The following is a 72,089-nucleotide window of genomic DNA, read 5'->3' as shown; positions in this document are numbered from 1 at the left end:
TTGTAGTGATGTTATCATTTGGCTCCAAATTAAAACCAAAGCATTTTACTACCAAAATTGTCATCCAACATTTAATTTTCCAAATTTAAGAATCATGTTCACAAAATGATTCATTCTCAATTTACTATTAATATAAACTAATCTTTACACCAACATTACAAATCAATTAAAATAAAAACTAAGTAAATTAACTCTATTTATATGGAATTGACTCGAAATCTAGGAAAGGATAAAAAACTAAGTGTCCAAGAACCTAGGAACCAACAAGTTTTTAAATCCTAAACAACCAAAATAGAAATTATAAACAATCTACAAGTTAGTCATGAGAAGAATCAAGTACACAAATAAGAAAAATATATGATAATCACAAGAATAATATATAGAAAAATGAATTTATTCTGTTTCAAAATCTAATTGAGTGGATGTGCTCTCTATCACACTATCTTCCACAAGGTACAATCTAATCTTAATCTTAAAAAAATAAGAAATGGAGTTGAATTTGGTAAAAGAATGGAAGACTAGATGACTAGAAAACACATACATAAAGGTTTTCTAAAATGATAAAGGAAAACTTAAAAGAGAAAGATCAAATAAAATTAAACCCATGAATTATATCAAATAAATTTAAATGAAACTATAACATAAAAAGATATATTCTCTCTATCTTTTTAATTATCAGTTTTTTTATTCAAATTTTATTTCCTTTTATTGGTGGTTTGTAAAGTTCTATAGTATATTAGTGGTAATTTACTAGTTATACTTTTATTTTTAAAAGTTTAAAAAAATAAAAATAATTATTTTCATTAAAATAAAAATAATATTTTAGATACTCTATTTCATAGGATGTTATTTATTGGAAGGAAGAAAAATTAATATTTTATTATAGAAAGGAAAGATGAATATATTATAAATATATATATATATATATATATTATTATAATACTAAAAAAATGATGAAATAGAAACCAAGAGACAAAAATAATTAGTTTCTATATTGATTAAATTAGAGACTATTTTAAATAATAGAAAAATTATTGGTTTCTAAATTAGTTTCTATTATTGATAAATAGTTTCGAAATTGGTATCTAATTAGCTACCAAAGTTTTAACTACCAATTATTTATATTCTAAATTTGATAGTAAAAAACTTGATAGTCAATTAGATACCAATTTAAAAATTATTTATCAATAATAGAAACTAATTTAAAAACTAATAATTTTTGTAGTCTTTAAAATGATTTCTGATTTTTTTTATAAAAAATTTCATGTTAGGCATCACAAAAATGGTTTCTAATTTAATCACTATAACAATTAATTATTTTTTATCTCTAAAATTAGTTTCTATTTAATGATTTTTTTTTAGTGTAAAATAAAAAAATATATTATATGAAGATAAATTAGTTTCTATTTAATGATTTTTTTAGTGTAAAATAAGAAAATACATTATAGGGAGTAATTTGCTATATATACAAAGAATATCAAAATGATAAAAATATTATAAAATATTACTAAAAATTATAAAAATTATTGCTTTTATTATTTTGTTTAGTCAAATCTTAAAGCCACATGTTAGAAAATAACATGCTAAAATATATAGAGTACTTTTCATATTTTAGTACAAAAATTTAAAAGACATTAAAAAAAATTGAACGGGTGAAGTATTTATTCATAGTTGACTATATTTGATTCTGAAAATAGCATTTAATACTTATTGATTTAATGAACCCTATACAGCTTCAGAACTCTATTTCCAAGGACATCATGCATGAGTAATAATTTCTTTCTTAAGAAATGTGATCTTATTTTTATTATATTCCTGTGAACAATTATTTCTCTATTTGAAATATCTTTTATTTTTTTTAAAGTAATGACTTTTTTTATTAAATATGTGGGGTACATCAGAACTAATTACATTTTAAATAAGGTCGTTGGATCCAAATTAATTACATCAAAACTACAAAAAAAAATACAAAATAACAAAAGTTGATGACAAATAAAATTAAGTTTAGTAGTTCACAACTATTATTGGATTAATTTGGATAGGTAAACATTTGGTGCATTAATTTATTATTTCTAATTATTAGGACTGATGTTAATAAATAAAATAAATAATCCAGATTTACATTTATTAAATATTTATCAACCCATGTGAATTAATGTTAAAAATGAAAAGGAATTGAGAAGGAGGAAGAGAAAAAGTGAGTCTCTTCACAAAGCGTCTTTGATAAAAACTAATTTATAGGTTAGTTGAAAATAAAGTTAAGAATCTTAAGTTAATTGATAAATGTAAAGTAGTAGGAAAAATTAAAATTGAAAAATAAAAAAATAAAGTAAATTTTCCGAGATAGAAGTGAAAAATAAAAAAGCTATAAACTACTTGAAATTGTTATGAAAATAAATTAAAAAAAATCATAAAAATAAGCTTATTTATGAAACAAAATAATTTTGATTGCATGAAATTATAAGCTAATCAAAGTAATTTATAACTTCCAAGTATTAAGAAAAATTACAACATATTCATGAATATCCATTGCCCAACACTTTTATTGCTAAGAAAAATGCTAACAATATATTTCAAGCCACTCTTTCTTCAAAAAATAACTGTTTAGAAATATAAATAATAGAATAATATTAATAAATTAAGAAACAAAATCAAATAAGACTCCATGGCCCAATGGATAAGGCGCTGGTCTACGGAACCAGAGATTCTGGGTTCGATCCCCAGTGGAGTCGTTTTTTATGCATTAATTTCTGTCTAAACACACTAAAAATTACCAATTTAAAAAAACGCTTTTTTCACCTTTTTTTTAATATCTTCTCCTTAGTTTTGTGAAAATATTATAGATTATTATGCACCCTTAGAATTTAGTATAAAAAATGATGATTGAGCGAATGTGAAGAACTTTTTATCATTTTGTATACAAGTTAACAAAGGAACTATACAAGTGTTCTATAAAACAATTTCGATTTTTTTATTAAAAATTCAAGTTATCATTCGAAGTACGATATTCAGTTTTGTAACTAAAAGAATTCAATTTGAAGCAGTATTTTACAAAATATAATTAGTTTCCTTCATAAAATAAGACTAATGTTACAAAAATCACGATTTTCAGTTTCGCAATAAAAAATTATTTTGCAATCATGTTTTATAAAATCACTACTGATTTCTCTTATAGAAAAATTTCAACTATGATTTCTTTAATGTTTTGTTTGTTTTGTTTGGATTAGGGAGTGAAATTGAGGGAGTTGATTTGAGATGATTTAAAGGAAAAGTGTCCAAAAAATTAGAGTGTTTGGATTAAGATAAATAAAGTGGAAAGTGTAGAAAAAATTTAAGAAAGTTTGTGAGAAATGTGATGGGTGTAATTGAAATTATATTTTTTAATTGATAAAAATGAATGTTTACACATTTGTCCTTGTATTTAAAAATTGTTGAAAAATTAATTTGATTGATTATTTGTGAATTATAATTATTTTAAATTAAAATATTATTTTTGGTAATTGAAATATTATTTCCAGTACTGTGTTAAAGCTAACTTTGGAAAAAATATAAACGATGTAAAATTTTCTGACCATGTTTATGATTGTGATAAACTTTATTTAGAAAACAATTGTAATCATAAATTATTTATTTGTGAAATATAGGTGTAAGCAATTAAAAGATTATTTTTTATACTGTGTTGGAGCATATTATTTACGATGTTGTGTTAGATCTATAATTTGATAAAGAAAAAATATTTATGAAATAAATATTAATGCAGTATATTATAATTTATTAAAGCAAAATTTAGGATAAAGTTCGTGCCTAACAAATATTAAATGTACACTACAAATGTATATATAAAAGAAACATGAAATAAATAATAATAATAATATTCTAGAAAATCATATAAATGATACATTGAAATATGTATCGTTCAAAAGAGTCATGAAAGTCGTTAATTTGTTTTTCCATCTTGTCAATGCGGTCATAAATCCTATCGAAATGTGTGTCAATGTTGTCGAAACGTCTGTTCATGTTGAGGTTCACAGCCCGAATAGATTCCTACAACGCTTGGAATCCACTCAAATATTATGGTGGCATTGTAGACTGATTCTGCATAGGGACCTGAGGCACACTGCCATCATCATGTTCCTCAAGAATGGTTGGGTTGACATCATCTTTATCATCTTCGTCATCCTCCTAGTCATTCCTTCCATGCTGCCACACACCATGTACCTAATGGATATTTAACTTTTTCATTGATTTTTTTTTTTTTCAAAAAAGCGGCACCATCCAAGATTCATACATGATTCCAAGAATAAATTGATTTCACATGTTGTCATAAACCATGAGACCAGCATGGCATATGGCAGAGGCATGTTGTTGTCCATACATTTGACCATGTAGTGCATTATGTAATGTGGCTAGTTAATCGAGATATTATTTTTTATTGCCCATAGCATGAAAATATCTTTGTCTTGCAACTGAGAATAATTAGTGTCGAGGACATAAAATGTGAACAAATGTGTAGTGAAATAGTATGTCATTCACGGAGAGAACACCAACATTTATAAGATTATGAGCCTCCATCCTTGACCTCAACATGTCTGTTAATGTCGTGTCATGGTTGTAGTTTAGGTGCTCAAGAGGGATTGCATCATTCAATTTAACCAACAACAATCAATCAGGAGGTTGTATAATAATTATTTTACGGTTAACCTCCGAACAAAGGATAACCATCATCTGTAATCCTAAGATTTGCATAAAAAACTTTGATCATAACATCAAAGCATGAATATCTCAGCATTGAAAATTGTTTCAGTTCTTAACGTTCCAAATGATTTTGGAACTCAAACCCTGTTTCTTCAAAGAACCCAAAATGCACGACCTTAGGGGGGCACGATTGATCTGTGAACAAAGCTCGTCCGAAACTCCAGCATCTGGTCTCAGTTAGAAAAATGTTTAGAATGATTAAGGACGTCCTCAATACCGAGAGTAGGTGCATCAGGAACTTAATCATCAGCATAGGTTTTTCCTTTACCCTTTCGATGACTGCGTTGTCTCTTCATAGATGAAGATGTCGTATCTACAAAACTTAGATAATATTCATAATTGCAATTAGTGAAGATTTGCATAAAATTTTATGATAACAACCAAAACAAGCATATAACATAAAATAGATTTAAAAAATAACATGCAATTAAATACTTATATTGGTTGAAACAAACTTGAATTAAAGCATATTTAAATAAAAATGTTTACAGAAATCGTGTCATAAATAAGATTACAGATCCGAAAAGAAAAACACATATGCATAATAAAATACAACCAAATTTTTACATAGTTTAGGGATTTGTAGCATTATCTTCACAAGCTTTCTCATTCGTCGCTCGAGAGGCAGGCCAAAGAGTTGTTTCATCGCATTAGGATGACCATATAGGACGTCATAATAGTTATCCAACATATCTTCATCATGCATGTTCATCTCCACTAACATTTCCCAGATATCAAATTTACCACCTGATGGTTGGGATGGCTAAGGTGGCACTGATGGGGCGTCAGATTAGGCCCAGGGCTGTATGAATCAACATTAGGGTCAGCTGAGCGAGGAATTTCACATTGGGTCGCATTAACTTTTGGGATGTACTCCATATTGTGATCGTTAAGATCTACATTAAAATGATGAGACTAAGTTCGACTTGATGACTATAGTGTTGTTCTCCCACCATGGTCGGTAGCACGATCAAGCCCCTATAAGTCTTCCATCAAGTTGTAGTGCCTGATGGGATAAACGTGCCACTTTGCGGCTGAGGGCTTTGTCTATTCATTAATGAAAATAAATACATTCATATTCTTAATTACTGGTTAATGTATACGATAAGTGAACATCATGTTGAATATGTTACCTTTATCAACACATCTCACCCTTCATCCTCAACCTTGAAAGTTTTCGAGGTTTGATTCCAAGTGAAACCACTCAGTCCACTAAGCAGATCCTGGATCTCACACTGTCCTTAAGGCTTTTCTGCTTGTTCTTTACATTATTATTTGTAATCCCTACCAATCCATTCTAATGTAGAGATTTAACGATGTTTATGTAACCCTGCGTCGTCCAACTACCGTCAATGTGGTTACCCATAGATGCCTCATCGATCATGGCATTCAACAATCGAAAATCTATGTCAATAGTCCATTTTTTGTTTTCACGAATACCTACAGATGATTCTGGAGTAATACCCTTCCCGCGATCCATGATAAAACCTAATATAGTGTTGTTCTCCCACCGTGGTCGGTAGCACGATCAAGCCCCTATAAGTCTTCCATCAAGTTGTAGTGTCTGATGGGATAAACGTGTCACTTTGCGGCTGAGGGCTTTGCCTATTCATTAATGAAAATAAATACATTCATATTCTTAATTACTGGTTAATGTATATGATAAGTGAAGATCAGGTTGAATATGTTACCTTTATCAACACATCCCACACTTCATCCTCAGCCTTGAAAATTTTTTAGGTTTGAAGTGAAACCACATAGTCCACTAAATAGATCATGGATCTCACACTGTGCATCACACTGAACCACACCACACACCTCCAACAATCTCTACGAACAAACTCCTCACAACATTCACACTTTGCTCCCTCCTCAACTCAAAGCACACAACTCACCTCCCCTCACTCCCCTTCTAGTATTTATCACTCTAACTCATCATCCACCACAATTCCAGATGCCTTGGTCAAAGCACTCAAGAATCTCAGTCATGGTCAAATCTCTATTGTGCATAGGAATCTTCACTATTATGACATGTGAATTATGATAGTTGGCAAAAGGGTAACATAGTAAATGGCTTAACTTTCTCTACAAATCTTCTTAAAGCACCAAAGAACCAATTCTCACTTTCCCTGTCTTTACACGTCATCTAATCTATGCAAACCCCCTAATCCAAACAAAAAATAGTATTTTCTTTTTAATCCGGGTGAATAATCACTCAAATCCAAATAATGTTTACACTAAGTTTCCATTCAAAACACGATTTATCCATTAGGCTATTTCTTTTTAAATTTATCTATTTTTATAATTAAAAAAAAAACTACACCAAATCCCTAAACTTTCGTAGATGCATTTTGCAAATCCTAGTGATATTATTTTTTTGTAAAAATATTACAAATTAGTGTTGATCTTTTCTTTCCACCCAATCCATTACAAAATGAAGTGGACATATTATTTCACTTAAAGACTTAGTTCTTTTATTTTTACTTTACCTTAATCTATCCCAAAATGAGATAGATATTTAGTACTTACCGTTTAAAAAACCCATTACTTCTTTTAACTTCATCTTACATTTAAAAAATATACATGGCTATAACTTCTAAAAAAAATTATTATATTTCCACTCAAACTTCAATTTAAAACATCCAAACTTCAAACTTTCGAAAACATAGAAGATGTGATCATTTCAATTGTCCCACACAAAAATTAGTCAAGTCTATTAAAAAGTACCCATCAATAATAAAGTTCACTCTTAGCATATATTCTTGTAAATAGCCTAGGCACCTCTTCATCTTTCAAATCAGCTCCAACAATCCGCAACACAATGGAAACACAAAATCAAGCAAGGCTACAAAGTAGGATTGCATCATTTGGTTATAAACAAATATGTGGATGTTAAGTGGTATTTGACAGGTCTTGCTGCTTAGAATCTTAAGCTACAGCTACAAGTGCTGAGGACAAAATAAGGAGAGAAACACAATCGCTCATAATTTACATGGAAAAAATATTATAAGAACCAAGCTAAACTAACTGCCCCTGTAAACCTTTCCCACAATCATGAACTTTGCTAGGAACTTGGACACATGCAGACACATATTGGATATTTTCCATACTCACGATACTGTAAAAGATTATGGGACCATTTCAGAAACTAAGTTTGGATAAGACACTACTCATTAAACCCCACAAAAGGGATTACAAAAATAGTTGTCTGCATTAATTTTAATTCTGATGTGAAAGACGGCTTCACGGAAATTACATGATCCTCAAGAAATGGCAGGATCCCTTAAATGAGTGTCGTATACTATGAGCCATGTGTGTGTAACAGCTAATACCTTTTAAATGCAATGGCTCATAATGTTCTTCACCTTGTCATTCGAGCATGCTGCTTTACATACTTAGTGCCATCTGGTATTCTCATGCTAGTGCACTCTCTTTAATAGTTGCTGAATCTCTGACTTTGTTAGTACCTGTTACAAGTACAAGATGACAATTGGGACAAGATTCAAACGCATTTTCTGTTACTCAAACTTAAACATCTTCGCTGATCATCAGTATTCAGGGTATACAAATTCATATAGAATGTTTGTTTTAAAACTTTGTAGGACTAAGTCTTGAAAGTTTACCCCTCTTCTTGATCTTGTTGCGGAAGCTTCTTTTCCTGCTAAATGCAGTTTCCTGTGGTAAATTGGCAATTATTACTAACAAGTATTGATGTGTGAAAATATTGAAGTCCTTAGTTAACTCCATCCTCATATAATACCAGCATCAACTGTAAACCTCAAGACTCAATTTTACAATCACAAAAGTATTTTTCTTGAAACTATCTCAATTGGTACGTTTTACATTCCATGTGTAAGGCCAATGAATATTAAATAATGTTTAAAAATTTACCACAGGTTGACCACGTTTCTCTGCCGAACGAACTGCATCAACAAGTTCCCTGTTGGATTCGGTGTACATGCTAGTAACAAGTCCAATCTGACCAGCTCTAGCTGTACGACCAACTCTATGCAAAAAATCTACAGCAGAAGTAGCAAAATCTGCCTGAAATGCATGAACCACATTGCAAATGAACATCTATATATAATAATAAAACATAATAAAAACAGCAATACAGTAAAAAAGCAATGTCATAATAGCAGAATCAGAGTTCATGAGATGGAAATAAAGGCGACAGATACGTGCACGGTAATGTAATGTAAGAATTTAAAAGGACATTAAGTGGTATAAAAATACCACTCACCAGACTGCATTCGTTCCTAACCAAAAGTCAAAACTCAGAAATTTCCCAACAAGTTATCTTATTTGATGTGGCCAACACTTTTTTGCTTCCTAAAGGAGTTTGACTTTTAAAGCATAGAATAGATCCATTAACTCTGTTACTGCCTTTAGAATGTCATCTTTATACCTTCTCACTCTGTCATCATGCTCCAATCGATTTTATCACAATATGTTTCTTTCTTCTCAAAGTAATTAATCAATATCGGACAATGACAATCAACTAAACCATTAAATTACTAGTAGAATTACAATTTCCAGTATATTCTAGTCTCACAAATCAGAAGATACTGGAGGTTAACTTGAATAGGCTGTTTATGCCCATGCATAATTTAGTTGAGACAGATTACATGAATTACTCGAGGAATTAAGGATCCTCTGCAGATGAATTCAAATACAGATGATACTGGTTACGTTGTCTAATTATATGAAACAAGGAAAACCTTATCAACTAACATTCAAATCATTATCAAACCAAATCATATTCCAAAGGTATTGTGAATTAGCATAAAAATAAAGCTCTAAATATGAAATATTTCCTTAAACAGGAGATGCTTTCTAACAATTTTAATTCTCAAAAATAGAGACATTCATTAGTGTCATTTAATAAACCACCTTGATAAGAACCTTAGGTGAACCACACCACCAAGCTAGCCATAGCAGTTGGAGAGCCCAATGTCTTATAAACCCCAAACTAGAATCCCACATTTCCAATGTGGGACCTTCCACATCTTACAATTGGATCCTAACATCCCACCAGAACTCAGCCCCAGAGCCCTCATGGGCTGACTGTGTGCTAACCTTTTGACTATTTCCAGCAAACACTGCAATGCTGGCATCCCCATGTTGTACATTTTGCAGCTGAGACATGGTGCATAACTTTGATACCAACCATATCACACAAAGTGAAACCCCACGCTTGAATCCCATACTTCCAATGTGAGAATCAAGACCCATACCTAGCAACTTGCAAGTCATTCTTAACATGACAGATGATATATCTTCAAAACAAACTACCACCTGAGGAGATGGTGTAGTATTAATTGGATTAAAGACTTTGGAATTCTAATGTTTTAAATGCATTTTCTTTCAAATTTCCAACATGTATTGTAGTAACACCTTCATTTGATCAACATGTAATTAATATCTAATGAAATCTTCTTTTCTTTTGTTTGTTTTGAAACCTAGGATAAATAATTTTTGTTATCACAAAATAAAATAACCGAACCATGAAACTACTATACGTGAGTAAAAGGAAAACTATACCTGAATAACATGTAAAACATTTGGAATATCAACACCACGAGCAGCAGCATCAGTACATACAAGAACACCACCTTTATCGTGAAAATCAACTAAGGTCTGTGCTCGCTCTTCCAATGTGCAATTCTTATGATAGCGTGAACATTCAATTCCAGATCGGAGTAATATCTTTGCCACAGCTTCAACAGCCTCAACAGTGTTGGCAAACACCATTGTTCTGTGAATGCCACCAGCATTAACCAAATCTTCAGATCTGAAACTGTGATTCACAGCCTTTATGAGTTCATCCAATTGAGTATCAATGGTAACTTCTATCCATTTTTGCTCCAATCTGAAAATGAAAACAATAACATTAAATTTAAAAAAGAAAAACATGGCCAAAGGATTAGTTGGATCTCAAAATAACACGAGATCAAAAGATGCAGAGCATTTAGTTCAGATGTTTTTCAACAAAGAATGGCAAAAACACTTGAGTTTGAGAAGCCATGTATTATGCCCTACCGAGGAGGGTAAACGAATGATTTCATAATCTCTCAAATGCTAATCAGAAGCCTTTCAATTCTGTATAATAGATAAGAATCTAATCTAATCCAAACAGAGAATTTAGAAATTGACAAAAAGGTTAGCAGGGATAAGAACCTAAGTTGCACAGTTTGTTTTCACCCAAGTCTAACCAGAACTGGAAAATTTTCTCCAACCTTTTTAGTCCAAGGGCCTGGCTAGTACAACATTTTCCTGTAACCCTTTTACAACTAAATTTTTCCCAGTCACTTATGTGGAGTAACTTCAATCTTCCTGTCAGACACTAATACTCGATAGAAATATAAAACCACTTATTGGATTCAGTGTACCAACTTAAACATTTGAAGAATTAGTATTTGGTATGGTATCAGTTGCATCCACGACTGAGTTATTAATTTTTTATTCATAACAAAAATAGACTTTTACCCAAGAGTAAAGTGGTAATGTGCCTCATTCATGATTCAAGCGCAAAAGGCTCTTGCTATGAAACAATACAAACATTTGTTTTGCATGTTCACACAAGCTAAAATGTCTGAAATAACTCTTCACTGACTACTGATATTCAATTGAAGTAAGCCTGTACAATGTGTGAAGGTACACCAATGATCATACTTCTAAGGCATTCATCCCAATATTCCAATGGACAGTAAACTAGATTTATTAAAATAGTCCTACCATTTCTGATTATAGTTGTGTTTAACTATACTTTTCTCCGCATACATTCCTTTTATCTCATTTCCAGTTCACAATCAATGGAATCATAAGACATTTAACCATTTTCCTATTCTAATTCTTGAAAAATGCATGCCATTGCTTCACCAGGACCATCTGAGTAACAATGCGAAAAAAAATGAGATGTCATTATTGATAATAAGACAAAAAAAAATGAACCTGGGATTGTGACAATGAAGATAGTTTCCACAAACCCACTCAGCATGAGGAAACATATATTTCAATACCCCTCCAGCTGTCTTCTTTCCATTCACTGGAAGTGTAGCAGCAACAAAAACATACTGTTTACTACGCTCATAAGTTTTTCTCACTCTCCTCCAGTCTCTTTGTTTAACAGATGTGCATTCATTATTAATATCAACAATATCTTCCTCTTTATCAGTGTCATCCTCTTCTAAGGTGGCTTCAGTTTGAAGTTCCTCTTCACCTTCAAACGCATCTTCTGATGACAAGGAAGATTCCTTTTGCATTGATAACTCAGCTACTGATTTTTTTGACCGAGACAAGACTTTTTCGTCAAAGCGGAGCAAGTTTATCAGGCGGATTACTTTATTCTGGAAGCTCCCACATAGAAGCATATCAGCTTCGTCAAACACCTGACAGTTAGCAATATAAGTAATAACCATACACATAACAAGAGTCATAGTATAAATCATATATCTTTTACACTAACACAGCTACACAAGATCTGAAACATACCACACACTTAACACCACGCATAAATTCCATGCGGCGGGTTCTATCAATGTCAACATAATTCAGAAGGGCAGCAGGTGTCGTCACAATGACATCAGGTTTCCGAATTGGCCATCCCTGGTCAAAATGATTATTAGTATTGAAAATTCAAGAAGAGAATACTATAAATTTCATATAACCATAAACATTATACAATCACTACCTGTCTTCCACAAAGAGCAGCCACACTGACTATCGCTTCACCATCATCCCTACGTAGACAGTTAGCCATCTTCACTACCTGCTCACAAAGTTGCACATTCGGACAAAGGATGAGCAGAACTTTCTGTTTCGATGTCACTTCTTGATCAGACACAGCATGTAGAGAATGTTCCTGGGCATCCCTTAGCTTATCAATTAGAGGAACTAGGTAACTGTATGTCTTACCACTCCCAGTCTCCGCGGCAATAACAACATCCTTCCCTGACAGCACAGACGGTACTGAAGAAGCCTGAACACAATTCAATGATGTAAACATCATAAGCCCCAGCATCCCAATAAATAATAAAAAGGACAAACATAGAATTGTGTTTTTAGTGTTCTTCTCCAATCAGAACCTAAGCCAACATTTTTACTGTGAACCCGGTTGGATGACAGTGAAAAAAAAGACACCCAAATTATTGCATTTTAAATTTGTCCACATAAAAGAATGAAAACAGAAACAAGTTATCAGCTACGCTTCCAACCCCTTGGTCTAGCTTCCCAATTCATTCTGCTTTGGATTTGTTTCCCTAATCTTTTCAAATGCTAAGTACAAACAAAACAAGTAAACAAGATCATTTTTTTTTAACAAATAGGGTCATTGAATTGCCTACAAAACCACGAAGGGAGCATTGACAAAAGGGGCAACTAGGAAACAAGCGAAAACAATAAAAAGGAAGGGGAAAAGAAGAGAAGGGACCTGAACGAGAGAGGGTCTATTGAGGCCAATATCAGCGAGCGCTCTAGAAATGGTGTCAGAGAGACCGAGTGAAGCCCAGGAAACGTTTTGTTCTGCGAAGAAAGTGTCTCTGCCATTGGAACCTTGTGGTGATGAAGATGATGCAACAGCACTTACAAAGGTTCTAGCCTGTGTTTGGCGTGGAGTGGTTAGAGAGAAGGGACGAGGTTTGAGAAGAGAAGGGAAGGTTGGTTTGAGGAAGTGGGAGAAGAAGTGGTAGCGAATTGGTGGATTTTGGAGATGAAGCATCAAAGCAGAAGGAGTGACAACCATTGCAACTTTCTTCTTCACCAAAACCTTAGTTCTAACTATATAAACAATAAACAATCACCTAACATGATAACAGAATTTAGGGTTTTAGGTACATCCTATGAGTTTTTCTTTTCTTTTTCCTTTATTTTCATTTTCAATGTATAAAAATAGGAAAATGATTTTTTTACACCAATGTTTCACTCTACACTCCAATGTATAAAAATAGGAAAATGATTTTTTTACATTAATGTTTCACTCTACACTCCAATAAATATTAATATTTTAAATTTTTAGTTTTAAAAATTATTTTAACATTTTACATTTTACTTAAAATTTTATTATAAATTTTTTTTATTTTTTTTAATTTCTTTTATTATAAATATTAATATTTTGTTGTGGGTATAAGGTGGAGGATAATGTCAAAAATATCATAACCCATGAAAATAATTTGTGCTTTTAAATACAGGTAAGTCAATACTTATAACATTATATAATATATACATATTTTGATAAGATATTTTCCAATTAAACAATTTTACTCTTTAATAAATAAATAACTTATTTATTTAATAAAATAAAAAATTGAACAATTTATTTTTATTTTTAAATAACAATTATACAATCTTTAATATTATTTTATAAAATTATATATATTTTAAATTATATTGTTTTTTATTTTCTAATTAATTACTCATATTTATATCATTATATAAAAATAATATACCAATTGATAAGATTTTTTAATTAGACAACTTTATAAGTTAATAAATAAATTATTTATTTGTTTAATAAAATAAATAATTAAACAACGTCTTTATTTTAAAATAATTAAATCATTATTATATAATAATAATAATAATTATTATTATTAAATTATATATTTTTTGAATTATTTTTTATTTTTTAATTAATAATTTATTTATAAAAATAATAAAAGCATATGTATATTTTAAATAAAAATGTAAATATATATGTACATGTTCTATATCTATGTAATTTCACTAGTTAAAATAATATTAATTATTTTAAAATAAATAAATATAAAATATGAGCTGAATGAGACTATCAAATCTGACAGTAAAATTCTGCTCAGACTTACTAAAAATGGGTTTCCAAAAGCTTAATGATGAATGGATCAACAAACCTGGTGAAGCTTCCATTTCTGAACCTCCAAAATCAAGCAATGCAGTAGAAGAATCTCAAACAAATGAAATGAACTCATTAATTGCTTATGAAGCTCTAGTGGAAAGAGGAGAACCTTTGACAAGTTTTGAAAGACTCATGCTTCCAGATTTCAACATCTTATCATCAACTTGAAGGTATCCAATAGCAACTAGTTGAACTCTATTATAGGGAGAAGTAATATGTGTTATTTCAATTTGGTATTTCAGCTAGTAATCGGTCTAATTTCTTTCCTGCACTGTTTTTAAATCTCCTATCTTTTATTTCTGGACTATATTTGGTGTTGGTTTTGAACTTTAAACATTTTCTATCCCTTTAAGCATAGTTATCAGTTGTATCATTGCCAATCTTTCATGATTAATAATTGTTTGATGGAACCCTTTTTCACTATTTCTGTTTTATGAACACAAAGGGGAGTAAAGGTAGAAGGTATATTCTATCTCTGATAAGTTTTCGTAAGATAGAGTTAAGACAAGTTTCAAGGCATGTTGGGTTATTTGTCCCCATGAAATAGGGGGAGATTGTTGGATATTTCAAGCTACTCAACTAAATATGTTGGATGAAGTCATAAGCCTTAAAGAGAAGACTTGTTGCCTCATAAAGAGTCTAGGTAGCTTAGTCTAGTATTTGGGTGTCTTGATTTATCTTTTACCTCACGTATATGATGAAGGGTTCAAGCATAAAACATTTTTTCAATTAGTTAAATTGTTTTCATTAACTAAAAGGTTTTTCAATCAATTGAAAATGTTTTCAACTGGTTAAAATTCGTCTTCTAAAAATATGTAGTTTTTCAATTGGTTAATTTTCTTCTTATCTGAAAAGTACAATTTTTCAATTGATTATTTGTAGACACAATAAATTGAATTTCTTTGATGAATTTATCTCTAAAAATTGTTTTGAATTAGTTTTTCCAAAACTTTCAGTTTCAACTAATTCATTTTATTAAAAAATATGTTTGAAACTAACTAAGTGTTTTTAGAAAAATCAACATGTTTTCTTTATTAACCTGTTATTTTCTTGGTGCTTTTACTTTCTTCACTTCTTGAGGTCAAGAATTCTTCAAAGTATGTTGTTATTTGAAGGTCCCTTTTAAGTTTTCTAAATCTGCAAAAAAGTGTTTTCATTCCATACTCTTTACTGTTTTATAGTTTTTGTGTTTTTGCTTCTAAGGTAGTGTTTCTTGGAAGATGTGCTTTGTTGTAATAGAGTTTTATAGGGTGTGTTTTAGTTCTTGTGGAGTTGAAGAGTTGTTCTTGAGTGATCTTATGTAAAAAGATTCTTGTTATTTAGTGAAATACATCTTAGTGTGAGATGGGACTAGATGTAACTCAGTTTTAAGTGAATCAGTATAAATCTTTGTGTGTTTTAAAGCCTTCCTGCTTACTGCTTTCATTTTCTGCATAACTGTGAAAATTGGTATGAAAATTTAATTTGTTGTTTCAAGAATCAATCAATTATATTTTCTAGAGTTTTTGTTTTCCAGTTTCTGAAATGATTTGTCTCTATATTGTAACCTTTGCTTGTGTAATTGGTTTCCTGAACATGTTCTCAAGGATTGAAACAATTCTTGCCTTATTAAATCGGAATTTTAATAGGTTATCTTGTATTCTAATATGTTAAAACTTATGTTTGATACTTGAGAATTAAATATACTATTGGCTAGGTTAATCTACAGTTTTGGTTACCTAACTAAAGTTAGAAATATAATATGTTGTTTTCAAAATTAATCTGTTAATTTTTCTTCTTGAGTGAATATCTTAAATCATAATCAAATATTTCTTAAGAGAATATTTCAATCAGTTGTTTTTTATAATAACCATTTATTTTTATGAATTTTCTCTCTACTAAGAAATATTCAATCTGTTATTTCATAAAACAATCAATTGTTTTTCTGTCAAGATTGTATAAATTGTCTTTTTTAAAAATTTACTTAAGTACAATTCACCCTCCGTCTTGAACTTAGACTCTTAGTAATTCAACATACGATATTGTGTCTCTTTGCAAGTGCAGGGCATCATATATGGTTTGTCTCGGGCGAGAAGATTCGTTTGAGGATTTTTTTTTTTTCTTTTTCTATTCTTGTTTAATGGTGAAAGGTTTTCCCTTGACGACTTTATCATGGAGATGTTTTGCATTCTTCCAATGTATCATTTTTGGGTCCAATGGAATTCATAGGTATAGGAAGAAGCCTTGTCAAATAGAGGCATCTGAATAGTTGCGCAGTGATGCAGGCCTTCCGCCTGCTTTTCCTGTCCTTAAATTTCAAGTCGACACCTCGATCATGTTTATATTCTATAGTACCAGGCCAGGAGACTAGGAGGTGTGGCTATATTTACTCGGTCAATCAAGGTCGTGTCTTCTTACCGCTTTTACCTCGACATACAAGAACCTTTAGGGGTGCTTTTTTTTTAATTTAGTTATTGGGAGGAAGGGTCGCTCACATTTTTTCTGATGGCATTGGACTAAAAACCCAACCCAATTTAACATGTGGGTGAGGTTGTTGATCGTGGAGGACTTGGAGGTGTTATTGGTGATAGATGAACTTCTCCAAAAGATTCCTACCCGACCTCTCGTGAGGGTATACTTGTCCTCTGTTCATTTGTAGATGTCGATGGTATGTTTCTTTTTGTCTCAACGATCTTATTTTAATTTTTATTTTTTTACTTGTACTTTGTGCAAGAATTATGGCTATTGAATAAGAATTACTTTCGAGACCTTTGTCTAAAGTGGCAAGGGCGAGGACAAGGGAAAGGGTGTTGTAGTTGAGCTTGCAACATTGGTCAAGGTGTTGCCAACGACCGAGGCACTTCCTCCTATCAACCAAAGAAGAAGTTGAAGGATAAAGAGCGTGCCAAGTATGGTTGACACCATTCTCACTGAAGAGGATTCGTTGTAAGTCAAAAGGGTCTAGCTTTGGTGGTTGGGATTTTCTTGGTCGGGAGTTTCATCTGTCAACTAAGGTCTCGGTCAACTTGAATTCGGTCGAACAAAAGTTGTATCTTTCGGCTCCCCCTGGTGAGCTTCAAGGAGCTATGTGCTCAAACCCTCATCCTTGACAAACACATGGGCACAAATTTTAAGAACTGGAGGGGTGCAACCGAGGTTGAGAGCCTAAAGGCGTATATTGTTGAGTCAGCGACATTCCTAGAGGTGGCGTTGGAAGTGTATATCTCCATCTCTTGCAAAAACAAAGAGTTGGAGATTGAGTTTGCTTTGTCAAAGTTGGAAGCTGAGAGTTGGCGTTAACAATGTCGTGCTGCCAATGTGTGAGAGCAAGAGCTCACTGCCAAGTCAAATGTCGAGGTGAATGACCTGAAGTGGAGTCTTACCGACATGGTCGTCACCCACCATTATGAACAGGAGAGGTCCAATGATAAGGAGTAAATTGTTGTAAAAGTCACAGTAAGATAGACATGCATTTTGTATAGAATGTATGGAAAATCAATCTAAAAAGCGTGTCAAACCCCTATAAAACAAGTTGGACTCAAAAGAATAAGAAAATAAGAAGTTGAAGAAAAAGGATAGAAAACAACAAACAAGGGAAAGATAAGAAAAGATCAATCTGCTCAATGGCTTAATGGGTTAAGGCTAGAGAACAAGCCTCCAATAAACCTTCCAAAATGTTGAGTGGAGATATCATGTGTTGAGCGGATTGAGGTCAGAAGAACCAAAGAGATTTAGAGTAGGAAAGGTTGAGCGAATTCATATGGGCTGAGTGCAAAGATTCCTTCGCCATGAAGAAAGTTCATATTCACTCAAGAAAGACTTGAAGTCAACCTAATCCAAAACAAGGAAGAGAGAGAGATTCCATTGGAGCCAATCTCAAGCCCAAAAGACTTCATGACTAAGAAAGGATGTGTTGGCCTCAACTTGAAACAAATCCTACGAAAATCCCTGAACATATGAATCCTAAGAAGCCCGAAAATGGCTTGGAGCCCAAGAAAATCACTTCAGCATGAAGAAAGTGGAGTTGAACGTAAGCCAAATCTACTGAAGATCCTTACTAAAATCTATAAATAGAGACATTGGGATCTCATACCAAATCATCGAGGGACTAAGGTCAAAGCATAAATAGATCAGAGTAAAGAATTTTGAATAATAAGTTCAAAGCTTTTAAGCTCAAAAAAGATTGAGCTTTAAAATTATATTAGGTCAGACCAAACCTTAAAGCTGAAGCCAAGACAAAGATCTTAATAGGACTTAACAAGACTTAAGGCAAACATCCTACCGGAACTCTATGGAATTAACATGCAAAGGTAATGATCGTCAATAAGATCATACGAGAAGACATTGAAGAAAAATTAAATATCTAAATTAATATAAATTAGTAAAATATGTATATTATAAAATTTTAATTTAATTTAAAATATTTTTTTTAGAAAATTACAAGACATCAGAGTAAATCAAAATAGATTTTAAAAATAAAAAAGTAATAAATGGATTGGAGAATAACTCTATGGTGAAATTGTGAAAAAATGGCAAAGTAAGGTAAGAACGGTTTATATATAGCCGATTTCCCACCTGTCAACAATAAAGGTATATTTGAGTAAATAAAAGTAGGTTGTTTAAATAAATACAAATAAAAACAGCATATTAAAAAAATCATAGAAAGAGAAAAAAAAAAGTATAAGGGGAAGAGAATTTGTGTCTTGTAATAAACATCTTTATAACTAAGTATCAAATTGTTATTTATTAATAATTTCTATCTCAATATACAATATATTTTAAAGAAATCAATGGATTATTCAATCAATAATTAAAAGGTGAAAATCTATCTAAATATGTTTTTTCATAATTCAGGTTTTCTTAAACATGTTTTTTCTTTAAATTCTTTAAAAAAAACACATTTTTAAAAATTTATTTACAAAATGTAGTTTCATAACTCCATTATGTAACACCCCAAAAATAATATCAAATCAGATATAAACTTTATTAATTCACTTAATATAGGTATAAATTCACATATTTAAAAAAAAAAATTATTATTCTTATATTTCTCTCTAAATCTCGCTCATGCACATGTAAAAATATCTACTCATGTATATAGTACAAGCATCTTAATCCATACACAAACAAACACATACAAATATAAGGGTAAACTATTAAAATAAAGTTTCGACTGCAAGTAAAAGAACTAATTTGATTAGTAATTCATAATTAATTTAATTTCCTTTTTACTCAAACACTCATACAAAATCCAAATATCAATCACAATAATTCAATTTCATTTCAACCACACTACTTTGATTTCATTTCAATCATACTCACTTGGCCTAGATTCATTTTTCTCACATACCTTGATTTTCTTTCAACCCTTGGTACTTTTGATTTCATGTCAATCATAGTGATTACATATGAATTTATCGTCTTTTGAAAGAATCGTGAATCATATTATGGCCACATAAATCCATTTTTCTCACAGTACCTTGATTTCCTTTCAATCCCTGATACCTTGTTGATTATATTTCAATCAGTGATGACATATGTATTTATTCTCTTCTGGAAGACTAATTAAGTATCCCCTACTAAGGACTAACATCTAATCCACTCCAATCGGATCAAGATAAGTCCAAACTTCCATATCATGTGACTACAATCCGTCATGGTGTATATGAACTTCCTCTTCAGTTTTTCACCAACTGATACCTTAGTTTATGCGACTTAGGCCAAAGGATCTCTACTCGTTGGCTTTTCATACTTAATGTACAAAACCACAACATCTCATACATTACCCAGAATGTATGACATCAAGTTTATGCAAGCTTTCATCAATCGTATACAACATATATCATTCACATACAATACATGCATCATTCAAGATTTCTCATATCAATTACATATGTATCTCAAATTTAGTTTAACTAAATTTATAACCTAGCATGCATACAATTGTTATATTAACTTATTATTTAAATTAACTATATATGGTTCTATTAACAAAACATATATAATTTTCCTTACTTGAAATTCTTTATTTTAGTGGAAACTTTAATTCCAGCAGGAAAACCACTCCAAAATTTAGGACCCTAAAACATGTTATCTGGACATTACCAAAATTCAATATGTCATAAAACAAGTTGAGAGAAACACTTTTCTCAACGAAAAATAAACCTTTTTTCTAAATATTAGAAATATTAATAATTTTTTAATGGTTAATTTTTTTTTGTATGATTATAGTTTATAGTTTATTGTGAAATATATTGAGGAGACATATTCATCTTATATATACTATGCTCGATCTCTTTAATTAAAAGTTTGAATTTCATGGATGAAAAATATATAGTTAGAGAGAAGACTTCAAGTAAAGTGATCGATTATCTAGGTTATATTTGATAGTCATAAACAAAACTTAAAAATGACATTAAATATAAAATATTTATTAAACAAAAAATAATTTTAAGAACACAAAATAATTAATTAATATATGAACTAAATTAGATATTATATGCGAGACTACAAAATTAAATTGATCTCTAAAATTACTTATAATAATTTGTTTAAGTCTCTAATATAATATTTAATCCTATAGTAACTACTTTTATCTCTAAAATTTATTTTTATTTACTGATTTTTTTAGTATTTACTATATCATTAATAATATAAGTTATTTTTATTTTATTTTTTAAATTATATATTAAACGTGATGACGTCATTAGATATAATTACTACTTAACTATTTTATGATTTTTTAAAAATAAACTTTAATTTTACGACATTATTGATTAAAACTAAATATTTTAACTAGTTTTAGTAATCTTCATAATTAGATATATGTTTCTTACCTAGAGAACCTAGAGTAATATTATTATTATTATTGGATGGATTAAATATTCATCTATGAAAAATACGTTATTAGATGAATTGAATATTCTTTTATGAAATGGATCAAAATGAATTAGATTTTTTAAATATTTTTTTAACTCATCTAAATTATAAAAAAAAACTTAAGATAATAAAATTAGGAGTTATGTTTCGGATTTGGTCTTAAATTCGACTCTTCTTGTTGTTCATTCTGATTTTGTTGAAGAATTATGAATAGTTGTTTTTGATAATGTAAAATATAATTAAATAAATGTTATTGTTCTCATAGTTGATTTTCTTGTGTTTATAGAATTGTACTAGTTTTATATGTTTAATTGATCCATGTTTATTTATATTTTTTTAAATTAATTAAAAATAATTTATTCAATTAAAGAAAAATATAATTAATTATATTGAGACGTTGACACTGGAGAAAATAAAAATAACCATTTATATAATTGATTATTCTTAATTTATACAATTTTCATAAATAGATAATTGCCTATTTTGAAGTTTTTCAAATACCATTTCTACTCAATTATTAGTTGAAATATCCAATTAATTCGTTTCAAATCCTACCAAAAAGTTATATAATTAATTATCATAAATTATTGATTAATTTTGTATCAAGGAATATGTTTTCTTTTAAATTTAGAAGGATGATTACAAATTATTTATTATGTAAGTGAAAAAGATTTCAATTACAAATTATATATTATGTAAGTAAAAAAGATTTCGAGAATTATCGTTCCTTCTTCGTTAAAACATCATATTTAAGTTTAGAATGGACAAGTATTTTTATTTTAAACAAATTAAATTAAGTGATATATTGATTAATAATATATTATAATATATAAGTAGTTGTAAATTTTATCTTAAAAAAATTGATTTTTTAAGATTAAGTTAAATTTAAAAATATACTATCTATATAAAGTCTATTTAATAAGAATTTGTTAAAATTCTTAATAGACATATTTTTATAATTCATTTTTAAATTGATTAAGTGATAAAATCAATGTTAACATTATTCATTCTTTCTATTCTTTATTTCTCATTTACTATTTTTTTTTTAATTTTTTCTTGACATTTAAAAAAACTATAAAAACTCCAATATTTAATATAAGATGAAACATGGTGAAGACATGTGAATGATGATGATGTTGTGTTGTGACTTCTAAGCTTTCTCTTTTCCACCTTTTTTTTCCTACTAATACGATAAAATAAAACTATTTATCAGTCATCTCATGATCTGTTCTTCTCATAAGGTCGCAACTGTTTCTTCTACTCCCTTTTGCATATCTCAATCGTCATTTGATTCAACTCACATGCCAAGTTAGACTTATCTGGGAACTGGGTATTAATTTGCATGCCACCCATCTGTTTGTTTTAAATTCACACTGCAATATTGGTGGCTAGAGATTTACCCTTTAGGTGTTCCATGTTTTTTTCCCCTCACGGGCATCTTTACCAGTCAATTCTTGTTCAGGTGTTAAAAAAACACTAAACGAGGAGAATTTTTGAAGCAAAAATTGGAACCTTGGTTCAGAAGACTGTAATAGACTACCCCTTTTCGTTAAACCAGACTACAAATGTTTTTTTTCATGTTTTATTTTGTTCTGGGAAGAGGGTAGTTGTTGATTAGTATGGCAGTCACTGATTTCATTTTGTAATTTTGGATGTTTTTCAGATGAGGATGATGATGAGTGGGATGTGGAAGTCAAGAGGGATCTTTTTCTCTTTGCTTGTTCTTGCAACCTTTCAGCTAGCAATGTCAGATGAGCACCAACCTCTCTCAAAAGTTGCCATTCATAAAACAACACTTGCTCTTGATGAGCGTGCTTATATCAAAGCCACTCCTAATGTCCTGGGCTTGACCGTACGCTTTCACTGCACTTTGAGATTTTTCATTTAGTTTTTAGTTGCTTCATTTTCTGCTTTCAACTACTTACCTAAGATGAAAATAAGTTTTGGTAGCAGAAATTGATGGATCCTGCTTGCAATTGTTTAGGGACAAAATACAGAATGGGTTACACTGCAATACAGTAACCCGAAACCCACAGTAGAAGATTGGATTGGAGTGTTTTCTCCTGCAAACTTCAGGTAGGCTTCACATCATGATCTTGCTCGAGTATAATTATGAGTTACGAATCAAAGAGTCTTGTTCCATTCATTGATTGGGAATCAAATGTTTCACATATTCCAGTGCTTCTACCTGCCCTGCAGAAAACATATGGGTGAATCCCCCATTTCTATGTTCTGCGCCTATCAAGGTTTGTGTGACACAAATCCTTAGTCAAAGAAAGCTTCGAAGTTAACATGTTTTGATGTTAAACTCTCTTTCTTTTCTGGTTTCAGTATCAATATGCCAATTTCTCCAGTAGTAGTTACAAGAGCACAGGAAAAGCTTCCTTGAAGCTTCAGTTGATTAATCAGAGATCCGACTTCTCATTTGCCCTTTTCACTGGTGGCTTAACAAATGTATGTACATAAACTCCTCTACCCTTTAATCCTCCTGTTTATCAAATTAATAGATGTATTATGATTGTAGAGATTTTCCAATTCTTGGAAAGGGCTTTATGGGAATGTCATCATGAGAGCTTGCAGTGATAAGCAATATTTGTTAATGAAAACCATCATAAGTCAACTATTTGGAACTCTACTCATCTTATAATTCAAGGCATTCTAGGCTAATGTCACCATGCTCATACCATCTTATTGTTCATCTCCGATTTATCTGAGCACCTCATAGACAGCTCCATCTTTCATGACATCTGAGCTGGTTCCATTCTATATCTTTTCACTGTAAAATAGCCATGACTCTTTCTCCGACTTTCGCCCCATGAAAAGAAATTCCTACCATTAGGCATACATTTTGTGAACTTCTGTTGCAACTTCTATTTAGAAAGTATTTGTGACTGTATACTCCCTGTCCCAACGCTATGGTGTTAGGTTAGTTTGAATGTTTTGTCCTGTTTGCATATGTAACTTTTTTTCTTTATTGTGTATATGATGTTTGTGACCAGAAATGTGGATTTTGAGCTGAACTTTATCTTTCTATTCTTTTATCAAATTATTTTTGACAGCCAAAGCTCGTTGCCGTGTCAAATAAAGTATCATTCATCAATCCAAATGCACCAGTATATCCTCGATTAGCACAAGGGAAAACATGGAATGAAGTAAGTTTAAGCTCCCTCTATTGCAATGTCAAAACTGCCTCTTTTTAACAGATTTGGATATTATTCCTATGAGTATTAGTGCAGTAGGAGCTTGCTCTGATTGCAACTAAAAGTCTTTCTTAGAATGATATTTGTTGGTAAATGTGTGTGTTAGAGCCCAACAAAGTTTATGGGCCGAAAAAGCCATTGGTCCATGAGGGGCATGACACACCTAAGGCATGGAGGGTGTATGTGCCTAAATGGAAGAAGGGAAATCCTAAAGTTGAGGTGTCACGAGTAGTGGAGAGGTCGTTAAACATGAGAGAATGTTTTTATTATTTAGAGTAAAGAGGAGGCGGGGGATGAGCATTCTGTTATTTTTCTGATATTTTGTTAGAGGAGCTATGCTCTGGGAAATTGGAGGTTTACTCCTCTTGAAGTTTCCTTTTGATTGCAAATGATACATAATTGTCCAGTTTCTTGATATTTTCCTCTTTTACATTTACCACTACAATATTGGTTTGTAACACTTTGTATGTGGATTAAGAATATCTAGGATTGTCAATAGATTATTTACTTTGTTCTTGTAACAGATGACTGTAACTTGGACAAGTGGATATGGAATCAGTGAAGCTGAACCTTTTGTTGAATGGGGACCTAAAGGAGGGAACCATGTGAAATCTCCTGCTGGGACACTGACTTTTGATCGTAACACCATGTGTGGTATGCAACTCTTCTGCTACCCTTTAGTATCAACCTATATTTGAGTCATAGTTACTTTTGCAATGGAGAATGTGTTTATTTTGTCAGTTAACAGTCTTTGCGTTTTAAAATGAGTATGGCTATTTGCAAATTTCATTCATAAAGAGGAAGTAGTGGAATTGAAAAATTCACTTTCGTATATTCATCTATAAATGTAGGTGCACCAGCAAGGACTGTTGGATGGCGTGACCCGGGATATATACACACTAGTTTTCTGAAGGAGTTGTGGCCCAACCGAGAGTATGTTATATCTTATTTGAGCATCATTATAATTGCTTGCTTGACAATTGATATTATTAATTTGCTATTCTAGTTTTTAAAACAAACCTAACTAATCAAATATATCCTTTAGCTGCTAAAAGTAATACTAATATAAACTTATACAGGAAAAATTACTGAAAGCAGTTTGATTACTTGATAAATAATATTTTTCAATCAGATACAACAAAAAAAAAGTCTTTATCCGCTATGTGGGGTCTACATGGATAAAACATGGCTACTGTGTTTTGTCAAAAACTTATTCTCAAGAAAGGCCATTTTAGATCAAGATCTCCTACGATTATTACTCTGAAGTCCTTTTTTTTTCCTACCTCTGATTATTTATCCCTCCACATCATTAGCTTAGTTGAGCCCCTGGTAGGGTAGTATTCTTCTCATATGACCAAAACCATCTTTAGCAAGATTTTATCATCTGTTTAACAATAGGATCTACATCAACTTTTGGTGTAATATTTTCGTTTCTGATAAAAACTTGGAAAAAGAAGAGAGAGAAATGAAATATTTTATTAATTACTATCATGATAATTACATTCTCAACTCCTATATTTGTAACAATTACATTCTCAACTCCTATATTTGTAACAATCACATTCTCTTAGAAAAGGAGATAAAAATCATTTGAAATGAATGAGTAGATTTTAGGGATATTGTTCCTAATAACTATAGAGATATTAGGATAATTTTATTCAAATACTCTTCTATTTACAACACTCTCCCTCAAGTTGGTAAATGAATATCAATCATTCACAACTTGCTTACAATGTCTTGGAATCTGTTTGAGGAAGTCCCTTTATGAAGATGTCTGCTAAGTGAAGCTCTGTAAGGACATGAGTTTTGCACTACCAAACCTTTATCAAGATTATCTTTGATGAAGTGACTATCAATTTTAATGTGTTTGGTCCTATCATGTTGTACTAGATTATGAGCAATGCTCATGGTTGACTTATTATCACAGTACAATTGCATAGGGATGTCAAGTTCTATGTTTTAGGGTAATTTAATATGATCTTTATCCAAAGTCCTTTACACTCACCTTGAGCAAGGGCTCGAAATTCAGTTTTTGCACTTGAACGAGCTACTTTATCTTGTTTTTTTACTTCTTCAAGTGACTAAATTTTCTCCCAGCAACATATAGGACCCAGAGTTAGATTTTCTGCCACTAACGGATCATAATCTACACCATTATATATCTTTAGAGTCAAAAGTGTCTTTTTTTCTAAATAGTAGTTCCTTTCCTGGGCTTGACTTCAAGTACTGAAGAATTTTTTCAACTGCTTGTATGTGTCTTTCTCTTGGATCATGCATAAAATGACTAACCACACTAACTGTGTAAGCAATGTTCTGTCTCGTGTGTGATAAATTAATGAGTTTTCTTCCAATATCTGATATTGAGTTTTTCATAGAAGAATTCTCTTCACTTCCAATTTTGTGATTTTGTTCAATAGGAACCCCTGAGAGTCTACATCCTAGCTCACTTGTTTATTTGAGGAGATCAAGAATATATTTTCTTTGGGAGATGAAAATCCATTTTTTTGAATAAGCAACCTTTATTCCAAGGAGATACTTAAGTTTTCCCAGGTCTTTCATTTCAAATTGAGCTGTCAATTTTTACTTTAAAGCCACTTTCTTTGTTTCATTATCTCCGGTAGGAATCATGTCATCCACATAGACCAACAATAGAGTAAGTTTACTTGTATTGAAGTGTTTTATGAATAAAGTATGATCTCCTTGGCTTTGCTTATATCCTAAGGAAACCATTGCTTATGTAAATCTCCCAAAGCGTGCTCTTGGAGATTGTTTATGTCCATATAAGGCCTTCTTTAGGAGGCAAACCTTATTCCTTGCATTATGAGCTTCAAATCTAGGTAGAATCTCCATGTACACTTATTTTTCTAAATCTTCATGAAAAAAAACATTTTTGACATGCAATTGATGTAAGTCCCATCCAAAATGAGCTGCTAGAGCTTTTGTTGTGGATTTTTAACACATGTTAATTCATGGGCAATACTCTTAAAGGACAAAATTTTGGAGAATTCATGTTTTACATATTCAGTACCATTATCAGACCTACATCTTTTAATGTTTTTCCCTAATTAATTTTTGACAAGATGGAAAAGATTAACAAAGATTTGAAATACGCCAAACTTACTTTTCATGACATATGTCCATGTAACACAAGTAAATCATCAATAAAAGTAACAAACAATTTTTCCCCAGAGTATAAAGGATTTGGCACCAAATATACTTCATTTTCCCCCCGTGACTTGTATAAATTATAAGTAACATAACTCTATATTGGTTCAAAACTTCAAATATTGTGGTATGAAGGAACATCTTGATTTTATTAGCAGCAGTTCACTGTGAACCCCAACTTGCAATGTATTTATTTTTCTATTTTCAGGTACATATACAAGCTGGGGCATAGACTATTTAATGGTACAGTAATATGGAGCGAAGAATACCAGTTCAAAGCATTTCCTTTTCCAGGTCAAAATTCCTTGCAACGTGTAGTCATATTCGGTGATATGGGAAAGGTAATTTTCTTTCTTTTTATTTTTTCTCGTGGCCCTTTTAGTTATAACCATGTTCTGAAATCTGGAGATACAATTTGTATAAATGAATTCATAATTACATATAAGTAAAAGAGATAAGATTGATCAGGTTGATTTAAATCTCCATTACTTCTTTGTCTTCTGTTTCATCCATGGGTAATTCCAATTATATTTACTCTCCTTTGTTTCTTTGTGATATTTTATATTTGAATTTAAGTTATATATTTTGTATTGTAAAAATAATATACCCTGAAAAGATATCAGTTATTCTTACTTTTGATTTAATTACTGGTTACTCCACTTTTTATTTTCTTATCTCACACGCAGGCAGAAGCTGATGGCTCCAATGAATTTAATAATTTCCAGCCTGGCTCACTCAACACTACTAAACAGATTATAAAAGACTTAAAAGATGTAGATATAGTCTTCCACATTGGTGATTTATGCTATGCTAGTGGATACATTTCACAGTGGGATCAGTTTACTGCACAAATTGAGCCAATTGCATCAACTGTACCATATATGACAGCGAGGTTTGACTTGTTATGCATGAGTTGCACTTTTTTATGTTTACTGCTACTCTTGATTATGTCATTTTTATGCTTTTACATTCTGTGCTTTTAGTGGCAATCATGAACGTGACTGGCCAGGGACTGGATCCTTTTATGGGACCTTGGATTCTGGTGGTGAATGTGGTGTACTGTCTCAAACCATGTTTTATGTACCAGCTGAGAACAGAGAAAAATTCTGGTAAAATATCTTTAAATTTCAACCTTTCAGCATCTGTGTTAAATATGTTCCCTTTTATAAAACTCTAATTGATGTAGGCATTTAGCATCTTTAACATCAAAGTTGCATAACCATGCTCCTTCTCTTGCACCAGATAAAACTAAGTTAACCTATTCATAAATGTAGTAAATTTTGTTACCTTCTTGAGTATGCCTACGAAAAAAATGTTATTATTTCCTCCGGAAAGATCTTCAAAAATTACTTTACTTTGCCAGGTACTCAGCTGACTATGGTATGTTCAAATTCTGCATAGCTAACACAGAACTCGATTGGAGAAAGGGATCAGAACAGTATAAATTCATTGAAAATTGCCTAGCATCGGTTGACCGACAAAAACAGCCATGGCTGATATTTCTTGCACATAGGGTACTTGGTTATTCTTCTGCAGGGTTCTATGTGGCAGAAGGCTCTTTTGAAGAACCAATGGGAAGGGAGGACCTTCAATATCTCTGGCAAAAGTATAAGGTTGACATAGCAATGTATGGACATGTTCATAACTATGAAAGAACTTGCCCTGTGTATCAGGTATTTTGCTTAACTTCAGAGATAGTTAGTTTTTACTTTGTTCCTTTACTTCCCTGTAGAAGCTCTACATGATTATATGCTATGGCTTGAAAATACCCTTTCTACATTTGGAAGTGTGCAACTCATCTTGTCCTTTTCTTGTTCTTCACTTTACAGACTGTCAGTTTGGTCATCAAGAACATACATTAGATTATGGCCATTTTGTTATTAAAATATTTCTTGTTAGCTTTGAATACTTTTGGTACGTGAACTTTATACCAATATAAATTGGAATCCCGCAATAATTAGATAAATTGTAGCATTTTATAGTCTAAAATAACTTTGCACATTTTTTAACTACATCAAGATTAATTTAATGCCGGGTATTATAGTTGTGTCGTATCTTATGATTATTAAATTTATCATATTCCTGTATTTATGTTGTATCGAATCTGTGCTTTCTAGCCGTTACTTTGTCATCAAGAATAAAAAAATTTAAATTACCTAGACACTTCTTTCTTGTTTGCTGTTATCATTAAACATGAAAAAATAACTGCCATTTTCCTTACACAGAATATCTGCACCAATAAAGAGAAGCACAATTACAAGGGCCCCTTGAATGGTACAATACATGTAGTGGTTGGGGGAGGAGGAGCATCCCTTGCTGAATTTGCCCCCATAAACACTAAGTGGAGTATATTTAAAGACTATGACTTTGGATTTGTCAAGCTTACAGCATTTGACCAATCAAACCTGTTGTTTGAGTACAAGAAAAGCAGTGATGGACAAGTTTATGACTCTTTCACAATATCCAGGGAGTACAGGGATATCTTGGCTTGCACTGTTGATAGTTGTCCACCTACAACTCTAGCATCATGATCTAAAGGTAAATAAAATGTTCCATTTGATCTGAATGAAGTGAGGCAACTGATTGGAATTTGTATAGGCCAACAGAAACCACTTATTTTTTAAGTCATGCTTACTTTAAGATGAACCACAATTTCACCATAAACTTCCCCTGTTACCTACCATGAATTGAAAATTATATACCACATTCTTGAGGTATGTTTTTGAATTGAACTTTTTTTTCTTTAATTCTTTCTTTAATCCCGGAACATGGAATTCAGATAATTTTCGAGTTATAAAATTCAGAAGTTAAAATTTGTGTTTCAGATTGTAAAATATTCCAAATTGCACAATCTAGAATACAAATTTAGATTCTAAATTGTAGAATTTAGAATAAATAATTTTAAAATTTTAAAAAATGAGGCCGTGGGAAAAAATTATGAGGATGCATATAAAAATTTCTAGATTTTAAGAGTCTACTCTGCACTTGGCCTGCATGGATTGCAGGTTATTAGGTACGGGACTAAGCGGTTGAATCGTGTGTAAGATCCGTTTCACATTGACATCTCCATTATCGATCGATCTGTTCCACATTGACATCCCTATTACCTCGTTTCACATTGACATCCCCCCATTATCGATCGATCCGTTCCACATTGACATCCCTATTATCTTAGGTCGTGTAGCCCTTGTATCAAAAGGCACTTGTTCACAAATTTTATCTTTCTTGGGTAGTTAAATTATAAATGAAAATTTTATATTCAACTGAACATAATCTTTGAAGTTGATTGTAGAGAATATATTTATGTTCGAGTACTTCAAAAACTAGTAACAGGTATGCATACTTTTAAAAACTCTTAAAATTAGTTCTTTTGATGAGACCTGATATGTAAAATTTGGGACCTTTTGGAAATATAAATATTTGGTTATCTCTTTAGAAGTTATAAAATTTATTTAAATTATTGATTTAACCTAAAATTAATTTGTAACGTATTAACCTTATAAATTTGAATAATTGAAAGGTTTATCAATACAAAGTAAATATTAAATTTGAACATTTATTGAAAAGAAACTCAACTAGAAAGTTCATAGATGTAAAATCTTGCAATACTGCTCATCTTTGATATGATATTGATTGATGAAAATTTATTATATTGATCCATATAAATTTTCAAAAATAAAAATAAATAATATAATTTAGACTTTAATATTATACTTTTTTAAAATGTAAAAAATCTGGGTACTCAATAGAACCAATTTTTTTTAATAAAAAGTTAATTGAAAATGTTCAATTTATAAGAAACTAAAATGTTAATTAAATATAAAATAAAGGGTTGGAGAACTAAATAATGTGGAGGATAAAGTACAAGAAATACAAATGATAGAAAAAAAAAAGACAAAATTACGTAAGAGAAAAAAAAACTGAAAAAAACAATAAATCTCAGTTTGCAAAGAGTATCATTTCGGATTTTCTATTTACCATTTTTCTATTTTCAAGTTTTAAACATTACATATTTCTCAATAAACTATAATTTTATCTCGCCTAATTTTAATTAATAAAGTCTTTAAATAGATAATTTGTCAATAATTTATTATTATACTACAATAAAATCATTAAATACCAACCAAACTTAGAGACTAAAAATAATTAGTCACTATATCAACTAAATTAGATATTATTTTAAAAACTAAAAAAACTATTGGTATTTAAAGTGATTTCTATTTTTAATAAAAAATTATAAATAATTTTAAATTAGTATTTAAATTAGCTACCAGGATTTTAATTACTATTATTTTATATTTTAAATTAGTCTTTAAAAGACTAATTTAGATTATAGAGTAATTAGTAGCTAAAATCTTAGCAACTAATGGTTAGATACTAAAGATGATCATGTTTCAATTCTACAACACGGCCAAACTAAATCAAACATGCATGAATCCAATTCAACTAAATCTTATCAACAAAATATGTGTCTACTTATGTATTCAATACTCCACTTATATGTTTACTTATGAGATGTTTCTCTTTTACCTCTTGAATCATACACCTAAGAGATTAATTAGAATATTAAGAATTGACCAAGAAATCAAAACTAGGGAAAAAAAATTAACCCTTAACATTTATTCAATAACAACCTCTTACAAAAAACAGATATAAAAAAGATCATAAGGTTAAAACAAATTGCCAAATAGAATTGAAAACAAAACTTTGATCGATCAAAACTTAAAAATCAATGGAGAATTACAAAGGAATCAACCCATAAGGTTTAATCTCCCATGAGAAAGATGAAACAAAAAAAAGTACAAAAAAGAAATAAAAATAAGTTTTGAGTGTGTGTCACATTCTAAAAAAACAATCATAGTTCTTCTTCTCACTTCTCTTTTATAATTCCCTTTTTTTTCACAAAATCGAATTCATAATACATCTTAAGATATTGTTTAAAGTATCACATGTTCATTTTTCTCTTTTATAATTTCCTTTTTTTTCACAAAATCGAATTCATAATACATCTTAAGATATTGTTTAAAGTATCACATGTTCATTTTTCTGTTTGGAATGATTAAGCATATATCTTTTTTTTCCTTTTTTTTATTTACACAAAATTGAATTCAAAATCTGTCTCAAGATATTGTTTTACAATTATTAAATATTTACTCTTTTTTTTCGAATTATTAAGGAAATATTTACTCTTCTAAATATTTTGTTTTAATTAAATATAATAGATAATTTTAATTTATAAAAATTAAGAAATATAAAATTAAACGTCCAATTTATTTATTTAGACAAATCCTAATTGATTATTTTAATATGTTATCATTTTGAATAAACAATTATTCCTCGTTATTTTTTCTTTAATTCTTTTTACAACTTATTTATTTTATTATATCTTTTTGTCTTTACAATAACTTTCAAATAATTAAATATTATATAAAAATTAAAAAAGAAAAAAGAAATACAACTATTTTATCATAATTAAAAATATTATGTTTTTTTTTTAATTATTGTAGATTAACCATAACCAATCACACTATACAAGAAGAAAGTGAGCAAAGTTTATATCTTAGAGCATTTGAACCTGAACTGAAGGAAAACCCTAAGCACTGATAGCAACTCAATCTCACACCATGCAGGTACACTCTCTTTTCCCAATTTCTTTCCAAGGCAGCAATTTCGTTTTTTTAGTTAGGGTTTTCAAAATTTGGATACCAAAATTAATTTGGGCGTTTTATGCAGGCGAGTGATAGGTTTAACATCAACTCTCAGCTCGAACATCTTCAAGCCAAATATGTTGGAACTGGTCATGCCGATTTGAACAGATTGTCAGTTTCGCTCTCACTCTTTTCCCCAAAATTCATTCTCAATTTTTGATTTTTTGTTTTCAATAATTTTTGTTTGTTTTTCTTGGTTTTATGGGTGTGCAGTGAGTGGGCAGTGAACATTCAACGTGATAGCTATGCATCATATATTGGCCACTACCCTTTACTGGCTTACGTTGGTATTGCTGAAAATGAATCTATTGGAAGGGAACGCTATAACTTTATGCAGGTTTTCTTTCTATCTATATCCACTACTTTGTTTCACTGTCATCTTAATAAAGGATAAATGCTAGCAATGCACTTTTTTTTCGGTGTTCTACTGTATTTGGAGAGTTCATCCACAAGAAGTGGGAACAGTTACTAGTTTTGCCCAATAACATACACACGAGTGCTTTTCTTTGTAGTGAAATATATGTAATAAATAAGGCTGGCAAAGCACGGATAAGATTGATTTCTTGAGGTGTCTGTAAGAACTTATCTGTAGTATATTGCACAAGTTCTTCAGGATACAATAAGAACTTTTCGGATAATACCGAGGATCTCAGAACTAGTAAGAACTCTTAAATTCCTAAGAGTAAAAGAACTTAGGACACGAGAAATATTAGAAAGAGAAAGAATGAAAAGGTGAACAAGAGTGAAGGAAATATTAGAAAAAGAGAAAGAATGAAGAGGTGAAAAAGAGTGAAGGAAATATTAGAAAAGGAGAAAGAATGAAGAGGTGAAAAAGAGTGAAGAAGCTGTGAGAGATGTGTGTTCTACGAGCACTGCAGAAACACTTATTTATAGATGGAGGAGGAACCCCAAAACCTGGTTGAGCTGAACCACATCTCCTGGCTGAGCGGTTGTGGAGAGAAAAGTGGAGTGCATCTAAAGGTAGCTCCTCCAAGATTCGGAGGGTTACGAGACTTTTGTGATATCGATTTACAACAATATATTTCCACCAAACAGGTTGTCTGTGTGCTTTTGAGACAAAGGTGAAAAGAAACGAAAATCACCTGTTACTTGTAATGCTTTTCTGTTGAACTTGTTGAAAGGAAAGTGTAGGGAGGGATGAGTAGTTTTGGTGTTTAAGAGTTATGGAGCATGCCCAGACAACCCAACACAACCAATGTTCAAAACATAGGACACTGGGTCTCTGCATATGCATAAATAGGTCATGCAAGTTCGTTAGCCATCATTAGATTACAGTATAATCACTTTATCTCTCATATAAAATCTAAATTAAGATGAATTATATTTTAGGAAAGACATGCTCATCTTCTCAAAAGCAACTTACCAAGGGGCCATTTTTGGTTTAAGAAAAAAATTGATAACATTTTATTAGCAACTTACCAAGGAACTTAATTCTGAAAGGAATTAGCAAGAAGTACAATTTAGAATTATCTGAAGAGTAGTTATAGCACGACCCTTCTCTGAATTTTTCTTTGTCTTCTTAACCTTCTTTTAGTATTGTTGCTTACAACTTGTCAGTCATCAGCTATTCATAACAAACTCTATCTTTTGTGCAGAAAATGCTCCTGCCTTGTGGTTTGCCTCCGGAAAAAGAAGAGGATTAATCACACTGTACTGTTTATTCTATAGCCTTTAACAGTTTATTGTGCTGTGTTATCTGATTCAGAAAACAGATGCTTGTGACCTTGAATACATATTGTAGCATCAACTTTCTTCAGCTTGTGGATGCTTAAGTAGTTGTTATGAAGCTTGGAAAATTTTCAAGATACTAGTTTAATCTTAAATCTTAATTTTGTCTGTGTTTCTTAAATGGTGGCCCTTTAAATTGAACGAAGATTATATTCACATCCAAGAAAATGTGTTTCTCCCTTGAATGAATTGTATAACATGCACAACTTTTAGGTTGCATTTGGAGTTTGAAGAAGATTGGCTAAGTGTATGACCGATTGTTCGCATGATTGGCTATTATGACCATGTTTAATTTTTATTTAATACCTTACTTTGAACAGAGTTTGAGGCAGGTTAAATCATATATTTTAGATTGTGAACACTTTTTTGGATGATTGAAACATTTATCTTTACATTTGTTTACATGAAAATTATGAAATTCAATTATTTTTTAATAAAAAAATAGTTATAAATATTATGAAAAGTGATTCTATCGAAAAAAGGAGTGAAGTTTAATTTTAGATTCTTTTACAACAGTTTGTGGAATTTTGTTTCCACGAAAATTTTATCATGTTTTTGGTTCAAAATCAATTGGTTTAATAATTTTCATGTGAATGAATTTATTATGATAAATTTCACATCTTGGATAAGTTAAAAAAGAATTTAAAATCTCATCTCCAAATCGAAAATAGTTACTATTTTAAAAGATTTAAATTAACTAAATTTAAAAGATAAATGACTAAATAAGTTTTAGTCCAAACTATAATTAATTCTATATTTTTTTTTATCTAAATAAACTTATTTCACAGGTACACAAAGAGCTGGATTTGTGATTGAGTCCCTTCCTTTAAACTATCATCTTAGGTAGTTTCTTCCTGCACCCCACAATTTTTAAATCTTAAACTAACCTTTACCTTTTATTTGAATTGGGATTTGAGAGTGAGTTATGGATTCATCAATTTGAAAGTGAATTATGTTGCTTTTTGGATGAGGGGGTGTTTAGAAAGCAATGTTACATAAATTGTTGATTTTCGGATTGTTGAATCAGGTAGCCTAATTTTTATTATGATTGGTGGATCTAGAATGGTTTTTTTCAATTATGGATTTCTAAATCTGAAATGCATATTTTGAATTATGGATTGGCGGAATGGTTTTTTATTAATGGATGTTCTACATTTTTAATTTTTTTTGGATTAACATTGTCATTCATGTACTATCGGAAGCACCAATCCAATCTGCGATGTTACTGGACGCGCCAATCCAAAATTTTACCGAAAGCGCCAATACAAAAATTTATCGGATTTCATAATCCAAAATGTAAAAAAATAAATGTACAATTTTCACATGGAAATGGTTTTGTCTTTGCACAACATTGTTCGGGTGTAGGAGGAAACTGCCATCATCTTAAAGCTCATTCAATTTTTTAATTTTAATAAGACTCCACTCCTCCTACATAACCCATCGCCGGTTCTACAGCTCTACCTGCACTTTTCAAAAATATAATTAAAAATAGTTTTAATATATTTTAAATACATTTTAAGGATTTCATAAGTTAAACCAAATTCAAATACAAAGTTCATTAAACATTAAATTACAAAATAAAATAAAAAATAATTTCAAAATAAAATATACTCATTCATCAATTATGCTTGATTTCATCTTGATGTGGTGGGTTCTTCCAAAAAATTCAGTATTTGAAGTTTTGTTCACTTTATCTATAGTGCGATACGGAAACAAACAAATTATTTTAATTTATTATAAAAAGTATATAAATGAATGAATTATAATAAATTAAAAACTTTAATTCAGACTTTAAAAGCAATTGTTTAGTTTGTACCTTCCACTTCAAATTCCAACAACCAAATTTCTGGTGTTGATCAAAGATTATATATTATTTGGAACAAAATAACTGCAATATTAATTAAGACGAAAATTCATACTAAAAAGCTTGTTCGAATTTTGTTGTGATTTGTTGAGACATTGGACGATCTGTTTAGATGGTTTGTTAAGTTCCTAAATAGTCTGTTGAGATTATGGGCGATCTATATCACATTAGACGATCTAATGACTAGAAGATTGTATATGAAATTTATGTTTTAATCATATGTGAAGTTTATGTTTTGATTACAACAAAAACAAATTGAATGGTTGATTTGTTTCTTGAATGTTCTAACAATATTTTGTACAACTACAGTACTTTCTAAACATATACAACATGTGTTCACAAGAGACGGTCTAATAGATTGTTCATGACAAATGGTTTGATGAACAAATTGAATGCCTAACATATTTTGTTTAAAACAATTAATTAGGAGAAACAAAATCTTTATAATACACATATTTGCTAAACACACCTTTAATCAAAGTAATATAATATATGAAAACAAAAATATTTTATATGCAAATTTTGTGGAACAAAAGATATTAATGTGTCTTTTAAGAAATAAAAATATATTGTTTAAAATTATCTTGATTAAAGAGATTTTATCAATGGCAATATATTGCAAATATTTCTAATTTTTTTAAACATAAACACATTGAATAATTGAATAATTGAAAATCTAAAGTAGAATGTTTTTAGTATAACGTATTATCTGGAACAAAAAGATTTTCTTATTATGTTTTAATTTGTTTTACTAACCCATATTACAAATACATTCAAATTAGTTTCTTAAAGAGATTTGAAACAAAACAAATTGAAAACAAATTCAAGTTTTCTGTTTTGAGCACCTGTCACAATAAGAAAAGATGAAGATATTGTAGAATCCAAAATTAATCGATTCAAGTATCTGGCCCTATCATACCTTAATCTGGCTCTGTTAGGAAAATGGATTTGGAGGTTGGGTTCGGATAAGGGCGATCTTTGGAAGGAGATCATCGCCTCTAAATATGGTGGTTGGAGAAGTTTGAGAGGAGAAGATAGAAGTAGTAGGTGTTCTCTTTAGTGGAAAGACTTGAAAGAGGTTTGAGCCTCGGAGGGATGGGGCGAAAGTTTTGAAGATGGGTTCAAGTGAAAAGTTGGTGACGGGAAGGACATTTCTTTTTGGGAGGATAGATGGCTTTATGGTGGTGCACTGAAGAGAGCACTTTTGAGACTGTTTTCTATTTGTACGGTCAAAAATGCTAGGGTGGCTGAGCTTGGGTCCTAGTCTGATGGTGTGTGGGTGTGGCATGTAGACTGGCGCAGGTCTTTCTTTGATTGGGAGATGCCTATGGTGGATCAGTTGAGCCAGGCTTTACTTGAGACGAGGATGAGTTTGGGAGAGGCGGATAGGTGGGTGTGGAAAGGAGAGGGTGATCAGAAGTTCTCTGTTAACTCTGCGTACTCTTTGGTGAGGAGGGTTAACGTGACAAACCCTTCTCCGATTTTTAGAAAGCTATGGAATTGTAAAGCGGTTCCTTCAGCTTTACTTACGGCTTGGAGGGTGTTGCAGAACAAGATTGCCACCAGGGTCAACTTGGAAAGACGAGGGGTGCTGGTGGAAAGTTCCTTGTGTTGTTTGTGTGGAAAGGAGGAAGAGTCATACCGTCACTTGTTTTTCGAATGCAACTTTGCTTGGCGGGTATAGGGCTTCTGCTATAAGTGGCTGGGTGTGTCGTTCGTTTCTCACAATGACCTTATGTTAAACTTTGCACAGTTCAAGATGAACACGTCCCCCGCTTTGATTAATGAAGTTTGGAATAAAATTTGGGTTGGGGTAGTGGGGGAAATCTGGATTCACAGAAATTTGGTTATCTTCAATAGGGGGTGGTCGACGCGTCAGAAGTTTGTACTTTGATGCAAGTAAAGGTCTGGTCTTGGATTTCTGCGAATCTCATGCTGCTTCAATCTCCTTTTTCAGTTGGTGTTTGGAACCCCTGATATGTATGAGTTTGATTTCTTAAGGTATGATAGGGCCTTTGAGTGGTCTGCGCTTGTGCTTGATTGGTTGGGGGGGTCCTGGTAGACGGTGGATTTGTATCCCTTGTAAATGAGTTGTTCCACCCCTTAAGTGGTTCGCTTTTATATATTTGTTATTGTTGATAAAAAAATAAAAATAAAAAATCGATTCAAGTATCAAAAGACATATTTAAAAAGCTATCTAAAGTGATTGCAAGTGGAGAATGAAAAGAGGGCAAATCAAAAAACCAAAACTAATAAATAATCTTGCTAAAAATACAAAAATTGTAGTGATCGTCTAATCTAGTCATTACAATATTTAGTCTAATGGGTTGAGTGCTAAATCATTGTAAAAGTATACTGAATACAAAATATTGACTTCAGCGTTAAAAAACCTTTTACAAATACCCATCACTAAAACCAAATACCAAAAGTTAAGACATTAAGTGTCAACACTAAAAAAAAATTCAAAAATACGAGTGAAAAGAGACTTTCCATGAAATAAATTAGATGTTACACAAACATTTATTAGAGTAAAATAAAAGATTGAGAAGTCTATTTCTCTTTTTCCTACAAATAAATCTTCTATACAAAATTCTCACTTACCCTATTTCTCAAACACACCATTGGTTCCTACGAAGAGTCTATTGGACATTTCCTTCTCCTTGAAATCGTCTGCAATACTTTTTCATGCTTTATTTTTTACTACAACTTCTTTATCTTTTATATATATTTAATCTATATCAAATTCTGGATATGTTGGTAACTTTTTAATTGTTTGTGACTAACCAAGATCACATTTTTACTATTTTCATTTGGAAATTTTCATAAATCGAAGAGATGCTTTGTCAAAATATTTATACAATTTTATGGGTTTATTTTCTACTTTAAAAAAAATTAAAAACGTAAATCCAAAAATCAGTGTACCCAAATTCTGAACAAAAAATAATTAAAGTTTAATTTAATGAAATTTATCAAAATTCGTTTTTTTAGAAACTAGACTCAAAGTTATTCAACATAGATTTTGGAGTTACTAAAATAGTTTTAAAATAAAGGAGATATGAACCTTGGAAGTTGGTACTCTTGGATTAAAATGTTCAGAAGTAGCGTAGCTTAAATTTTTTAACTATATCAATTTGTAATGAATTTTAAAAATCTAATTTCATATTTCGAAACTATATAGAATAATAATTTCAACTATGTATAATTTATAACATTTAGATTTAATTTTATATCTCAAATATTTATTTTTTCTTTCTGGGCCTATAAGCTGAAAAATTATAAACGATCTTTGTTTTGTTTATGTACTTTTCTCTTTATGTTTTACAGTTCCCATATCATGAAAATATTCAATTGAGAATTTAGAATCATTTAAAAAGTTTTCCAAAGGAATAAGTTATAAGTTTTCTAATTTTAAACCTCTATTTTAAAAATACTGAAGAAAGTAACACAAACTTATTGATTTTTTTTTATCAACTGGTAAAACTTTTTTCAAAACTAATTTAGCATTTACAAACTATATTTAATAACATTTTCAACTGCGTATGATGTACAATTTTTTAATTTTATTTGACATTTTAAATTAATGTTTCTTGTAGAGTATGTAATTTGAAAAAGTACAAATGAAGTTGATCTGTGTTAGGCTTAATTTTTTCATCCATATGATATAATACTAATTTTGTTTAGAAGTAGAGTTAAAACACTTTAGTTTAGGCTTTAAATCATTCAAAAGAGGATTTCAGAAAAAAAAAAATTAAATGCAGAAGCTATGACCTTTGGAAGTTCATACTTTTATATTGAAAACTTCAAATGAAGTAACTTAGATTTTCTTTGTTTCAAATTTGGTATGAAGTTTTTCAAAAGTAAATATTTATTTTAAAACTAGAATTCATAAGCTTTCAAAACATATAAAAAATTATCTTTTAGAGCTTGAAAACCGGAAAACTCTGATTATGCACAGTCTCAAGTTTTCTTATGTGAAATTTCTAATGTTCTTTGATTATGTTAATAACGGATAAGATAATTTGTATATGTATTTATTTAATAACTTTAGAAATAAATTAAAAAATCATAATTAGTTATGAAGTTATTAATTATATATTTAATATAAATACGGAATATCTGCTTCACATCTTATGAAATATTTTATTTTAAATGTAATAATACTTAATTATTATGATGATAATAACAATACAATGACAATGCGGGTTGACCTGTCTCACATATGTCTGTCCTGCACTTAGTTCATAAAATGTGGGTTGAGTTGACCTGTCATACGTAGAATATGCGAGTTGATTTTTCTAGCCCGTCAGACATTTGGGTTGAGCCGCGGGCTAGCGTGTCAATCCGCATAAGAAATACTTTTTTTAAAAATTAATAAAAAACAATTTTTAAATAGAATTTTTGAATAAATTTAATTTTTTATTTATTTAGATTTATTAGACAAATGGTTTCATAATTTTATTCTCATATAGTAAGATGTTATTAAAAATTTTGAAATGTGAAATATGAAATATGAGATTGCATTAAGAAAATATGGGATGATAAAATGACCAATAATGACTTAGGAATGAGTCTATTAATACACTAATCCTTGTCCTTTCTGATAATTTTCACTTTCACAAAACAATTTTCTTTTTTATTTAACAGATTAAATGTTTATCTAATTTTTATTTAGACTCTTTACACCTGTGGATATAATCTCTAGCCTACTTCCATAATAAATTTTTATTATTATCATATGAAAAAAATTATCACATTTTACTATTTAATAATTTTTTGAAACAAAATTTTTTACATTTTTAAGTTATACTGATCATGCAAGTCAACTCGCCCTATCTTACATTTAACCTGTGCGAACTATGAGTTATACAAGACGGATTTAAACGAATTTAAACAGATCAACGAGTTGAAATAGTCAATTCCATTTTTCTCAACGACGACCCACGGCCCACACACTTTTTCATCCCTAAATAACAATAATTAGTTAATCTTTTACTATTATGTATATCATTGAAAAGATTTATACATTATTTAAAAATATTAAAAAATTGACAATATATAAGCTTAGGAACAGGACTAAGCAGAGGGAAGTAAGTAGCGAAGAGATAACGAAGAAGGAGACGGTTTTGCAGAATGAGTTCTTCTGCTTCTCTTCTACCCTTCTCTGTTTCTTCTTCTTCTTCTTCAACCCGTTCTTCTTTGCTTCCTTCCTCCACTCCCTTCTGCTACTCGCAACGCCGCTCAATCTCAACCTCTGCCACATTTAAACAGCGCCGCTTCTCATTTCCTGCTGTCAAAGGAAGAAGAAAGTTCCCAGCTTTACCATTTTCATCCACCAAAAGGCTTATTGTGAGAGCTGCTGAGTACAAATTCCCTGACCCAATTCCCGAATTTGCAGATGCCGTGAGTTGTCTTCTTCCATTTTTGGCTTCTCTTCTCTCTTTTTGTTAACCCATAAATTAACTTCATTTTCCAACTTCTTTCTATTTTTGTTTGTGTTTTTCAGGAGACAGGAAAATTCAAAAGCCACCTTCTCCAAAAGCTTACAGATAAGGATATATATGGAGAATCCGTTGAGGAAGTTGTAGGAATTTGCACTGAGGTTCGTTGGTTTCCTGCTTCATCTCCCCTACTACCCCTTTTTTCTTTATTTAATTTGGTTGTACTCATGGTTTTCTTTATTCTTTGTTGAGTTGAGTTATGTAGTTTTTTTTTTTTTTTTCATGTGGGAAAGAACCTATAATAACTATTATGAAGTTGGGAGTGGGAATATGATTGCTGATTAGTTGGTTATAGTAGTATGATTTCTCAGCATAATGAAGAATCGTTAAAAGCATTTATTGTCACCTTGCATGCAATATTGTGCACCTTTATTGGAGAAGTGATGAATGATCCTGTACAGATGTTTACTGGTTTAATTTTTGGTTTCTCTGTTCTTGGTCACCGAGAAGTGATGAGAATTATTACCTTAGGTTGCCCTCAGCATGTGAAGTAAGGTCTTCTTAGTGGTGCATTTTCAAATAGCAATCATACCATGACAGATCTAGAGTGAGGCTTTCCTAAAACTCATTTTGCCCTCAATGACAGCTTCATTGAGATCTCCGAATTTAGAAAATTCTTCATTCGATGTACTTTCCTACACATCTAAACCCTCAACCCCTCCTGTTCTTTACTCTGCAGCACCCACTCTTACTTTTTATTGAATATTTATGATGTCTTGTATTTTGAAATATGAATGTCTTTTGAATTTGCTTGTTTCGATGACTTTTGGTGTCATTTCTTGTAGCTTTTGCTTAAAACCCGTGGCCTATTAGTGTTAATCATGAATGTATCATGAATTTTGAGTAATTTGGCTTTTGAACATTTACATGCCTGTGGTAAAAATTATTTAACTTGCATATAAAAATTCAGATAAGCAGTCTATTCTGCTATGTGTTTTTTTTGAGTCTGGCTTCTATGCTTTGGTATCTGAAATTGATAACTATGTTAAGAGAGAAACCTGTGATAGTTTTTTCTTACAAAAAAAATCTCTCAAAGCTGTATAGAACAAGATTGGTTGTGTTCTAGTTTGGTTTACTTGCAGCTTGCGCTGGGTTCATCTATTGTTATTATCAGATTATGAAATTTTATAATCCGAGTTAAACTCCTGTATTAGTTTATGAAACTAGGGAGTTGACAATGTAAGGACTTTTAAACAACCAGGAAAAGATAAGAGGGGAAGAAGTGGCTTTCTTTGTTTACTTTGTCAATATTTCCATATTTCAGAATTTGTCTTTCATATTGCTTGAATGTCGTTCAGCTAATAGTTTTGTGCAGCATTACAAATGCTAACTAGAGTCTGCTATCTTTTGTTTTCATACAGTGTTCTGTTCAATGTTTGATTTATTTAGGCAGTTTATTCTATATGGATTGTCTATGTGCACCATTCCTATTTTGAGCTGAGTTGACTAATGAAATATCTGTATCCACTCTAACCCTGCTTTAATGAAGTAGATTTTTAGCACTTTCTTACACTCCGAGTATGGAGGTCCTGGTACACTCTTGGTCCTTCCTTTTGTTGACATGGCTGATACCCTCAACGAACAAGGATTTCCTGGTGGCCCAATAGCTGCACGTGCTGCTATCACGTGGGCACAAAATAATGTTGACAAAGACTGGAGAGAATGGAATAAAGCTGATAAAAAATAGTAATAGGGATACCTCGTGTATGTTAATCGCTTGGTCCTGTTACAGCTGTGGTGCTTATGCTGTGAGAGACCTAAATAAGCAGTTTTGTTGTCTATTTCTGTAGTGCCTTTTTGGTTTATGATTGGAAGAGTTGGAGAGACTTGATTTTGAATTAGTTATTACCAATTACTTGTATTGGAACGTTTTAACGAAAAGAGTAAAGGTTAATTTTCTAGCAGAAAACAATCTGAGCCTCAGATGGACAACACAATGTTTAATCGTTCACTATTTTCCATGTTTTCATTTTCTTTTTTCTTTTCAAACAACGAGATTATTTCTTTGGCAAATGAGATCTACCTGTCATTCTCGATAGTTGTGACAGTTAAAGATTAATTCACAAATTTAATTTCTAACAAAATATTGATATGTAGCTGCACTTGATAAGGCTCATGTTGTCTATGAAGTTCGGACACTCCTCTTAAATGACGTGTCGGTGTTGGATACTCGTATCGAACACTGACACTCGTATGATACTTGTAAGAAACATATTCGTGAAGTGTCCAATTCAAAAAATATTTGTTGGATTTTTGACAATTATAACATGTTCTAACACAATTTTAAAAAAAATACATTAATTGTATAAATTTTTATTACGATTATAAAAATAAGAAACAAATATTTTTGAACCAGTCATAAAAACACTTTCTACTCTAAAAAAACAAAATCAGAAACATTATATATATAAATTTTTATTGGCAATTTATATAATTCATAATTATATATATTTTCGCGACCTACATTTTAAAAATTATATGTATCTTCGTGTCCGTCGCATAAGTGTCCGTGCTACTATTTGTGCTACATATATAGTTGCTCATAGTCTTATTTCACGTCAATAAGGATTTAACTCCCTGTTTGTCTGAAATATAGGAAGTAATGGCCGAAAATAAAGTACTTTTAAAAGCATTATCTCACTACTGCTCGATCATGCACAACAAAATCTAACGTTCATGGATACAAATATGACAATTCCCCTTTGAATGCACGAAGCATTCAATCAAGAGCACCGTTTGCCATGACAGGCAGGGAGTGGTGTCTATCTAAGCTGATTCACATCACTACATAACCCTAATATACTCCCAACACCAGCTTCATTGGTTAACAGAGTTGAAAGCATTAGTTTACAGAATACTATTACAATAATTGAAACATTCTACCGTGCATGTAAATCAGATGACGGTATATTAGTCAAACTTAACTCAGTCGAATTCGAGGTATTATAAATGCAACTGAGTTAAAACGCGGTAGAAAGAGCCTGAATAGATACAAAAAAAATGAAATAATATTTTCAACCAAGATCTGATAGTATTAGTGTTACTGAACAAGAATCGTGTTTTCTTAGTCTGTAAGATATTCTGATCTTCCGTATGCTCAAAAATGAATATAACGAACTCAACTTGATATGATTGCAGTGTCGATAAGTCCTAATGGGAATCGTCCATTGCGGCAAAATAATTATGGAAATTGAAAACGCTGAGGCTACAAGTAGTATAACTGCTAAGCCAGGACCAGTAGAGGACTAAGGTTGATTGCGCAATAATCGTTTCGCCAATAAATTAAAGAACAGAGATACTTCATCAAATTGCAGACGTGTTCAGCAACAAATCCAACCCAGCAGCAGCCATGTGTCAATTACAAAAACTCTTCCTGGACTTGGCCATCTGTATAAACAGCGAAAGCTTAGAATAGTTTAATACATGCCTCTAACAAGTGATGAATGAACATAAAAGTTGATAAATTTTAAAGATTCTCAAGGCCTCACCTGCAAGATTGATGGCCAAATTTGCTTGAGCGTCAGCATCAGAGTTGAAGTTCTTCACAAGGTAAAAGGAAAATTATTTTAAAGAAACGCTTAAAGAAAAGCTTCAGGAGTCTTATTCTGGTTCGTATATAATATTTAAATGCAAGGTTCGATTATCTAGTAGAATTAAAAAGGAAATAATGCTCAAAAAGTCGTAAAAAAATTGACGTTGGGAAGCATACTCTACCAGAAAAGGGATGGTGTATATATAGAATTCAGTATAACAGTTATGTAGCATAACAGATGCAATAAACGATTCTTCTTTCATTGAATTTTTGTAGTGTTGAATATTTAATGGGATGGCCCCTTGGATTGAATCGGTTCCTACAACTTATTTGTGTTTCACAAACGCAAAAATCTTTCAAGGGGGAGAGAAATCACGTCATTAAGAGGTTACTGGACGCATTACCTTATTGCATTTTAATTCATTTTTTCAATGCCTCATTTTACACATTTATCAGTTTTTTAGAGAACACTTATTTTCTCTTTTTTGATAATTAACAATTGTGTATCAGGTTTATTTTGAAAATATAATTACTTATTTTTTCCCCTTGCTAAGAGATCTTCGAAAAATAAACAATTATTTCTCCAAATCCAAGTTAAAACTTATACCAAACAGGCTGTAAAATCTATATACATCAATAGCTCAGTAAACTGTACCTACCCTTAGAACATGGTTGATCTGGAATGAAGAAAATTTATCCTTCAGTTCTTTTGCCACCTTATATAATGTAGACAAGTTCTCATTCTTGACCTTCCAGGAACCATCAATCTGTTTCAGGCAGTAGCATGAAAATTGAAGAGTAGTGAATTATAAATAACAGAAATCAGTGACCAAACGCTTGCAAAAGAAACAAGGTTATAAAAACTAAGGAGATCATATAGATGAAAGGCGATGCTTGTCCTGTACTTATACAGTTTGCTGTCATGCGATTTGTCCCAAATTCATAGTTGTTACAATCAACTATTTGCAAATCTAATCACACAATTAAATACAATTCAGCAAGCCAACGATTCATATCATATGAAGAACTGTAAATGGATTTAAGTCACGATGTATATATAAATTTGTGAAACACTATACCAATATGAATAACATGATCTATATATATTGCCACTATATGAAGGATTATAAGAAAATTGGCGAATTGCAAAAACGCAATCTTCTTCGTACAATATTTTAATAGTTTCCCATAATTACAGAATTGTCTGTAATTCTGCTACAATAACTAACTGCGGTTTCCTATAGCCCTTGTTCTTCTCTGAACAAATAAAATCCTCTAGGTGAGATGTTCTCGTTGTTCTTTTGGGCCTTGAAGATATTTCCTCAAGATGGAACTCATTTAGGATAATAGCACAGTCTTCCTATGTGACTTCTTCAGGGAGAAACCCAGTCCATTGAATGAGAACCTGCTGTTTCGGTTCGTGTCCAAAAACCAGAAATAAAAATAATAGAAATTGCATATTATTAGAAGAATTATGCATTACAGCAGAAGAAACTGCAATACCCCAGAGCAATGTTCCTTTCCACTATAAAATAAGAGAAAGAACTATAAAACCCCTCCATCCCCGATTTCCCCTATAAAGGACATGGCACGTGAATAACTAATTCCCTCAAATAATTTCGATTTTTAACCCCCTTGCCTCAGCCTTTTTTCGTTTTATTTGTCCTACAATAAATCTTCCAGACCCAATGCCCATGACTAAGTTGAAATGGGTCAACCACAACATGAGTCCGGACATCATCCACATCATTAATTTCCAATCAAGAATTGCCAGTGTTTCAAGGACTGGGTCCTTGTCAACAATTTCAGCAGGAATTGACAGAAGTGGACCAGTTTGGGGCTTTAGTAAACACACAAGGAAGACATTGTGAATTTTGGCAATTGGGGAAGGTTCAGGTGATACGTAACTGGGTCAGTAAACACTCAGTTTTATTTTGGATATAATTTTCATGTGCATATTTAAATCAAAGAGGCTTCAAAAGTGTAATTAGATAAAGAATCCAAAGACATAGAATTACATAGGTGAAGGGGTGTAAATGTCATTAAAAATTTAACAATGCCACTATGCTAGAATAAAATAACTTAATATAAAATAACCAACCTGCATGCAAACAAGTTTGGAATCACCTTGGATACGAATACCAGTAAATCCCTTTTTAAGAGCATATTTCATTCCCAATATCATTGCACGATATTCAGCAGCATTGTTAGTTGCTACACCCACACCTTCACGTAACCTACAAATCTTTAAAGTAAAAATAGTTAAAGAGATTATAGTTGTATACCAATGATGACTAGATACAGAAACGTCAAATGTATACCAAACTTCCATCAATAGCCCGCAGAACAGCCCCAGCACCAGATTTTCCAGGATTTCCTTTTGATGCACCATCAAACTCAAGAGTACAAGTCCGCTGCACAAGGATACATAACTGTGATTGCCCAAAAAGGGATAAACAACTGAGGGCTACATTTTACTAGAGTACTAGAATACTAGAATTAGAATGAGAGATCTGAAAACATCAAATGAGTAGATGAATCATAAAACATTTCACTCAATATTGTACAGAGATCAACAACAGAGGCATCACATGACCACCCTATAAATTGAGTCTGCAATTAAAATGATAACTCTTGGCCAAAATGCACAAACTACAAATTGCAAAACACTAGTGGTTCAAAACTCAGCATCTTGGCTCCTTCAGTTTACCAAACCATGCATATTGAGCCTGTACAAGGGCTTTTTCTGCACATGATGTGGTTACAGTCTTCATAGTTTTGAAGTTCTGAACCACATGAAGGTTTTTTGCAAGGGATTTCCTACATAATACAAAAAGCTATCACACAGAGGCATGGATATTAGGATGTGTATCGGGTAAAATCCAATTGAAGAAAAAGGATAACATAAGGTGAAAATGAGGCCACATATATTCATATAGTTTTCAAATAATGAGATTGTAAGAATCAGATCTCTTTCTACAATTCACCAACAACAATTAGAAGGGGATACGTTCATCCATTTGTTCGACCAAGACTTTATTAAACATCCTCAAGGTGCAATGACAAGACTGAAACAGCAGCACCTCCACTTGAACACTCCCTCTGATACACATATAAAAATTTGGCGACATTTCCATATTGTACTACACCGAATACTGATGAGCATATTACACGCATGCCTCTGTATTAAAACTTAGATGTTTCATATTTTAATCTCCTATACATATTTTTTGGGGATAGAGACAGATTTATTATCATAACTTAATAAAGAAAAATAAATCAATAAAATATAAGACATTATATTTACTCAATATAGTCTAACCACAGGCTACTTTTTTTTTTCAAAAACTGCCATATTCACATAGACATTGTATCCAATACGTGTCATGTATTCATGTAAAGACTGTTCCATAAAACTTGAATTTTCAGTTAAAATGGAAAGCAACAAATAAAGTGATTGGCACTGGCTATCACCTGTTGGTTTACTGATTAAAATACTAACGGTAAAATGACAACACCTGTTTTCTGGAAAGAGGAAGGTGTCAAGCAAGCATATTTTTGCATACATGAGTATCAATATGATTTCCACTTACAGTTGAATGTGAAGGTGCTTCGGCAACAGCATTATGCTCTAACTTGACTTTCTTTCTCAAGGGATCTTCAGATACTGCTTTCTGCTGAGCAAATAAAAATCTCAAATATATCAAAACATTTACGCTAAAAACAAGTTTTGACAGTGCACTGAAGTAAAACTAACTGGTTTCACAGATATTACACATAGAACCACTAGATTTTCTCATGTTACAATTGAGTTTAGACTCTAGAAATAAGGTTTCATTGCTGGAAATCAAGTGTAGTATCCAAATGAAGATGATAGTCCAGTAAAGCAGTACTCGTAATATTTTTTATTGAGTTATTATTGCCGATTACCAAACATTGACCTAAGCTTTTTAATATGTTAAATCTTTATGACATACACAGCACCGTTAATTACACACATTTTATAGATATAGTTTAAGCACTATAAAATGCTTCACAACCATTATAAGATTCCATGATATGCAACCCATGCAGTTAACTATAACATAAAGTTATGATTTACAAAGACGGTTAAAAGAAAACAAGGTTTGGGAGGATGGCATAAGAATATTCTATCTCAGCTATCTAAAATAATAAGGACATTATATAATTCCAATGGAAGTTATAGAATTGATAGATGCATGTAATACTGCTCATTGTAACAAAAGAGACAGGTAGTAATTAACAGATACATAACCCTGGAATTTTGCCTTCCTGATGGTCATGTTGTAGTTCCAAGTTGTACTGAACTCACCTCATCCTGTCCAGGCACTCTCAAAGATCTCTTTTTAGGTACATCCATATTTGATGTGCCTTCTTTGGTAGAAGGTTCCTGGGACATACATAATAAATCTTCTTAATTGTTTGATTAAAAAACCTCAAACTTTAAAGGACATTTAGAGGATATCTGTGGAGAAAACACAATTCAAGGGAACAGAGGTGTGCCATGTCATCTATAAATATAGAATAATATCTTTATCGGCAAACTTTTTAAATACAACAACCTACTACCTACTTCATAATATAACAACCACAAAAATGGGTTTTGTATATAAAATTGTAATCAAGAAGGAATAAAACCAAGCAAGAATTGTGGATAATGCACTGCAACATGCAACATGTTTAAAGAATTCTATATATATATATATATATATATATATATATATATAAGTTTGTCTAGTTAAAATTTCATGTAAAAGAGGAATTACTCCAATGCACTGGTAATATGATGTGAAAGATATTTACATTATGAGAGCATATTTTGTTATCAATTCAAATTCCCCCTCTATTAAAAGTTAGTAAACATCACCAAGTCACAATAAGGATATTGACCTTGAGAGCAAACATATATAGAATAATATCTTTATCAGCAAACATTTTAAATACAACAACCTACTACCTACTTCATAATATAACAACCACAAAAATGGGTTTTGTATATAAAATTGTAATCAAGAAGGAACAAAACCAAGCAAGAATAGTGGATAATGCACTGCAACATGCAACATGTTTAAAGAATTCTCTCTCTCTCTCTCTATATATATATATAAGTTTGTCTAGTTAAAATTTTATGTAAAAGAGGAATTACTCCAATGCCCTGGTAATATGATGTGAAAGATATTTACATTATGAGAGCATATTCTGTTATCAATTCAAATTCCCCCTCTATTAAAAGTTAGTAAACATCACCAAGTCACAATAAGGATATTGACCTTGAGATCAAGCATATATGGCTAATGATAACCCCTTCCTATCTATTGTTTTGACAGAAGATGCGTTTGATGAAAAAAATTAAAATTTAAATGCATTGCAATGCAACAGCTGTTTACCTGGAAAGGGCAAGGAATAAGCATGCCAAACAAATCCTCTTTCAAATCAGCAGCTCTAATTGTATATAATGCATTCTTCAGCCCATGCGAGGCAAGATATTCCTCAGTGTCCTTTGACAACGAATATCCCTTGTACACACTAACAGGAGGATTGCATACCTACCCGGTGACACAAGGAAGCATATATTTAAGCCTACTACGATAGAAAAAACTAATAACTCATCCTCAATAGCACAAAGCACAGGATAGCCACTGCATCCAGTCAAACAGACAATAATCATACATCGGAATGAAGAGTAACGTTCAAGCACTAAAAAAAGTAGACAATTTGAATTTTGAATGCTAACAAAGTCATGCTCACAAAAGATCAGAAACATACTGGCAAATGTCAATTCATATCCCTGGCCTCCTAACGAATAATGACTATGGTAACCCTCTTAATTGTTTGAAATACATTATATCTTGACATTGTATCCTTATTATCAAATGAACACATTACCGATGTACTCCTGCAAGGGGTAATGGCAGGCATGCAAAAAAGGTAAGGGTAAAGTTTGAACTTTCAAGAAATCACAAGGGTATGAGAGTAATTTGGCAGAAAAAAATAGTAGCTGTCAATCAGACCACTCCACAGTTGCAATCAAACACTCCCCTCACTTGACCATTTTGCTACCAAAGAAAATTTCAAAACACTCACAAATTAATCATGTATTTAAACAAGATTAAAAATAAATTGAATTCCACTAGAATGTCCTTACAGTATCATCCATCCATCACATTTCATCGTGTAGGATAGGATTGATTACTTTTAATAATCATTTCAAAGTTATATATAGGACGATTCTAATACGACCGAATATGAAAAGTAAACTAAAAAAAAAGATTATATGGTGCGAAGTTCAGAGGAGAAATTACAGAAGATCCAACTTGAGCCTGAGAATCGGCGAGACTATTATAGATTCCAACAACGTCCCCTTTCCGAACGACATAGAAAGCGTCCTTCTCCTTCTCCATGACCGGTGCTTCTGGTTCGGCCTTGTGCAGCCGAGAAGAACTAGAATCACTTTTGCGCCCTTTTTTGGTGGAAAAGCAGCGAGTGGTGAACACGAGTTCTGAACGGAGAGACCTAATTTGGCAAAACTCTGATATCGTCGGGAACGAGCAGTGCTGCGGGGAACGGTTGGCGATTAACCGAGCGGCGCTTCCAACGGCGGCGGCGGTGTACGATGATAGCAGCGAGAAGCAGTTCATGACAGAATCAGGTGGCGTTTGGTTGGTGAGAAAGTGGAGGAAAATGCATGGTGGAATGGATTAACTGTGTGGTAACTTGCGAAGTATCTGCGGTTATGTGAATTTGAGTTTGGGACTTGAGAGTCAAAGAAGAAGGACTACAAGAATATGTGTGTGTGATGTGGGGTTTTGCAATTCAACATTAACCGGGTCGGGTTCTGTTTTCCGGGTCGGGTTCTGTTTTCCGGGTCGGGTTCTGTTTTCCGGGTCGGGTTATGTTTTCCTGGTCGGGTTATGTTTTCCGGGTCGGGTTTTGTTTTCAAGCCCTCATTATAAGGTGATATAACATCTTTTATCATATAAAATTTAGATATGTTTGGCAAAACTTATCTGCGAATACTTTTCGAGAGAAAAATTTAAAAAAAAAGTGTGAATTAAAATAATTTTTACATACAATTAAAAAATTACATAAAAGCTTCTATATATATTTATTGGCAGTTCATTTTTTCTATTTTTCTCTGCTAAATATACTGGGATTTTTATATTTGACCTAATTGCATTTTCATTCTCATGAAATAGTGTTTGAGTGATTTCAATACTTCTATATTCAATTAATTAGTATTCCTCCTATGTTTAAATTATGCAATTTTAGTTTCAAATAATCAATGAATAAAAAAACTAATATTCACTTGAATTAAAATAAGGCATAAATTTCAAGCGTCTAAATAATGCATTTCTTTAAATATTAGTGGAAGTTATATTATAATAAATTTTTCTCATTAAAGTGTTAAGTAGTCATATTAATATAAAGGATATTTGTAACGTTCTCATTAGTCTATTAAACATCTAGATTTATTATGATAGATCATATTATATTATTTTATTATCTTAAAAAGGGGATGTATAGGAAGATACCAAAAGGTAATATATTCTGAAAATAAATCAATGTCCTTAAAATGATAAAAAAGACGATTGGTATAGAACATAAACTTAAACACTTTCACTATTTATTGTTTGATATAGGTTGAAGTTTGTACTCTTTCATGCTACTTTTGGTTTTAACATTGTAAGAAGATAATTGAGTAACTTATATTTGGGTCATTGAAAAGTTGATAAAAGGCTCATGTGCTATTTTAATGGAACCAAAATTCGTATGCTATATGAAGTTTCAAGTCATTGATTATTTTAATTTTGACTTTATCTTCTTCACAAAAAGAGATATTTTTTTTTGGTAGAATACTAAAATTTTCCATCTATTTATATCATATAAGTATAATAGGTTACTTGTTATGAGACCACTAATTAAACTTTATGACTTTAAAATTTAAGGAGTAAATTACATAAACGTGCTAAGTTGACACGACTCTGTCACGTCAACTTGAAGTCGTGTCAAGTTGACACGACTTCTGTCATGTCAGCCTGAAATCGTATCAAGTTGGCATGACTTCCGCCACATCATTTTTTTTTAAATTTTCTTATTTAATAATTTTTTTAATTTAATTATATTAAAATTGTAAGTTATGTAATATTTGAAATTAATTTGATAAATAATTTTTTCATGAAGGAATAAATACACAGGTAAAGAAAATGAGGAAATTAATAATCAAACTTAAAATTGAATTTTATTATCAAGCTTGTCAGTGCGGACAATTGCTTTTGTTGTGACCTTCAATTCTACAATATGAACATTTTTTTGGCTTATTTGGAATTGAATCATCCATTTTCGTTATGAATACGTTGAGTGTTAGGTTTTCCTGATTGATGTCGACACATCATGGGGTCAGGTAACAAATTTGGTCCTGTGTAAGTATACCAATAATCCTGATTTCGATCTGGATTAAATTGGACCTCATAAACCTTGAAAATATTGTGGAGACTATACACTAGGGTCACAAATGTCGTTAGCTATAAATGACAAAAATAAGCAAACAACAATTACATGTGGACAAGATAGACGTATAGCTTGAAACTCCCCACAATCACACCACCATTCATTTAATTTAATTGTGTATGTTGTTGGGTAATGTCGAAGTTCGGTAATCAGCATGTCTTCCACATCAAAGACTAAATTTTCTCGGTCATATCTTTGCACATGACACATAGCAGATTGTGCTTCATTCTTTCGTAGCAGAGCGACTATATCTTCTAGGAATTGATGTTTGGCTTGCAACATGCATTGTATTTTGGTCGCTCGTTCAACAAACCAAGCATTTGTTCTTTGAAATATAGTTTTAACCAAAGCACAAATCGGTAAGGATCAGACCCCTTTCAAAATGAAGTTGATGCTTTTAGCAAGATTTGTTTGCCCCCGTCATAGGCTTGTGTCCACTTTTCCAATAGTATTTGATCAATCCAAGATACTGCCTGTGAAAATTCTGCTTGCATAGCCAATAACTTTGCTTGTAGAGTAGGTTGCTTCATTACATAACCTGTGACAATTTCAAAAAACATATTAATGGAAAAGGTTGTGAATTGTTTGAAGTGTGTGATTGAAGTTAAGAAATGTTTACCCATGTTGATTAGTTTCCGCTTTAACTCAACATTTTTAAAACCTCTTATTGAAATTGGATGTTATATGGCGTATGCAATACACTAAGGTTAAACCATCTTCTTCCAAAGCAACTTTTGAAGACTGTAATGCTGATAATATTGTTGTTCCTCTATCTGTAATCATGCATAAATTTGAGTGAGGTGTCACATATGCTCGTAACAATTGAAAAAACCATATAAGGGCTTCCTTTGATTCACCCTCAACAATGGCGAAAGCTAACGGAAAAATGTTTTAGTTCCCATCTTGACTAATGGAAGTCAACAAAGTGTCGTGATATTTTCCAACCAAGAATGTGCCATCAACTTGAACTATGGGCTTGCAATATTTGAACCCTTCAATACATGGCTTGAATGACCAGAACACACGTTTTAAGATGTAATTAGATTGGTCTTCAACACCATCAACAACATATGGACGAGTAATATATTGCATTACAGTTTCAGGGACACTGTCTTGTACAACTTGCAACCATCTTGGAAGATGATTATATGATTTGTCCCAATCACCGAACTCCATTGCAAGCGCCTTTTGTTTGGCTACCCATGCTTTTTTATACGTCACCAAATAACCAAGTTGATTCTTTATTTATGCAATTATAGTTTTTATCGGAATGGATGGATTCGCTTTGACAAAGTTGACCACGAAGGAAGCTATTTGGCTTGAATCTAAATTTTTGTGATCAACTGAAACAGATGTGTTTAAACAGGTGTGAGGAACTTCAATTTTTTTTTATTTCCCATTGTTGTTGGATTTTTGTAAAAGAGGCTTGGATGCGCCATTGGCAGTTGTTGTTGTAATGAATGCAACGTGCAGTATATTTATTCGGATTTGATTCCACCATCATAAATTTGTAACCATGATCAATGTGATATTGTTTGATTGCATTCAAAGTTGACTCCTTTGAATTGAAAGACATGCCTTTCAAAAGGTCGAAATGTATATTGCGGGTTGCACGACTAAATGATTGAACATTGTGGTTGGATGAAGTTGGGAAGATCTGTGTCCTCTGGAATGTACTCCTCTTGTTCATCATCTTCACTGAATTCATGAACCTTATCTCTGATAATAGGTTCTTTCTCAGTGTTCGAAGAACTTCCACCAGAATACCAGGAATCCATATACACCATAAATATAAAAAAAGAAATTATTGAAGGGAGTTCTTAGAGATACTCTCGTAACAGTGTATGGAAGAATGTATGGAATGGTACTTGGTAGTGCAATGTATATATTTCAAACTATGTTTAGTTTGGGATTCATTCATTATATTTCCTATCTGATTTTCTAGCATAGGTGTGCAGCGTTGAATTGAAAATACAATGTCATTTCAAAATCAAGAATTGACGTACACAATTCAACAGGATGTGCCAAAAATAATTTTTTAATTTTTTAAACTTTTAATAACTTTAGAAAATACAAAATTAATTGGGAAAAACATGGATGAAACCAAAACCCAATCATTGACAAGAAAATAAGTAGTTCATGTGAAGCCAACGTTCATGTATCAAAAACAATTTATTTTTTATTTTTTAAACTTTTAATATCTTTGAAAAATAAAAAAATAATTGAGAAATAACATGATTTATGTAAGTAAATATTTGTGCATAGAAATGAAAATGGGTTCACCGAAAGGCCAAAAATTGAGCAAGATGATCATACTAAAGAAAAAGAAATTTATTTACATAACCGGTATAAAAATGTGAAATACCAGAAATTTTTTGTTATTGTTCCTCCACTGAATTAGATTTCACCTTGATAATCTATGTTAATTTGTATTGCACAAATTCATTAAATAAAGCTTCCATTTTAATAAAGAATAATAGTTAAAGTACCTCTAAAAATCTGCATTAAATTATCTTAGAAGAGAAAATGTAATTATTTGTTACCCGTAGAGATGAAGAGATCAATGGTTTGAGGATGGGTTCTTTCCAAGGATAGTATCTAACTTGCAAGAAAAGAAGCTCAGCTTATTCCAGAGTGGGTTTGATGAGCATATATTTATTCACACTCATTAGCCTTATTCATAGATTATTGGACTATAATAATAAATAAATTCATTGTTTTAATTAATATTCTTATAATTGGGTTTATTTGGGCCTTAACTATTATTATTGTTAATTTTGTGTTTTTAGAGTAAATTATCCGGAGGAAGCATCTACCTTTGTGAATGGGCCAAATATGCAAAAGTCCAAGTTGCTTTTTGAACCAAAACAGAAAACAAATTCTGAGGAGAAGAAAGAGAAAATAAAATCTACAATATCTCAGAAACAGAATTGGAAGCAAATCTTCTGCAAAATACAAGAATTCTGGAAAGATGGAAACTTGGAAACGGTTAACAAAATATAAACTACAATATTCTCTCAAGATCCTTGGAGCATAAAAGCCTATAAAAGGACACAAGCATCAAGGAGAAAAGAGGGAGCTTCATAGGGTTTTCTTAGTTTATTTTCTTCTTAGTAATTCTTTTGTTTTGCCTCCGCATGGAAGGCTAAACCTTTTTGGTTGATTCCTTTGTAATTCCCCATTGAGTTATGAGGTTTTTTTCAATAAAAGTTTCGATTTTTAATTCTCTATAGCAGTTGTTTTAATAGTCTAATTTCCTGGAAAACTGGTTTTTGTGAGAGGTTGTACTTGAACTCATGATTGAGAGTCTTCCTTATCTTAAACTTTGGTTTCTTAGTTAGTTCGCATTGTTCTAATTAATTTCTTGGGCGCATGATTTAAGGGAGAGGAGGTAAGCATTCCCATGGAGTATACGCATGGAACAAAGTGGGTATTGATTAAACTAGTAGACGCATACTTTACTGGTGAGTTTCAGTTGAATCAGATCGGCGCATGTTCAATCTGGTTTAGCTTTGTTGGAGGATTGAGAAAGGATTAATCTTTAGACAACCTGTGAAGAATTCAATGGTGGAAGAACTTGGGATCAATCGCTTTTTATTTGTTATTTTAATCTCTTTTATATTTTCTGCACAACTATCTCAAACCATTTTTTTTATCTTTATTGTTATTGCTAACTTTTATTGCTTGCAGATAGATTTTAAACCCTGATCAACTGATTTTACTATTGGATTCGTTGGGAGACGACTTGGGGACATTTGTTCACAATTATACTATCATCTCTCTAGTGTTAGACAAGTCTACGCTAGAATCATATAAATTTGACAGCAAAACGACAGCTATCAAATTTGGCGCCGTTGCCGGGGAATTCAATTTGATTTTGGTTATCAGGTTTTTCTTTCTTATTTGCATAACTTTTTTTTTCCTAATTTTTTTTTCTGCATATTTAACCTGTGTTTTGTTCCTTTTAGTTTTTATTTATTTATTATAGCAATAAAAAAAACGAAAAAAAATAAAAAAATCTAATATTTAGGATATCTCTTACCTTTATTTTATTTTGATTTGTTTTTATTTTCTTTCTATATATCTTTTATCTTTATTTTGTTTTGATTTGTTTTATTTTCTTTCTTTATATCTTTTATCTTTATTTTTTGTTTTTATTTTATTTTATCTCCTATATCTTTTATTTTTATTTTAGTTTATTTTATTTATCTCTTATATCTTTTATCTTTATTTTATTTTTTGTCATTCTTTATTTATTTTTGTTTCTGTTTCATTTTTATTATTGATCTTTTTATTTTCCATATTTATTCATTTTTACATTTTTTTTTCTTCTCATTTTTTTATGTGTAGCAATTGCATTAGTTTTTCTTAAGGATTTTGCATTTAGGATAGACACTTCAGTTGCTACTCTTTGTTTTTTTTTTAAATTGAAAAAAGCAATTCAGGGAAGACTCTGGCTAGGAAAGACTTGGTATTTAAGTTTGTCCATTTGTGACTCACCTCTCTTTCCTGGGAGTTGACTTGGGTTGTTTCTCTAAAAAAAAAAAAAAGATTTTGCTCTGAGGAGTCTAATAAGATATTCAATTGAAATACATGTATAGTACAACCTCGTCTTCTAGTTCATCACCAACTACTGCCGAAAGTCCTAATTTTGGAATTATGGACGAACGGACCCTCAGAGAACTTGCTGCTCCAGATGTTTCCTTCCAAACTATGTGTATCCAATACCCAGATGTGCAATGTGAGCTTAAATCTGGTTTGATACACTTGCTGCCTAAATTTCATGGCCTTGCAGGTGAAGACCCTTATAAACATCTTAAGGAGTTTCATACAGTGTGCACTACCATGAGGCCAGTTGGGGTCACAAATGAGCACATTAAGCTTAAAGCATTCCCTTTTTCACTCCAAGATGCAGCTAAAGATTGGCTATATTATTTGCCGGCAGGATCAGTGACTAATTGGGAAGGGTTGAAAAGAGTGTTCCTTGAAAAATTCTTTCCAGCATCTAGAGTCACATCAATAAGGAAGGAAATATGCGGGATCAGGCAACAAGATAGAGAAAGTCTCTATGAATACTGGGAGAGATTCAAGAGGCTATGTACAAGTTGTCCATACCATCAGATTAACGAACAACTTCTAATACAATATTTTTACGAGGGTCTGATGGCTATTGATAGACAAATGATAGATGCTGCCAGTGGAGGAGCACTAGTTGACAAGACGCCAGCCGCTGCAAGACAACTGATTGAGATCATGGCTTCTAACAATCAACAATTCCACACACGTAGCAACTCTGCAGCACCTGTTCGTGGAGTTCATGAGATGACAACTAATTATGCAGCTGATCATGCTCAGATGAAGGCACAACTAGATGATCTCACATCCATGATGAAGCAGCTAACTATGCCTCAGATGGTTGCAAGGGTATGTGGAATTTGCACCGCTAACCATGCCACCGATGCTTGCCCCACTCTTCAAGAAGTTGAAGGAAGAAACAATGTTGAATGTCCTCAAGCTTATGCTGCAAACATCTTTAATAGTGGTTGGAGGAATCATCTGAATCTTAGATGGGGTAACTCACAACAACAACAACCATCCCCACCACCAACTTTTGTATCAGAAAAAGGTGGATCTTCTCTAGAGGATGTAATAAAGCAAATGGCTGAAGTTAATACGCAATTCCAACAGAGAACAAGTGAAATAATACAAAGAACAGATGAAAGAATACAAAGAACAGAGGTAAGCATTCATAACTTGGAAAATCAGATTGGTCAGTTAGCCACTCGTATGAATGAGATGAATTCCAAAGGGTCTGATAAGCTTCCCTCCCAGACGACCATCAATCCACATAATGTCAGTGCCATCACTCTGAGAAGTGGTACTCAGTTGCAAGCACCTATGCGAAAACCCACCAAAGTAGAAGACCAACTGAGATCGTCTAACACCTCCAACATTACTACTACTCCAGAAAATGATGATCAAAGAAGGATCAACACAAGGAATAAGGACATGGATGTTCCTCCTAGACCGTCTCATGAAGTTGATATACAAGGAGGAAATACTAGTCTCGACAGACCATCTATTCCTCTTCCTTTTCCACAAAGAGTTGTTCAGACGAGCAGAAAAATGGAAAACACTGACAAGGAGATTCTCGAGACATTCAGAAAGGTTGAGGTGAACATTCCTCTACTAGATGTTATTAAACAGATTCCTAGATATGCCAAAATTTTGAAGGATTTGTGCACACATAAAAGGCATCTTAAAGGGAATGAAAAGGTAAACATGGGAAGGAATGTTTCTGCTCTCATTGCAAAGCCTGTTGCGGCAATACCTGAAAAATGCAAAGACCCGGGCATTTTCACCATTCCTTGCATAATAGGCAGTAACCTATTTGAAAATGCGATGCTTGACTTGGGAGCATCTATAAATGTTATGCCTTTATTTGTGTTTAGTTCTTTGTCTCTTGGTCCTCTTAAACCCACAGGCGTAGTCATTCAACTCGCTAATAGGAGCACAGTCCAACCTACAGGACTTATTGAAGACGTCCTTATTCAAGTAAATAAACTTGTTTTTCCTGCAGATTTCTACATTTTAGACATGGGTGGAGAAGATTCAGATTCTAGTGCAACAACCATCATCTTGGGCAGACCTTTCCTGAAGACAGCCCGTACCAAGATTGATGTTCACGCGGGTACATTGACTATGGAGTTTGGAGACAATCTAGTCCAGTTCAATATCCTAGATGTTGTGAAACACCCAGTTGAAGATCACACTGTGTATCATCTTGACATTTTGAATGATATTGTGGATGATAATGTGTTGGATTTTCTAGGGGACTATAATTTTTCTGATTCAATTGATTGGACAGACGCTGAGATAGATGAGTTTATATCGTCTGATGTTCTAGATTATTCTGACCCTAATGAATTGCAGGTTGTTGAAGTCTCTCTAGGCACTAGTCGCCCTCCTGTGCAACCACCACCACCTCCTGACATACCTCTCACTTCATCACCAACCCCAAGACCATCTACCATAGCTAGACAGTTTAGTCGATCCTTTAACCACCATCACATCCAACCTAGACCATCTTCAGTACCACTTGAGCATAACCTTCAATGCTCCAACTCCATCAACACCAATCCATTAGCTCACCTTTTAGGACACCTTGCAACACCGCCACCCCTAGACGATCCCATATCAGAAAAATCCATTAGATTGTCTACATTATATAAGTCTATCTCTTCCATCTATTCATCACACACCACCACCCATTCATGGAACCATCTCTACCCCTACATTCGCCCCCCTGACCCGTGCCAGTCATACCCTAATGCACAGAGGTTCTTAACAGTAGATGTTCTTCATGTTTCACTGTCTACACCAAGATTTTGTATGCCTTGGAAAGATTTTCCAGCAATCATCATCTTTGTGCTACACTATACCAAGGCCCTTGGCTTATATTGTAGAGGAGATGGTTGAAGAGATTTGTTACAGTTGCCACTTCCCTCAAGCTGAATGAGGGAGTACTTCTTCTCTCACTTTTATTATACACATTTATTTGTTGATTTTGCATTGAGGACAATGTATGATTTAAGTGTGGGGGAGGAGAATCATAGTTTAGGATTTATCTTTTGTTGTTTTATTTTGTTTTTTAATTTATTTGTTTGAATTTATTTTTGCTTCTATTAAAATAAATAAGCTTTTTAGGATTGTCTAATGGCTGACATGTTTTATAATTCTTGAAAATCTTGGTTTCTTGATATTTGTTGTTTGGATTTTCTTACAAATTGATAAATAAGTTGGTTATGAGAAATTTTGGGTTGAATCTTTTGATAGAATGTCCCTAGTGAGTTTTGAGCCTTAATTGATATATCATTTAATACTCTTTTTAGTGTGTTTTCACTCATGTTTGCTTATACTCTAGAACTTAGCTTGATTCTTTGTTTTACAACTGTGATTTACGCGCATGAACTGATATGATAGAGGCATTCTTTGTGTAAATTAACCCACTAGCCATATTAGCCTACCTTTATGATAATCCATTTGTTAACCCCTTGAGCCTATAGCCTTTTTCTTATTTTTAACCCTCATTACGAGCCTCAAAACAGAAAAACCATGTTTGTCCCTACCTTAGAAGATAAAGGAGCTTTGAAATTATTTGGTAATAGGTTTTTGAATAAGTGTGGGGGTGTATCTCATTTTCATAATTTACCTCTTCAGTTTTAAAGAAAAAAAAAGAAAAAGGGTAGGAAAAAAAAAGGAATACAACAAGAAAAAAAGCAAAGCAAAATAAAGAAAATAAGAGTGGATCCTTTAATATATTGGATTGACTGTCTACTATATGAAAACAAATTATATCTTAAAATAAAAAGAGGAGTTGAATTGTTATAATACTTACACTTATTTTTAGACCTATCCTCCATTGCTCCTTTGTTTTTCTATGGTTTTAAGCCTAATTTCCCCATTTTACCTACCTTTACATTAACCTCATTACACCCCTTATGAAGTCCTCTTGATCTTTGATTGCATGTTTTTTTCGATTGTTGTGAATATTAGAGTCTTGCTAAGCATATGGTAGTGTTTGTCTGCATGAGTGCTGAGTGTAAATACAAACCCTAAACACTTGAGAGTATGAGAGTATCCAGTGAAGTTTTGTCAATTTTGATTCAACCTTCGATTTCAATTACCTGCTTGTATATTAAAATATAAGAATTTTCATTCACATTTTTCTTGATTCCTTGATTTCTTGAAATTATATCATGTTTGTCATTATGCATTCTTAGAATTTGCTATTTGTTATTTGCATTATTTTTCTTTTCTTTTTAAACCTTAGAGTGTTTTGCCCGGGAGTGCAAAAGGATAAGTGTGGGGGTATTTGATGAGCATATATTTATTCACACTCATTAGCCTTATTCATAGATTATTGGACTATAATAATAAATAAATTCATTGTTTTAATTAATATTCTTATAATTGGGTTTATTTGGGCCTTAACTATTATTATTGTTAATTTTGTGTTTTTAGAGTAAATTATCCGGAGGAAGCATCTACCTTTGTGAATGGGCCAAATATGCAAAAGTCCAAGTTGCTTTTTGAACCAAAACAGAAAACAAATTCTGAGGAGAAGAAAGAGAAAATAAAATCTACAATATCTCAGAAACAGAATTGGAAGCAAATCTTCTGCAAAATACAAGAATTCTGGAAAGATGGAAACTTGGAAACGGTTAACAAAATATAAACTACAATATTCTCTCAAGATCCTTGGAGCATAAAAGCCTATAAAAGGACACAAGCATCAAGGAGAAAAGAGGGAGCTTCATAGGGTTTTCTTAGTTTATTTTCTTCTTAGTAATTCTTTTGTTTTGCCTCCGCATGGAAGGCTAAACCTTTTTGGTTGATTCCTTTGTAATTCCCCATTGAGTTATGAGGTTTTTTTCAATAAAAGTTTCGATTTTTAATTCTCTATAGCAGTTGTTTTAATAGTCTAATTTCCTGGAAAACTGGTTTTTGTGAGAGGTTGTACTTGAACTCATGATTGAGAGTCTTCCTTATCTTAAACTTTGGTTTCTTAGTTAGTTCGCATTGTTCTAATTAATTTCTTGGGCGCATGATTTAAGGGAGAGGAGGTAAGCATTCCCATGGAGTATACGCATGGAACAAAGTGGGTATTGATTAAACTAGTAGACGCATACTTTACTGGTGAGTTTCAGTTGAATCAGATCGGCGCATGTTCAATCTGGTTTAGCTTTGTTGGAGGATTGAGAAAGGATTAATCTTTAGACAACCTGTGAAGAATTCAATGGTGGAAGAACTTGGGATCAATCGCTTTTTATTTGTTATTTTAATCTCTTTTATATTTTCTGCACAACTATCTCAAACCATTTTTTTTATCTTTATTGTTATTGCTAACTTTTATTGCTTGCAGATAGATTTTAAACCCTGATCAACTGATTTTACTATTGGATTCGTTGGGAGACGATTTGGGGACATTTGTTCACAATTATACTATCATCTCTCTAGTGTTAGACAAGTCTACGCTAGAATCATATAAATTTGACAGCAAAACGACAGCTATCAGGGTTCTGTCACTCACGCATTAAATTCACATGTTGTGGGTTCTCTCACTGACACACTAAATTTACATGCAAGGGTCACAACTTCACAGGTTTCCAGGTCTCGTTTTTTATAGAGCAAAATGGGTTCTTTACACACTAAATTCACATTATGTGGGTTCTGTCACTGACACACTAAATTTACATGCAAGGGTCACAACTTCACAGGTTGTCAGGTCTCATTTTTTATAGAGCATAATGGGTTCTCTCACTCATGCACTAAATTGACATGCAAGGGTCACAAGTTCACATGTTTGTAGGTTTTCTTTATGTTCATTCAATAGTCAAAGAAGGAAAACTTTCAATTCGAAAGTTCCAAAGTGCACTGTAGCTTTAACGCACATTTAAGAAGCGTGCTTCAAAACAGTAAGATAGATTCCTTGTTCAGCAATTTTGACTCATTAAATGAAGGAAAAAAATTGAAGCATATTTTATGCAGAGACTCACATACAATTAAATAGCAACCTACACTCCCTAGCCAACCCACCTTATTGCCAAACCATGCTGGAAAAAAGAGAAATCTTATTCCCAGCTACACCTCTAGCCTACTTGTGGGCACAGTGTTGAAGGAATTCATCTTTCAGTTCTTCATTGTTGTTGAGTGTTGCTAACTCACACTGATTCATAGTCTCCATAGTACATTTTGTAAGTTCTCATCAACCACAAAATTGTATCTGTGGTATGATTTAATTTATAAAAATTGTTATAGATTTTTTATACTTATTACAATAATTATTTTCTATATAGAATTAGTAATACTTGATTAAGATAAGTTGTGAAAGTTTATACCCATATGATTTGGAAATTCACTCTTCCCCAACTACACAATGGTAGAAAATATTTTCATGGTTTTTAAAAATGCTGCAACTGCAGTGGCTGCATTTGTTTGGTTTTGAAGCTACAATGGTTGCATTTGTTTGCAGGCACTTACAGTATCAAACATTGAGAAAAAATAATTAAGTGTTGATACAGACAATGTCATCGCTTAACATGCTAGAGCACATACTTTTTCATTAATTGGGAGTTTGTTGATGCTAGACACATCAACAAGCAAAGTACATATAATGTATATGTTATTATTAGCTGACTTGACCCATGTCAGCACTTATAGTTGGGGTTCAGCTGTCTTGGCATGTCTTTATCGTGCATTAGATCATGGAATTGACTATGACCAAGACAAGATAGGAGGTTGTATGCTACTATTGTAGTGTTGGGTCTGGGAATGGATTAAAACCCTTTTCCCAATAATTGAGCCATTAACCCCTGAGGACATTGTCGCCGGACATGGTTTCCCGCTAGCAAAAAGGTATATATTGATGAAATTTCACCAACGAGTTTCAGGTCAATGACTCTTTATTGTTGAAATACTATCATTGAGTCACCAACATGCTAGCAAAGTTAGTTAAAAACTGCATCGAGCATATCCAATGAGAAGAGAACATCTAAGGCGACTTGTTATCCAAATTGAAAATCACATAAAATAAGGGAAAACACTGAATTGTCATAAAAATGTTGGAATTTCCACTATAAACATGGAAGAATTCCATGACATGAAGAGTGGACATAGTTGAATAACAATAATCCAAAAAGTATTTAGCATAAGAAAATATGTTGGATAATGCCCACAAGGTTTCAAAAGAGAGCATCACACTTCATTATTATGGGTGTGAAATGTTAAAATGAGGATAATCGAATCTCTCATAAAATGTTTAAATAAAACACAAACAACTTATATAATGGATGAGCTCCACAAAAGGATATGTGGAATACAATTTGACAGACAGACCATGGTTGTCACAGTACTTCACATAATCTATTATTAATCGTGGTTGAGTATGTAATAAGTGTATTACTTGATAAAAATATGGAAATCTCTTACACACCAACCTATAGTGACTCCACCACATCACTTCACCTTAACCATTTTGTATATGGGGAATTGACATACTAGAACCCTTCCCAACTGGCAAGGGACAATGCAATTTCCTTCTTGTGTATGTGGACTACTTTACAAAATGAATTGAAGTCAAATCCTAAGCGAAAATAATAACTCAATAAGTAAAAATTTTTGTGTGGAAGAACATTGTGTGTTACTACAACATCCACAACAAGATAATCACCAACAATAGAATACAATTAAATGAAAAAGGGTTAGCCAAATTCTACTTGGGACTCATTATTCGTCATGTAATCAACTTAATAGAACATCCACAAACAAATGAACAAGTCGAAATTGCTAACAAAGTAATCCTTTTGGAGTTCAATAAGAGATTTTGAGTCACCAAGGAAAAATAGGTTGAGGATTTGTTAGAAGTACCATGGACATATAGGTTCACACCCCAATCTACAAAAACAAGAGACACCATACAACCTCACATATAACAGCGAGGTTATGATCTTGATTGAGATAAAAGACCCCCCCCCCCCCCCCCATTTCACTGTTAACTCTTTAAACTAGACCTCAATGAACAATGCATAAAAATAGAATTGGACCTTATCAACCAAATGAGAGACAAAACTAAGATCAAAGAAAAAGCATGTAAAAAAAGTAGTATGTTGATAGTGATATAAAACTCAAATCGATATCTTTTAAAAAAGAAGACTTGGTCTTGAGATAAGAAGTGATGTTGTCACATGATCTCAAATGGAAGAGTCCAAATTGATGGTTTAATGATAAAAGTGGTGGTCAATGTGTGTTTCATAGATTCAAACACTTATATGCAAAGACAATCAAAGTGTAGCTTCGTGTTCTTCTACAAGAAGTTAGACAATGGAAAAACCATTTTACCGTTATCTTTGATAAATATTTTGTAGAAACTTGCATGATCAAGAAAAGTTTGAACCTTTTGCACACAAGAGGGTTAAGGTAATTTGTTCAATGACATCTAATTTAGGGGGATTTACTTATATGTCGTTTTTAGTGATAATATGCATAAAACTATTTGTGCTCTTTTCAACCACAAAGTGACATTACTTATAATCATGAACAAACTTAGTTTCAATGCATCTATGCAACACTCTTTTTAGTCTATCCACACATGCATTAAATGAGGAACCACATATAGTAAATTCATTCATAAAGACCTATACGTAATGGTATAACAAATCTACAAAAATGTTCATCAGACACCTATGGAAAGTACAAAGTGCATTGCACAAACCAAATGATATTTCCTTATATACATAAGTACCAAATGGACATGTAAAATTGGTTTTCTCTATAAAATAACTAGAGAAGCCACCTGAAAAATAATATAATGAGATTTACTGGTCAAGTGATCCAACATTTGATCAATGAAGGGTAAAGGGAAATGGTCTTTCTTGGTTGTTTAGTTGAGCCTCTTGTAATCAATACAAATTATCCTACTATTTTGAACTATCATAAGAATAGGTTCATTCTTCTCACTTTTTACCACTATAATCTAAAACTTCGTCAGAACAACTTCCACATGACTGACTCAATGATTGTTAGCAATAAGATATATCACTCTACATTAACTGATGCAAACCTTAAAAGATTGAGAGGATCTTGTTGGAGAAGAGAAACTCCATGGGTTTTCATAGATGATTGGTGAAAGCATACACTTTCATGGAAAAACCCATTTGTTTTGTATTAGTTTCAATATAAAAACAAGAATTAGTAAAGAAATAAAAAAAATGGATTGAGAGAAAAGAATGGAGAATACGCACCACCTTTAATGAAAAATTAAAGGATAATTTCATGATGATTCATCACTTGAGAAAACTTCTCAAGATAAGAACCAAAGCAAGAAGAAAGAACTCTTGAGACTCTCAAATATGAACTCACAAAATATGTTTGTTCAATATTCAAGGGTGAGTTTACAAATGGAGGAGACTCCTTTTTATAGATGAGGAGCTCGACATAGGAGTGTAATGGACAAGAAAATGGAGTTAAATTTTTTTAATCAAGAGTTAACTTTACTAAGCATGGTTAACACATGATAATCCCTTGAAATTAGTGGTAGTTCCTTGAGTTTAGGAAGATGTAATGATTACATTTGAAAAAATAATGATAACTTGGAAATAAGTCACATTGGTGGTGCCTAATAAAGCTCCAATGGACATGAGAAGACTCTTGAAACCTTGAAAGGTCAAGTGGAAGAGTCAAATTACCACATGTGCACATGAAAGTGACATGTGGTAGTTTAGAAGCTCCAAAAGACACTTTTAACTTTCTAGAATTTTTCCAAGGTTCCCTAAGGTTCCAAACATCAATTTCTAACTTCTCTCAAGTTCCTATAAAGTTTAAGAAAATATTCATGTACAAGTCTTCTAATCACATCCTCCAAAGCTTTGAGTCTTCCTCTAGTTAACCTTCATGCTTCTTGTATTTACATTTTAGCTCCTCTTCTCTTTCTTCAATAAGCTTTTCTTCATCCTTATTTAAATCATTAACCACATTCAAAATTAGAGGATTCAACCTCCTTTGTGGTTGTCTCTTACTCTAATAGGATCTTATGCATGCACATAGAGGGACTTATCTTATGTCACCCCATTCAGTGTACAAAATACTTTTTAAGTTTTTAAGAATTAGAGAAATTCTTAAAGGGCAATTCGTCTATGATGCTTACCTTTGAGAAGAATAGCTTTTCAAGTCTCACGTAATTTCTTTCATCTCCTAGGTCTCCTATCCATTTTCTCTTTTTATTTGATGTCTTGTTCTTAAATTGTTCTTATTCATATTTTGTCTTATATTTGTGATTCCTTTATATCTTTTAATTCTACCAATTATTGTCTTTATGTTGTTATGATGTTAATCATCATCTACTCTATTAAATTTCTTGTTCTTAGTTTTTTCATTCCATAATTGTTTTTTTTTCTTCTTGTGAACTTCTTGTTGAAATCATTGGCTCAAGTTTCTCATGAACTTTCATGATTTAAAACAAATGATGAGATTCAACTTTACTTCAAAGTCTATGTTTCATATGTTAATTGTTTCATTTGCTTATATGATTGTTATCAACAGAAGACTAATGATAGTTAAAAAAAATACTCCTTCACATTAGGACATGTCCACTCACGGCCTCTTTTTAGGGGCAAGTAATCGTTGGTTCATTCCTCAACTTTGTCATGACCAAGTTTTGTGAGATCACATCCCCATTATCTCTGTATAAACATTGGCACCAGATTCCTCATGGATAGAGAAAAAAAATATCAATTCTTCCACTATTACCATCCGAGCTATACTTACTGATTAACTCGGTGTCATATGGATACATATGTTCATTCATAAAAGTCCCTGACCTCGAAAATCCCCAATTGTTTTATCGTTTCAATCTAAAGGTCACAAGGACACAACCTTTCATCTCCCGAACACCACAATCATCATTAAATGTGCACAGTTTCCAAGAACCTCTAAGAAAGGTTCTAAACTCTGTCACTTACATCCACTTGAGTTGGAGGCTAGTGTACGGTATACATGTAACATGATATCAGACAAAGAAATAAATTTTTCTTTTAAAGACTTTTTATCATATATACCCTCATCCAATTTTTTTTGGGAAGAGTGTAAAAATATTAACTTAGAGACGTCTCAAACCAACACATGTATATGATCATCTCGTACTCACAATGAACAATGATCCGTGCACATCTCAAACTACCATAGTTATACACAAATAAAAACTTAAAATTGTCCGGACATACTAAAATCAACCTAAAACAAGCCTAATAATTAACATCCCAATTACCCTTAACAAACATTTAAATCAATATCCATAGTAAATGACTAAGTTGAGATTAAGGGAGACATAAGTTAATCCTAAAGGTATGCATGTAAAAGTCCACTAAGAATAATATAAAATATGTGACAATTCAAATGTATGCATGATTTATTATTGCACATTTACTATCTCATTTATTTTTCTAACTTAGAGTGTGAAAGTGACTTTACAATGGGTCCAAAGGAGTAGGTAGTACCTAATTCCTACTCGCCTCCTTGTCTAAAAATGTCCTCCATGTTACCCAATCCTTTTAAAAGTAAATTCAATTTTATATTGGTATATTTAAAGATATAAATTTTTTAATGTTTATAACATAATGAATATTTTTCATTTTATCTTCTTTACGTGAAGTTTTAAGAACATTATTTTACTATATGACATTGAAGCAAAATATGGTCAAATTACACACGAAGTATTCTCTTAAAGCATTGTATATGGTCCATGCCCACAAGACCACGATATACTCTTGCATTGACAAAGAGAAATATTTGCAAACATTTTTGTTATACTTATTTATTTAGAAAAAAAAAAGAGATTAAGTATGCATTGAAAAATATATTTATTGTATTTTATTACTCTACTGGAAAATGTATACGACTAATACAAGGAAAATAATACACACTATATAAATGTTTCAATAATACAATATACATGTTAGATAATAATTTTCATCCATTTATTCCATATTTTTGGGCTTATTATTATGTGTATGATGTTTTTTCTAATAATAAAAGTGTGAAAACTTAAACAGCAAGATGTCTTATATCTTATATGAAAAAAATTACAAACAAAACATGATTTTGTTTCATAAAGAAAATAAATATAATTTTATTGATAAAATAAGAAAAATGGATATCTACTTTAAACTAGAAGAGTGTCATTTAGTAGTCTCAAAAATAAATAAATGTAAATTTGGTAATCATTTAAAAAGGTTATAAATACTTTTAGTTTTGGTTTGTTTTTACTGGATTTTGTTCCTGACTGACTTTGTGTTTACCATTTTTAAATTACATTCACATTTATTTTTTTTGCAATTTTGAACTAGAAGCAGGCATGTTGGTGGATTCTCTTTCTTTTCTGATGCAACAAACAAATGCAAATTAGATTGAATTTTACGCAATTTCTTCCTCCACCTCCTTAAATCTTTCAATTCCAAAATCCACAAAAAGTGTAAGATTTGTTTTTTTATTTTCAAATTGCATAATCGAAGTGTAAGATTTGATTTTTTTTATTTTTTATTTTTAAATTGTATAATCTCTAGATCTTTACAACTTTAAAAATTATATTATAAATTTTTAAATTTGGAATGTATTTTAAAATCGAGAAAATATCTTTCGAACTCTAGAATTTTGGAATAAGATTTTGTTTTCCAAATTTAACGGTTCAAAAGATATTTTTTGATTAAAAATAATTTCAAATTCTAAAATTTAGAATACAAAATTATATTCTGAATTGTAGAGTTCAAAATGTATTTTCAAACTCAAAAAATACATTTTGAACTCTT

The 72,089-nt window shown here is 31.7% G+C and overlaps 6 protein-coding genes and 1 non-coding gene across 13 annotated transcripts; 5 read left to right on the top strand and 2 right to left on the bottom strand.

The window, feature by feature from the left end:
• The first annotated feature begins 2,659 nt into the window (after positions 1–2,659).
• TRNAR-ACG (transfer RNA arginine (anticodon ACG)) lies at positions 2,660–2,732 on the top strand. Its single transcript has one exon. It is a non-coding gene; the product is annotated as a tRNA-Arg (tRNA).
• Positions 2,733–7,581: 4,849 nt separating this feature from the next.
• EMB3108 (DEA(D/H)-box RNA helicase family protein) lies at positions 7,582–13,613 on the bottom strand. The gene is made up of 8 exons (XM_068606662.1): positions 13,187–13,613; positions 12,449–12,736; positions 12,250–12,363; positions 11,710–12,146; positions 10,300–10,627; positions 8,647–8,799; positions 8,379–8,430; positions 7,582–8,222 (listed from the first exon to the last, which is right to left on the bottom strand). The coding sequence occupies exons 1-8, from the start codon at positions 13,496–13,498 to the stop codon at positions 8,170–8,172; spliced, it is 1,737 nt and encodes a 578-aa protein (XP_068462763.1). The 5' UTR covers positions 13,499–13,613; the 3' UTR covers positions 7,582–8,169.
• An 8,973-nt stretch (positions 13,614–22,586) lies between these two features.
• LOC137806500 (putative inactive purple acid phosphatase 1) lies at positions 22,587–30,573 on the top strand. Of its 4 annotated transcripts, none has more exons than XM_068606660.2 (13): positions 22,587–22,814; positions 23,148–23,336; positions 23,469–23,560; positions 23,664–23,730; positions 23,816–23,938; positions 24,544–24,636; positions 25,209–25,338; positions 25,536–25,617; positions 28,058–28,190; positions 28,536–28,741; positions 28,833–28,958; positions 29,213–29,522; positions 30,075–30,573. In XM_068606660.2, exons 2-13 carry the CDS (start codon positions 23,148–23,150, stop codon positions 30,378–30,380), a joined length of 1,857 nt encoding a protein of 618 aa, XP_068462761.1. In that variant the 5' UTR covers positions 22,587–22,814; the 3' UTR covers positions 30,381–30,573. The 4 variants fall into 4 exon arrangements, with proteins under 4 accessions (XP_068462761.1, XP_068462760.1, XP_068462762.1 ...); XM_068606659.2 differs by having other exon boundaries at positions 22,605–22,725; XM_068606661.2 differs by having other exon boundaries at positions 22,624–23,012.
• Positions 30,574–33,241: 2,668 nt separating this feature from the next.
• Positions 33,242–35,427, top strand: LOC137806499 (uncharacterized protein At4g14342). Its single transcript, XM_068606657.2, has 4 exons — positions 33,242–33,479; positions 33,583–33,668; positions 33,771–33,894; positions 35,174–35,427. The coding sequence occupies exons 1-4, from the start codon at positions 33,474–33,476 to the stop codon at positions 35,219–35,221; spliced, it is 264 nt and encodes an 87-aa protein (XP_068462758.1). The 5' UTR covers positions 33,242–33,473; the 3' UTR covers positions 35,222–35,427.
• A 6,800-nt stretch (positions 35,428–42,227) lies between these two features.
• Positions 42,228–44,577, top strand: LOC137806498 (protein PLASTID REDOX INSENSITIVE 2, chloroplastic). Its single transcript, XM_068606656.2, has 3 exons — positions 42,228–42,570; positions 42,674–42,769; positions 44,161–44,577. The coding sequence occupies exons 1-3, from the start codon at positions 42,301–42,303 to the stop codon at positions 44,353–44,355; spliced, it is 561 nt and encodes a 186-aa protein (XP_068462757.1). The 5' UTR covers positions 42,228–42,300; the 3' UTR covers positions 44,356–44,577.
• Positions 44,578–45,484: 907 nt separating this feature from the next.
• On the bottom strand, positions 45,485–53,008 carry LOC137806496 (uncharacterized). 4 transcript variants are annotated; one of them, XR_016519394.1, is made up of 9 exons: positions 52,524–53,006; positions 51,609–51,767; positions 50,534–50,611; positions 49,794–49,877; positions 48,522–48,614; positions 48,302–48,437; positions 46,860–46,967; positions 46,157–46,208; positions 45,485–46,055 (listed from the first exon to the last, which is right to left on the bottom strand). XR_016519394.1 is itself a non-coding variant. In XM_068606651.2 (9 exons), exons 1-9 carry the CDS (start codon positions 52,857–52,859, stop codon positions 46,027–46,029), a joined length of 1,080 nt encoding a protein of 359 aa, XP_068462752.1. In that variant the 5' UTR covers positions 52,860–53,008; the 3' UTR covers positions 45,485–46,026. The 4 variants fall into 4 exon arrangements, 2 of the variants coding, with proteins under 2 accessions (XP_068462752.1, XP_068462751.1); XR_016519395.1 differs by having other exon boundaries at positions 49,794–49,874; XM_068606651.2 differs by having other exon boundaries at positions 48,302–48,445; positions 49,794–49,874; positions 52,524–53,008.
• Positions 53,009–59,322: 6,314 nt separating this feature from the next.
• LOC150028652 (uncharacterized) lies at positions 59,323–62,208 on the top strand. Its single transcript, XM_090299812.1, has 3 exons — positions 59,323–60,424; positions 60,467–60,614; positions 60,717–62,208. The coding sequence occupies exons 1-3, from the start codon at positions 59,323–59,325 to the stop codon at positions 62,206–62,208; spliced, it is 2,742 nt and encodes a 913-aa protein (XP_090155938.1).
• The last annotated feature ends 9,881 nt before the right edge of the window (positions 62,209–72,089 follow it).

This window comes from Phaseolus vulgaris, chromosome 3 (assembly GCF_051622355.1).
Source record: "Phaseolus vulgaris cultivar YP4 chromosome 3, ASM5162235v1, whole genome shotgun sequence".
In the NCBI taxonomy this organism is placed as follows: Eukaryota; Viridiplantae; Streptophyta; class Magnoliopsida; order Fabales; family Fabaceae; genus Phaseolus; species Phaseolus vulgaris.
Note: the sequence above shows the minus strand (reverse complement) of the source record. Positions and strands in the feature narration are given on the sequence as shown.

Bases quoted from the DNA above. Each gene is read 5' to 3' on its own strand.
- EMB3108 (XM_068606662.1), bottom strand. From the start codon at position 13,498: ATGGTTGTCACTCCTTCTGCTTTGATGCTTCATCTCCAAAATCCACCA. The intron at 10,628-11,709 runs GTTCATTTTTTT...TTTCATTTTCAG, and splicing joins CTTCATTGTCACAATCCCAG to ATTGGAGCAAAAATGGATAG. The intron at 8,800-10,299 runs GTATAGTTTTCC...CATGCATTTCAG, and splicing joins ATGTTTTACATGTTATTCAG to GCAGATTTTGCTACTTCTGC.
- LOC137806500 (XM_068606659.2), top strand. From the start codon at position 22,705: ATGATCTGTTCTTCTCATAAG. The intron at 23,731-23,815 runs GTTTGTGTGACA...TTCTGGTTTCAG, and splicing joins TATGTTCTGCGCCTATCAAG to TATCAATATGCCAATTTCTC. The intron at 23,939-24,543 runs GTATGTACATAA...TATTTTTGACAG, and splicing joins TCACTGGTGGCTTAACAAAT to CCAAAGCTCGTTGCCGTGTC.
- LOC137806499 (XM_068606657.2), top strand. The intron at 33,669-33,770 runs GTCAGTTTCGCT...ATGGGTGTGCAG, and splicing joins CATGCCGATTTGAACAGATT to TGAGTGGGCAGTGAACATTC. The intron at 33,895-35,173 runs GTTTTCTTTCTA...TCTTTTGTGCAG, and splicing joins AACGCTATAACTTTATGCAG to AAAATGCTCCTGCCTTGTGG.
- LOC137806498 (XM_068606656.2), top strand. From the start codon at position 42,301: ATGAGTTCTTCTGCTTCTCTTCTACCCTTCTCTGTTTCTTCTTCTTCT. The intron at 42,571-42,673 runs GTGAGTTGTCTT...TGTGTTTTTCAG, and splicing joins TTCCCGAATTTGCAGATGCC to GAGACAGGAAAATTCAAAAG. The intron at 42,770-44,160 runs GTTCGTTGGTTT...TTAATGAAGTAG, and splicing joins TTGTAGGAATTTGCACTGAG to ATTTTTAGCACTTTCTTACA.
- LOC137806496 (XM_068606650.2), bottom strand. From the start codon at position 52,859: ATGAACTGCTTCTCGCTGCTATCATCGTACACCGCCGCCGCCGTTGGA. The intron at 51,768-52,523 runs GTAATTTCTCCT...GTCACCGGGTAG, and splicing joins AGGCTCAAGTTGGATCTTCT to GTATGCAATCCTCCTGTTAG. The intron at 46,209-46,859 runs GTAGGTACAGTT...TACCTTGTGAAG, and splicing joins AGATCAACCATGTTCTAAGG to AACTTCAACTCTGATGCTGA.
- LOC150028652 (XM_090299812.1), top strand. From the start codon at position 59,323: ATGTATAGTACAACCTCGTCTTCTAGTTCATCACCAACTACTGCCGAA. The intron at 60,425-60,466 runs GTGAAATAATAC...TACAAAGAACAG, and splicing joins GCAATTCCAACAGAGAACAA to AGGTAAGCATTCATAACTTG. The intron at 60,615-60,716 runs GTTGCAAGCACC...TGATCAAAGAAG, and splicing joins ACTCTGAGAAGTGGTACTCA to GATCAACACAAGGAATAAGG.